The 72089-nt window shown below is 40.2% G+C and overlaps 1 protein-coding gene across 1 annotated transcript; it reads left to right on the forward strand.

The window, feature by feature from the left end:
• Positions 1 to 17293: 17293 nt before the first annotated feature.
• LOC149221526 (heterogeneous nuclear ribonucleoprotein Q-like) lies at positions 17294 to 45671 on the forward strand. The gene is made up of 9 exons (XM_089385132.1): positions 17294 to 17536; positions 42484 to 42938; positions 43053 to 43169; positions 43274 to 43414; positions 43566 to 43733; positions 44118 to 44325; positions 44452 to 44636; positions 44891 to 44976; positions 45300 to 45671. The coding sequence occupies exons 2-9, from the start codon at positions 42543 to 42545 to the stop codon at positions 45412 to 45414; spliced, it is 1416 nt and encodes a 471-aa protein (XP_089241258.1). The 5' UTR covers positions 17294 to 17536; positions 42484 to 42542; the 3' UTR covers positions 45415 to 45671.
• The last annotated feature ends 26418 nt before the right edge of the window (positions 45672 to 72089 follow it).

Raw genomic sequence — 72089 nt, forward strand, 5'->3', positions numbered from 1 at the left:
TCACTCCCTCTCTCTCTCTCCAACTTTCTCTGTCTATTTCTTTCTTCTTACCTCCCTCTCTCTCCCCATCCAACACCATCTCTCTTTCCATCCCTCTCTCTCCCCATCCAACACCATCTCTCTTTCCCTCCCTCTCTCTCTCTCTCCACCCTCCAACTCTGTTAGTGTATCCCTCCCTCTCTCCTTCTCTCCTCCATCCTCTCCATCTCTCCTTCTTTTTCTCTTTATCTCACCCCCAAACATACACACTCTCTCTCCATCTCCCCCTTGTCACTCCATCTCTCTCCCCACTTGTCACTCTTTATGTCTTTAGTCTTCTCTCCTCCTCTCTCTCAAGTCCTCTCTTTCGTCCTTCCTCTCTCTCTCTTTCTCTCTCTACCCCCCTCTCTTTGTCTCTCTCCAATCCCGTCTCTTCCCCCATCTCTCTCTCTCTCTCTCCAACTGTGTTATTATATCTCTCCCCCTCTCTTCCTCTCTTTTTCTCTCCCCCCTTCTCTCCATCTTTCCTTCTTTGTCTCTTTATCTCATCCCTAAACATACACACTCTCTCTCCATCTCTCCCTTGTCACTCCCACTCTCTCTCTACTTCTCACTCTCAATGTCTTTCTTCTTCCCTCTCTCTCCCCCCCTCCAACTCCATCTCTCTCTCCCTCCCTCTCTACTCCTCTCTCTCAAATCCTCTCTCTCATCCTTCATCTCTCTCCCTTTTTCTCCTACCTCCCTCTCTCTTCCCCCATCTCTCTCTCTGCCCTCCAATCCCCTCACTATCTCCCTCCCTCTCTCGTTCTCTCTCCCTCATCCATCTTTATGTCTCCCTCTCCCTCTCTTACTCTTATCTACCTCTATCACTCCTCTCACTCTCTCTCTTCATTCCTCTCTCCCTTGTCACTCCCCCTATTTCTCCACCTCTATCACTTTATGTCTTTGTTCTTCCTTCCCATATATATGTAGAGTTAATATATGTGATGATATATTAATACATATTATAATATAACAAATTTAATATTGTATTAATCCAAAGTTGTTAAATTTAATAATAATAATAATAATCATCTTTTAATATTAGTATTAGGGTTAATAATGTTTTTTGCATGGTATTAATAATAATTTGGCCCATAGACTTCACTTAAATAAAACCTCTTTTTTGAGTGTTCGTAAGTATAAAGAGGTTTATGGAGTAAATATAAAAAGAGGTTTTATGTATTTACCATACCTCTAATTTATTTATATTTTTATTTATTTGTCATATCTCTTTTATTTACCATGATATTTGGCCCATAGGCTTGGTGTATAATTAGATGTTGATTTCTAATCCTATTTGATATATTTTTATTTATTTACCATGTCTCTTTATACCTCTTTTATATTTATTTATTTACCATACCTCTTTTATAAATATGGTATTTGGCCTATGGTATTAATAATAATTTGTCCCATGGTATTAGGCCCATAGACTTAATCTAAATAAAACCTCTTTTTTGAGTTTTCGTAAATATAAAGTGGTTTATGGAGTAAATATAAAAGATGGTTTTATTTATTTATCATACCTCTAGTTTATTTATATTTCTATTATTTACCATACCTTTGGAGTAAGTATAAAAAAGGTTTTATTTATTTACCATACCTTTGGAGTGAGTATAAAAAGAGGTTTTATTTATTTACCATACCTCTGATTTATTTATATTTTATTTATTTACCATAGCTCTTTTTTGAGTGCTGGTAAACCTCTTTATATTTTAAATTTATATTGTGATACATAATAATTAGATTGATTTTTAAATAGGACCGACATTAAATTAAAATGTTAAATGTTTTTTGATCTCAGACTTTTGTGATCTATATTGTTTCTTTGGAATTGGCTTTCAGAATAATCACATCATCACGTTTGGAACCCTCTAATGTGGTTCATCATCAGGACCTTTAATGTTAAATTTTAAATATTAAACATTACATGTTTACATGAGATCTTCGCCCATACTGGGTTGTAGAGCGCCTCTCCGCGCAATAAATATAAATATATTAACATAATATATCAACATCAATACACAATAATATGAATAATAATAAATAAAAGGACACTCATTTTGAAAGTGTCCATAGCTATAAAACAACTTTTAAACTCTTTTTAGGTTTTATCAGAGAGGAGGAAATGACGAGTCCTTGCGAATGTAGAGAGGCTAGGGTTGTTGTCAACGTAATATTTTGCGAATCTGACACTCTTTGTTACACAGATTCGGGTGAGGAAAGACATGGGCGAGCTAGAGAAAGCCTAGTAAAGAGTTTCCATACTTTGAAAGTGGATATCGTACGAATTTGGAAATAGATCACTGAAGATATATCTGATTTCTAGCTACAGACGCGCCAAAAGACCCACGAGTGGATGGAATAGCTTTCCAATTTCGAGGATCTCACGCATTAGTCAGGATCTCAAATCTTAGGACAAGATTGGGATCCCCCACGAGAGTCAACGTATATCTATTAACTAAGCAAAGGTTTACTCCTATGAGTATGTCGACACAGATTGGATTGCAAAGCCATGGCGTCAACAGATCTCACACTCACTAGTTTCACGTAGAGTTGTCTTGGCATGTGTAGATCTAGCCTATCCCATTATGGATCTAAATGCAAAGAGGGTGAAGACGTTCGTACATGGGGAAAAACTCCAAAGGAAATGATTCCAAGTTCTTTTCAGTAATCCATGGAGCCAAGAGCACTCTAGACCTAGTTCTCACCAAACAATCTCTGGATCTGGTAGATCTAGGAATGAAACAACAACCCTAAAAGGTATAAGTTGGAGAGAGAGCTGAAGGGCTGAGCATCGGTTGGTAAGGGTTTCAATATACAAGTTGACCTACATCGTTGAACTTGTAGAAAATCCTGTAGATTCACAAGCTCATGCAATGCACTAAAGCAAAAGACAAGAATCTACTTCTACTTTCAACTAGTGGAAGCCAATAGAACAATGAAAGTAATATGAACAATAAGAAGATAAATCAACGACACATAACACAAGATGTATCTGGGGAAAGCCACTACTCAAAACCACGCTATCTGTATTGCATATATCAAAAATATGAGTGAAGATACAAAGCTTGTTCTCATTAGAACAATTTCACACAACTATGCTCAACTCTCTCAGCTCACAAGCTAGCTCTTGGCCAACACTTAGCCAATTCTGTAGCTCTCCAAGCTCCTAATCTCTTGCATAATTCCTAGGATGAATAACCTGTATTTAAAGGGAATTCATGCTTCCAAAACTGCACAATCCAAACATAGGATCAATCTCTGATGCATGCATGACATTTACACTCTAGTAAATAATACCAATGATAGTATATTGTCCCTGCACTCTAGTCTCAACTGGGTCTTTCTCTAAACTGACATGCATGAGTTTGAATTTCTGATCGGAGAACCCACAGTAATGGAGTTTTTACACCAACGTTTCGAATCCCAAATGGGATCCATCATCAGGGAAAAGAGAAAGATGAAGAGAAAGATGATAAAAAGAAGAGCCAGATGGAGGGAATATATACTTATGAGGGCAGAATGATAGAGGTAAAGCACAGGTCGGCTGGAAAAATAATGAAACCTAATTTTAATTTTTAATTTTTAATTTTACTTTTATTTATTGATTTTAATTTTAATAAATTAATTTTAATTTTAATAATTTTAATAATTTTAAAATCATATAATTATCTAGATACTAAAATAGATTTTACTTTTAATAAATTAATTTTAATTTTAATAATTTTAATAAATTAATTTTAATTTTAATAATTTTAATAATTTTTAAAATCATATAATTATCTAGATACTAAAATAGATTTTACTTTTATTTATTGATTTTAATTTTAATAAATTAATTTTAATTTTAATAATTTTAATAAATTAATTTTAATTTTAATAATTTTAAAATCATATAATTATCTAGATACTAAAATAGATAATGATAAAAATATCAAAAAATATTTTTTTAAAAACCTGAAACCCTAATGGTAATAATATCTAGAAACTAGAATATAAATTATAATATTTTGATATTTAAATCAAAACCTAATAACATTAATATTTTTATAACTTAAAGACATAACTAAGAATTTATCTAAATAAATTCATATATAAATATTAGAATTACAAACAATCAAGCCTACAACTTCAAATACATATATTAAATTTAATCAAAATCAACCCTAAAGCTTATATCAATCACACAAAAAACTAAAATAAATATTTTAATATCATAACATTAATAAGACATAATCTTTATATAAAATTATTATCTAAAACTAATGTAAATGTATTAATAATATATTAATATTAATAAATATGATACTATAAGATAATGACACTATATGACAAAATAATGCTAATATATAAGACCTATAACTTAATAATAATAATAATATATATTGCTATATAACTCTAATATTAATCTAAATATGAATAAATAACCTAATGACTATATAACCTAAATTTTTTTTTTTCTTTTTTTAACCTAGATCACTATATGACTTAAAACTTTTTTATTTTTATAACATAAAGTCTTAAAAAGCTTAAATTATGAAATATTAATAAAAACCTAACCAATATCTAAATAAATTCAAATTAATAATAATTAATAAAACCTAAATTTTATATTAATTCAACATTAAAGACTAGACTATAATAAGAACATGCATTAATGCCTAAATAATATCAAAAACAAACCATGAGATTATATTAATAATTAGGGTTCTAATATAATATAATATAATTAACCTAATGATAATATTACTATGAACATCAAAACACTGCCATTGTCTCTAATTACTATGGAAACTTAAATTCATATCTATCTTGATAACTATCTTACCTGTTAGACAACTTACCTGCTTAGACAACTTACCTGTTAGACAACTTACCTGGGGTCGGGCTGACGTTTCTTGATTTCACTGATCAGGGGAAGCCAACTTCCGCTAATCTCCAAACCGCCGTCTCTGTTCAAATTACAAGGGTGCTTCAAGATTTCGAGGGCTTCTCTGATTTTCCGTTTCTGATGCTGCTCCTCTCTTGCGATGATTGAGGCGTTTTCTAAGCAGATGTGGTGTTTAGTTTTCAACGAGTGTTCTGCCAAGGCTGAGGTACGAGATCTTCCTTTCCTGATGTCAGCGCCATGTTCTTTCAGTCTTGTCTGGAGGGAGCGACCAGTTTCACCTATGTAGCTTTTCCCACACGAACAGTCTATTTTATAGACTCCTTTGAGCTGCAGTTTATCAATATCATCCTTAACAGATTTTAAATTTTGTCTGATGGTACCGGGAGCTGAGAATTGCGTTAGAATGTTTTTCTTTCTTAGGATCTTTGCCATTTTATCTGTGACCCCATGGATATAAGGTAGAAAAACCCTACCATCATGAGGTTGATCCTCCTCTTTAGGCTTGGGAGAGGACAACCTTTTTTCGGCTTTCTTTATGGCTTTTTTAATCTCATGATCCTTGTAGCCTATATTTCTGAAAGTTGAGATTAAATGCCTCTTCTCTTCATTTATATGTTCTGAGTCAGAAATTCGGAGGGCTCTAATGGCAAGAGTGTTCAAAACGCCAAGCTTTTGGGCTGGGTGATGGTGGGAATCCGCATGAAGGTAGCTTTCCGTGTGAGTTGATTTCCTGAAAACCTTATGGCCCAAAGAGCCATCCTCTTTTCTGATGATAAGAATGTCCAAGAAAGGGATGCTCATATTTTTTTCAAGCTCCATAGTGAATTTTATATCAGGGGAAATGGAGTTAAGGTGATTGAAAAACTTGTCGAGCTCTGCTTTACCATGGGTCCATTTTATATTGGTGTCATCGACAAAACGCTTCCACCATGCTGGTTTTAAGGGATAAGATTCCAAGGCCTTCTTCTCAAAATATTCCATGTACAAGTTGGCTACAATTGGCGAGAGGGGAGATCCCATTGCTACACCAGATGTCTGTTCATAAAATGTTCCTTGGAATGTGAATACAGTTGACCTTAAGCAGACTTCAGCCAGCTTTGCGGTTTCTGGATCGGTGACACTTCTTATGACCTGAATGGCTTCATCAAGAGGAATCTTCGTGAATAAGGAAACCACGTCAAAGCTTACAAGGATGTCATCCTTTTCCATTCTTTCATTTTTAATAAGATTCACAAAGTCATGTGAGTCTTTAATGAAGGAGTCAGTATTTCCAACCAGGGGCTTCAGAATCTTGGCTACATATTTAGCAAGCTCATAGGTTGGGGAGCCAATGGTATTAACTATCGGTCTCAGTGGGATACCCTCCTTATGTATCTTGGGTAATCCATAAATTCTAGGAATGGTTTCACACGAGGGGGTTAATTTCTTTTTCAATTTTTCGTCAAGGTTGGAATCTGATATAATCTTTTTTACATCCTTCATGATCTTGGCCATGGGATTACTGTTTAGCTTCTTATAACTGCCACAATTTAGGTGATCATTCATTTTCTTAACGTAGTCTTCTTTATCAAGGATAACCGCTGCTCCTCCTTTATCTGCTTTAAGAACAACTATTTTGTCATTATTTCGTAAGGAAGAGAAAGCCTTTTGCTCTTCTTTACTCAAGTTACTTTTGGGAGCCTTGGCTTTCCTCATGATGAGAGAAAATTCTTGCCTTAATGCCTCCTTGTCTTCAAGAGGGAGGTTGCTAATCCCATCTTCAATGCAACAGATCATCTTTTCAATAGGGAGGCTTTTAGGGGCCATTGCAAATCCCATTCCCTTGCTGAGAACATTGACTGCTAACTGGTCGAGAATCTCGGAAGACAGGTTAACTACTTTTCTTTTTGATGTTGATGCTGCATAAGAGTTTTCGCCAGTCTCCTTGTCACCCTTGCTCAATTCATTGCTTTTTACCACATCTTTTTGGGAACTGGCAATATTAGTGTTTAATTCTAGCCTTTTTACATCTTCATGGACCTTTCTGTCATGCGCATCATTTCTTGAGCCGTGCACCCTATCGAAGCTATCCACATTGTTTTTATTATTCTCGACCCTGCCCAGGTAATAATCATTATCTATGATGATCCTATTTGATGCTACTGGGTTAGCTTCACAAAACAACTCTGCGCCTATAATGCCATATTCATACTCATTATTCTTATTGGGATTACCAATTAAATTATTTTTATTTTTAGAATTTTCATGCGTCTCACCTTTGCTTTCAATATTGATACCTGAAATGCTGGTCGAATTAAACGGTCTGTCCTTGATATTTCTCTCCAACATTACTATGCTACCTGTTTGTTTATTATTAATGTCTTTGCCTCCGTCATTTTCACCAACAAACAACTCTGCGCTTTCCTTCGATTTACCATATAAATTTTTAATGGAATTACCATTTATTTCATCTGCGCTTTCTTCTCATGAGGGAATTTTCAGTTAACTGTAGTAGCACTAGTGGATGCATTAGTGCACCAACTGACTGTTAGTCCTCTATTAGTTCCAAAAATAATTTAGAACTAATTTAACTAAACTTAACTCATTAAACTGAGTGATCTAATTTCCAACTCAATTTAAACTCATACTTGACACCTAAAATTTAGAGAGAACATATACATGACTACAGAAAGACTTCCAACTCGAAATTCCTAAGTTAATTGAGAAGCATCCCCTGATGATGGACTCACTTGGTAGTCCGAAACGTTGGGTTCACAAAACTCTATAACAGGTCATTCCTCCTCTATCTAAAAAAGAAAGGGATTATCAGCTACCCCGATCTTGTTTCTGTGAAACTCGAATTTACATCATGACAATGCCTTTGTCAAAATGTCAGCATCTTGCTCCTCCATGGGAATGTACTCTAACAACATAATCCACGTCAATACATAATCTCTGAGATGATGATATTGGATATCAATATGCTTGGACCAATCATGAAAAACTAGATTTTCATAGATATTGATACAATTCTGATTATCACAATAAATCATAGTTGGATCCATCTACTGACCAAACAAACCAGTTAGGATCTTCCTCATCTAAATGGCCTCACATGCTGCCTGACTCGCAGCCGTGTACTCTGCCTCTGTCGCACTGAGTGCAACCGATCTTTGTTTCCTGCTGTACCAAGAAACTATCGTTGACCCAATACTGAAGATCCCTCTTGATGCGCTTTTCCGGTTGGATGGACTCCCTGCCCAATCTGCATCGGTGAAGCCTTGAAGCTTCACTCCCTCTATCTGTCTGTACCATAATATATACTGAGAAGTGCCCTTGAGGTATCTCAACACATGCTTTGTCGCCTTCCAATACAGCTTGGTAGGCCTAACCATCGCTTGACTAAGTTGGTTAACTACATAGCACATATATGATCGTGTGTTCACCGAGTACATTAGTGAACCCACAAGTTCCCTGTAAACAATAGCTTCCACCACTTCCCCTAAAGTAGCATCCTCCTTCCTCCAGTTAACTGCTAGAGTAGTCTCCATGGGTTTGTTGCTCTCCATGTTGAATCTCCTGAGTATCTCATTGGCATATTTGTCCCGAGACACAAACAACTCCCCATCTCCTTGCCATACCTCCATGCCAAGAAAGTAATGCATGAGCCCCATGTCCTTCATCTCAAACTCTCTTGCAAGGTCTTCCTTGTAAGACTTGATCAACTGATCATCACTTGTCAGTATGAGATCATCAACATAAAGTACAATGATTAATCGTTTACCTTCCACCACTATGTGGTAGAAGTTTGCATCTACTTCACTCTTCGTGAAGCCCAACCCAGTGAAGTAGTTGTCTATCCTGGTGTACCAAGCACAATGTGCTTGCTTCAGCCCATACAATGCTCTCTTGAGTCAACACACATGTGACTCACAGTCAAAGGTTTCAAAACCTTCAGGCTACTTTATGTACACCTCTTCCTCAATCATGCCATTAAGGAAGGTTGTCTTCACATCCATCGGATGTATCTTCCAACCCATCTTTGCTAATAGTGATAATATAGATCTGATTGACGAGTACCTTGCAACAGGAGCAAAGGTCTCATCATAGTCAATCCCCTCTGCCTGTGAAAAGCCACAAGTTCCCTGTAAACAATAGCTTCTGCCTGTGAAAAGCCATGAGCTGCTTTACCTTATAAAGCCAACAGGAGCTCACCATTGTCTTATCCTCCGATCTCGGGACTACATCCCAAACAGTGTTACAAACTATACAGTTATACTCCTCCACCATCGCATCAACCCAAATCAACTACTGCACTGCTTCCTTAAAGGAAGATGGCTTTGTCACAACACATTCGCCCATAAGAGTCGTGTATCCAGTGTACCTCTCAAGTGACCTCCTCTGCCTGCACTGAGAAGTGGGTGCTCCCACATTCTCCCGTGCATAATCCAACAATTTGTTAGACTCTCTGGTGCACTTTCTTCCCTCTCTGGAAGACTCTACCTGAGTGGATATCTCCACTCTCGGATCCTCTACATGTGGCTGCTCCACATTAATCCGAGGCTCCTCAATATTAGGAGATAAAAGCTCCTCATCCACACGTAGCTCAAGCTCCCTCTCAAGGGAAACTTGCATGGCCTTCTCCTCATCGAATCTAACATCCCTACAAACCAATGTCATCCTACTGGTTAGCAAGTACACCTGATAGTTGTAAGGTGTATCAATGTACCCCACAAATATCCCCAACTCTGTTGTAGGCTCAAGCTTATTTTGTGCATCTTTGGTCACATGGAAATATACCGATGACCCAAAATTCCTGAAGTGACCAACATCTTGCCTCTTACTGGAATAAGCCTCCTCTGGTGTCTTCATCTCAAGTATCCGATGTGGGCTACGATTCTAAACACAAACCACTATGTTGCATGCCTCAACCCACAAGTGTAGTGGTAGGCCTTGATCATGCAACATCACCCTCACTGCCCCTACTATGCTTCTGTTCTTCCTCTCGACCACCCCATTCCGCTGAGGGTATGGGGTGCTATCAACTTCTGTTTAATCCCTTCCACTGCACAAAAGTTATTAAACTCGTTTGAGTGATACTCACCACCATTATCACTTCGTAGAGCTTTAACCTTCTTGCCCGACTCTTTCTCCACCAATGCCTTCAACTCACAAAACTTTGTGAAAGTTTGATCCTTTTTATGCATGAAAAATATCTAGCATTACGAGAATAGTAATTGAGAAATATAACATAATACCTATGTTTGGCCATGGATGTTGTAGAGAATGGTCCACAGACATCTGAATGGACTCGCTCTGGAATAGCCTTTGCTCGACTGTCTCTGTCGTGAAATGAAGACTTGGTGTATTTTCCCAAAGTACACCCCTCGCATGTATCAACTTGCTCAAGCGTACCTTTGGGAAGACCGATAGAGATCTGTTGTAATATCTTCAAAGCCCCATGATGCAAGTGGCCCAACCGCCTGTGCCACAACTCACCAACGTCTCGAATATGCACCCTTTCTACTTTTGTGCTCAAAGTAGCACACTCCTCTACCTCCATCTTATAGAGTTTCTTCACCTGAATCCCTATCTTGTTTACTTGAAATGTGGCTATGTGTCGAAGGAACACCTTTCCTTTCAAGAAGATCACGTCATGGCCTCTATCCTCAAGCATGGGAACGGATACCAAGTTATTATTCAGCCCAAGCACATACATAAATTCTTCAAGGAGAGTGGAACCCCATGCTCCCTCTGAAAAGTAATTGTGCCCAATCCAATAACACTATACTTCCCATCGTCACCCATCTCGATATGCATCTGGAGATATTTCTCCTCCAGGTCACTGAATAACTCTTTGTCGCCAATCATGTGGAATGAAGCTCCACTGTCTAAGTACCATACACTTCCCATCATTGATGACACCATGCATGCAATGAGGGAAAAGTCCAATTCGAATTGAGATGCCAAAGCCTCAGTCGTCGCTCCTCTTGAGGACTTCTTGAGTGGCCAATTTGTAGCAAAATGGCCCAACTCATGGCAATGAAAGCACTTAACTTTTGTTGTGTCTTTCTTATTACCTCCATGACAAGAATTTGATTTGGAATGGGAAGCTTTCCCTTTCCCCTTCTTCACCTTAATCGCTAAGGCAAAGTTCTCTTCATCATTAGTCTTTGATGAAGAGCCATCCTTGGTGTTCCTCCTGCATCAAATCCGGCCACAGTCGTTCCCAATCTGACAGCTTCTCCTGACCATTGACAGAGTCCTGATAACTATGCCAACTCTTTGGGAGTCCTAGAAGAGCAAGACTCACCATATCATCATAAAAAACCGTGATCCCAACACTTCCAAGTTCATCACGACATTGAGTGAACTTGGTCAAGTATTTTGGAACAGTCTTGCCTTTCTCCATTTTGATTTTTCGAGGTTTGTCCTTCAGTGCCAATTTCCTTTGGTCAATGTTGTTCTGATACAAGTCCGTTAATGTTTTCCACATAGCATACGAAGTTTCCTTTCCATGGAGACTCGAGGCAATGTGGTCTTAAACTCCCTCAAGGATTATCCACCTTCGCCACACACTTCTTCCATTCGGCCAAATTCTGTACATCTGATGTTGTTGGCTTAGGAATTTCTTAATCAATGAATTCCTTCAAGCCATTATCCTCTAGCACAACCTCCATTCTGTCCCTCCAGGCTATAAAATTTGAGCTGCCTTCTAAGGCATACTCGAGCCACAAACCGTAGAATGCCATCTGCTAATCTTGAAGTATGTATTGCAAATTCGAATTTCACCTGTAACCTAAAACAAAAAACTTCGAAATCTCCTCTAGTATATTGTTCTTAGCTTTGATACCATGTAGAAAATCCTGTAGATTCACAAGCTCATGCAATGTACTAAAGCAAAAGACAAGAATCTACTTCTACTTTCAACCAGCGGAAGCCAATAGATCGATGAAAACAATATGAACAAGAAGAAGATAAATCAATGGCACATAACGCAATATGTATATGGGGAAGCCAATGCTCAAAACCCCACTATTTGTATTGCATATATCAGAAATATGAGTGAAGATACAAAGCTTGTTCTCACTAGAACAATTCCGCACAAGTATGCTCAACTCTCTCAGCTCACAAGCTAGCTCTTGGCCAACACTTAGCCAATTCTGTAGCTCTCCAAGCTCCTAATCTCTTGTGTAATTCCTAGGATGAATAACCCGTATTTAAAGGGAATTCATGGTTCCAAAACTGCACAATCCAAACATAGGATCAATCTCTGATGCATGCACGATATTTACACTCGAGTAAGTAATACCATTGATAATATATTTTCCCTTCACTCTAGTCTCAACTGGATCTTTCTCTGAATTGACATGCATGAGTTTCTCATGAGGGAATCTTCAGTTAACTGGAGTAGCACTAATGGATGCATTAGTGCACCAATTGACTATTAGTCCTCTATTAGTTCCAAAAACATTTTAGAACTAATTTAACTGAACTTAACTTGGTAAACTGAGGGATCTAATTCAAACTCAATTTAAACTCATATTGGATCCCTAAAATTTAGGGAGAACATATACATGACTACAGAAAGACTTCCAACTCGAAATTCCTAAGTTAATTAAACTTAATTAACTATTTACAAGTTGCTATGAGAATAGAATTCAATTTTAATTCTTAGTTTAATTCAAGAACATATTAAATTGGAATTTCTTGTTGCCATTTCTCAACAAAACTCCACCTCATATTAGATATGTACGACGTCCCCCATTTTGGCGATGTGAGCTCTAGGCAAACACATGGAGTAGATTTGGTTGGCACAAACTCGATCTTAACTAAGGTTTTTGCTTACAAGAAATACTTTGATGCAGGTGCAGATATACAACTCGATAATATCATTCATATTAGACACAAACTTGATAAATTGCGCCTTAATAGATATAAGATTGCAAGTGTCGATATGGGTCGAAACTTTCATCTTTTCGAAGAGTTACTGTGTCAAGTTCACCCCTCCTCTTTCTCACTCACTAATACAATGGAAGGAATAACAAAGTTTGTTTTAAAACTTTCATCTTTTCGAAGAGTTACTGTGTCAAGTTCACCCCTCCTCTTTCTCACTCACTAATACAGTGGAAGGAATAACAAAGTTTGTTTTAAAAAGGAGGCATAATGGGATGGAATATAAAGAACAATCCTCAGATCTGTTTACTTGAGACCCGGTCCATAAGAGGGCGGAACATGATTGTCAACCCCCAAATCCGACTGAAGGAGAACTGACCCAAATTTTTATTAAAACCCTGACCGGGAAGTCAGTAGGTGTGAGGATTGGGATCTGGGAATGAGTACAAGTTCTGCAACAAAAGATTCATGAACAAATGGGTATTCCAAAACGATTACAAAATTTGATTTATGCAGGGAAATCTCTGCAAGAGGGAGTCAAGTTACAAGACTATGGCATTGGAACTGATTCAACCATCATCCTAAACTTACGTCTACTTGGAGGTTGTCCAGGAACTAGCTTCAAAGGCCCAGCTTCTTTCAAGGATGTAGTTAAAGGGAAGGCAAAACCACAAACTAATGCAAAACAATGCCCTAATATTCCTGGTCCCTATATTGTGGAGTAGATGAACCAGGTGCTGACATTGACAATCAACTTGCCAAAAGTTAATGAGCTATACTATGATTTCCACGCAAAAGCAATAATATGCAGATTCAATGGTTTCTGGCCCAAATCGGAGAATTTAAATCAATGGATATACTCTACCTAGATAGAAAATAGTGAAGTTCATCTATGTTCAAAAGGGTTCTTCATAGTTAAGTTTGACACAAAACATATTTGGAATACGTTTTAAACGAGGGACCATGGTTTTGGGGCAATGCGGGTCTCTTCTTGACACCATGGTTCCCAGATTTCGATGCAAATACCATGGTGGTCTCCAAAATGCCAGTCTGGGTCCGGTTACATAATCTTCCCCTACATTTTTGGCATCACTTAATATTACAAGGAATAGGGAATTCCTTGGGGAAGTTCTTAAAAGTGGATGCAAATCGAGTCTCAAAAGGAATTTTCACCTTTGCTAGAATATGCGTAGAGGTAGATCTCAGTAAAGGATTACTTGATAGAATTATTCTGTTACATAACAATTTGAAGTGGACTCAACCTCTTGATTATGAGAATATGACCTTCCGCTGCCGTATGTGCTTACAAACTGGTCACCTTCAAAACATGTGTCCACAAGAAAAAACAAATCCAAAAAAGAAAAAGCGACAAACTTCAAAATCAAAAGGATGGCAATTTTCTGAATCCCAGGAAGTTGAAGCAGAGAAGGTAGAAATCCCAAAAAAAATTATAAACAACAATGTATAGAAGCCCCATGAATTCATGCAGAAGAATGATGAAGAACACAATTTTTCAATAGTTCCCATGCCTTCCATACAACAACTACAGGTAGAGAAAATCCCATCTAAAAAAGAAGTCAGTGGTACCAAAAGAATTCATACATTAGAAAGTTCAGATTCTGATAAAGAATTTCTTGCAAATGTAACAAAAACTCAAATGTCTATTGTATCTTCCACTCCCAACTCTAATGGTTGGAGGAGAGTGGAAAAAAGAAAGGTAGAAGGGAGCAGTGCTTTATTAACTATTTGCTGAGTTTTTTGTTTTTGTTTTGTTTTTGTTTTTGTTTTTTTTTGTTTTTTTTCTTGGATTTCAGGATTGGTTGTTTTACGAATATGCTTTTTAGCATCTACAATATGTAATTTTGTTCATTATGAATAAAGTTGCGATTTTTACTCGGGAAAAAAACAAATAAAAGGACACAAGTTCTCTCAAACTTTTAGTTGTTTGCGGTACGAACACATCTTATGCTTTTGATGTACATCACATATTTTGCAACACTCCATTGTTACCACTTGTAGATGTTGCATCGTAGCAATTTTTGTTGTGTTGAGAGACACTCTGTGACCCAGTATAAGGGAGATGTGTAGGCGTAATGTAATGTAAGAAAAATAATTTGTCATCACTTTTAAATGTTGGCTCAATTTGTTAAAATTATATTAATATGATGAATTTATAAGATGTAAATGATATTATAAAATATTACTACTTTTAAAAATTATTACCAAATAACATGGGTTACCTAACATGGTTCTATAAACAATTTTTTTATTATATTAAAATTATCCAAATATTGTAATAATATTTTAACATAAAAAATACAGTATATTTAAATAATATAAAATATTACTTGGACCTAAAAAGTTACCATAAGTTACTTATTACTATAGGCAAATACCGTGGGTTACTTAATACCATGGTTCCATAAATAGTCAACTGTAAATCAATCCAACCCGATATGATAGAGATGTTGTAATGTAATGTCTTGCTTAAGATTTTGACTCCATCAAATTACATCAAAATAAAAATAAAAATAAGATAAAATAAAATAATTAATAACTATCAATAAAACATTTTGACTTGTCAAATTACATAAAAATATTAGATCTAGAGACTTTTGTGATCCATATTGTAGAGAAATGTCTTTCAGATTAATTACATCATTAGGAATTGGGTCGACGTTTGGAACCAACTAATGTGGTTCATCCTTAGAACAAGGTGAGAAAATTAGTCAATATTCAAGAATAAATAGCATGGATGCATCATGCATTGAGGATTCTACACTTATTGTCAGGATTGATCATTTCCACCATAGGAAAATCAGGGAAGTGATTGAGATTGAGAGGCATGCGGAAAACTAAATAGGGATGATGGTTGGAAATTAAGTAGGAGTTGGATTCTGACCCTCTCTTCGTGTGGAGATTGAGAGGCATGCGGAAAACTAAACATGGATGATGGTTGGAAATTAAGTAGGAGTTGGATTCTGACCCTCTCTTCGTGATTCCACACCCCCTGTCTCCTCCCTTGTTTTTTTAATTTTTAATTTTTATATCATTTTCCCGTCTTTAAAATTATGAATTACTATTTTAATTTATAGAGATGTATGTAATAATTTACTCTATTAACCCCTAAATTATCTATTTGGCTATAATAATTTTGATACTATTTATTTAACACAACTATAGTAATAAATTATTAAGTTCTTTTTATTTATTTATTTTATATCATATTCCTGAATATATATATTTTTGTTATTACCCTTAACCCCATTATAGAAATCTCTCTATCAACTATTTTTTAATAGATAAATGTCTTTCGGATTAATCAAATCATTAGGATTAAGGTGGAAAAATCATCCAACCAATATGGTTCATCCTCACGACAAGGTGAAAAAATCATACGATTTTCATGAATAAATAGTTATAACTAATTTTTAACCTCTCCTTAATTTATGTCCCATTCTTAAATAAGACCTTGTAACCTAATCCCGTCCCATATAATATTATCATCCATTAAGAATATTTAATATAATTATGCTCCCTAACAACTATTTTATTAAAATAATAAAATAAATAAATAAACATTTTTAATAAATTATTCCTCATTGCCTTTCTGGAATTTTCTTGTTTAACTAATCACCAACTGCTAGTTTCCAAATGCTAACTCTGGGCAATGATGCATCCATGCTATTTATTCTTGAAGATTGACTGTCCTGAGGATGAACCACATTTGTTAGTTCGAAACTCAACCCAATTCCTAACCATGTGATTAATCCGAAAGACATTTATCTACATAAAAATAATTAAACCAACTTAAACTAAGAATCCAAAAAAAACAAAAATTTTTTTCCAAGATTTTATTAAAAAACACCTAATTTTCCATATTGTGTAAAGACTTTGTTAAAAAACAACTAGCTTTCCATAATAGTGTTATGTAATTATTAGTATCACCCATTCATATCTCTATTGATAATGATATCTTTAAGGATACACATGAAACACTAAAGTGTAAACACGTAGAGGTAAAACTAAACATCAGGCTAAGCATATATGCTATTGTTTGTGTCAATGTTATAGAGATTTCAAGGTGTTGCACTAAACCTTGCGAGGGCACTACCCTTTGAGAAGAGGTCACTAGGGGTGCTACAACTTTGGCCCACCATAGGTGGGGCACACCAAACGCTGGCCCACAAGGGTTGTGTGTGTCATTAAGGGTCATGAGGTGGTTCGTGGATTATCATCCATATCTTATGCTCAAATCAGCGAATACCATATTTTCAACCTCAATGGGGAGACACTTAGGGGAACAAACACAACTACTCAAACTATGGGGCCATGTTGGTGAGTAGTCCCTTAATGTACATTTGATAGTGCACCCATAACAAATAACATTAGTTATTATTGCAACCTCTCGCACGGGTTTTGTAGCTTAGTTAACCCACGCAAGACTCCTCACACCATATAAGGTGGTATTAATAAGGTTGACCTTCTCATTATGTGGCCACGGCGTTAGGGTTTTACGACACTAACCACGGTTTGGACTTTTGGGCGGAGGAACGACTAGGGTTAAGCGCGGTTATTTTATCCCAATTCTAGTCCGCTCCATTTCTCACAGACATGAGCGAATGCCCCCCGATAAGGACTCTCGTGATTAAGTCCACATGTTAATTTGTTGACCGGATCGATCCTGGTACAAATTTGTTGTTTCAGGAGGTGTTTAAATCAGGAGAGTTCTAACTCACTTCACTGGTAAGTTTACTAACTTCATTCATTTTACCAGAGAATGCTATTTTTCAGTCTATGGATGGTTATTAATTTCGATGAGTATATTTTTTCGCGTGATTTATTTCCGGCCTATGTCTTTTCATGTCTGCGTGTAATGCCAGTCTTTGGTTTTATGGCCGTTCCACCCGTGGAACAATTTATTTTCAAGTTATTTTGGTTTCTTTTAATCTTATTTTTAATTCTTCTGTACATGTTTACTTTATTTGTTATAATTTATTTATTGTTTTAAATATGATCTATCGGTTTAATTCGTGGCTTCTTAGCTTTTATTCGTGTTTGAGTAACATCTAAAACAATCCAACACAGATTGGTTTTTCCAAAGGTTCAAAAGATGGGTCTAAGATCCGGCATTTGCCCGTACCTGTTTGGTGTACTTACTCCGTGAAAATGGATGACTTGAATCCTCTTTTTTCTGATTGCCATAATGAACAGAAGCTTGTACCCTCAAACCCCCGCTGCATCATTCGATCCCAGGTTAGTGCTCTGTTCATGAGAATAAGTCAAGACAAAAGAATTCTCTTCAACGGAGCCTTAATTTTCCAAAGTTTCTTTGAAACACCATGCATCATTGATTGGACGATTCCCTAACAGAGAACAATACTCCAAATTTGCAGTGTATGATCCCCTAGTTGGATTATAAACCAAAGCCAGCTCATCCTTGCCATCTCTTATTTTTACTCGTGCTTTAATATGTTCTTCGAGAAATAAATCCCACCAAGGATACCATTCTTTCGGCAGCTCCAAGTCTTCTGCCGAAAGCCAACCTTGATGCCATAAAGTAGATGTAGCCCAATTGAAAATCTGATGAGGGTACATTTGCCTATTTCCTGAAGGTAGTTGATCAGTCAAAACAGGGACACAAATATTCTGGGTGTAACCCACAATTACATCACACCCAATGCTAACTCTAGATTCTCAATATACTTTCCAAGCTAAATGATCCTCTATGATTGAGAATGTTGGGCGAGTCCTCAATGGTAAGAGAAATTGAGAGAATCTTCTGAGGTGTCCGAAACCAAGATATGTGCTGGTGTTACTGTAATTGGCCTCTAGAATTTTTATCCACAAACTATACCTTCTGAAAAATATTCAAGGGGATTTTCCAACTAAAGCTATCTCAAAATAAGATAAGTAATTTGAATGTTTTAACCCTGTATAAAAATTACCTGCAAACAGATTCTTAAAAACAAAACAGAAAACATACATCGGAGAGAACAAAAAATATACATAGAGGTTTTTCTCCTGGAACCCAGAACTTGGAAAACCAGATTGATTTTTCATGATATTCCTTTTAGCGTTACAATACGTTATATACATTCTGAAACATTCATAAATCCCCAATACATTAACCTTAGATTAGAGCATAACCATAATTTTCTTGACCGAATCTACAAAGTACCATGGGCAAAACCATCATGCCCAAAACCATGCGCAAAAAAAAGCACAAAACCATGGGTGGGCTGCCATCCACGGGTTTGCCTATTTTTTTTTTGTTCGTGTAGGGGTGCTACCACCCCCTTGCAAACCCCCCGGCAAGGGGGCTGCCGCCCCCCTGCTGTTGGCTTGTTGGGGCCTGACCCAAGCTCAGAGTTAATTAGCCAAACAAATCCCTGTAGTACTAGTTTTTTCGACAATAGTCTGTGGAGTGCGGACTGAGGTCTCAGTAGTATGGGGGGGGTGTTGGAACCGGGTTTCGCACCCTTGAGGTGTCTGAGGGGTTGATTTGGTCCAACTATGAGTCTCTTCGCGCAGGTTACTTCACGCACTTCCCTGGCCTTCGCGCCTTGATATATTCACCTTTGTGCAATCCTAATTAGGGGCTATGGGACTTTCGCGCTGCTAGAGCAGCAATCTGCACTATTTCCCTAAGTCACACCGAGATCTTTACTTATCTTCTTATAACAATTAGTTATCTTCGTGTAAACAGATGCCTTATATTATATTCGCTTATTCAGCACATTCATATGAGTTCGCGCAGTGTATAAACAACAAACTTGCAATTCATACCCAATAATACATAAAATAAGAAACGATACACAAAAATATGGTAAAACTTCTCTTTTATTAATTCTTCCAACGGTTACAGACTCGGCCTGCCCTGCGCACTTAGCTGCAGGTGTTTGCGCACTCAACGACAGACTACTAGGCCTCCGCGCACTCAGCTGCAGGGGTCCGCGCACTCAGCTATAGACTACTAGGCCATTGCGCACTTAGCTACAGAGCTTTCTCCTACTCTACAACTCAAAAACACGACTTACACTTCTACTCAATGCTTTTATTCCTTCCCTTCGATAGATGTCTCTTTTACACTTAGAGCCTTGTTCTATACAATCTTTCAAACCAACATTACATTACAAAAACAAGGGCGGACAACCCTATGACTATATTATGACTTCGTGCTCCGTGCCCCTAATTCGTGGAGTCTTTACAATGGACTTAGTCAAAACATGGGCTGTAAGCCCCAAAACATGTCTTGGGGGGGATTCCATGCCCAACAGGCCCCCAACACAAACATTGTGACTCGCCCTCGAGTCATTCTGTTGGTGTGGAGATCTTTGCGTGGAGACCCTCCAACTCTGCTTGAATGGCTGTAAGGTCGGCAACGCACCGAGCGACTGCCTACTGAATTTCCTGTACATGTTGTTTTGAGACTGCAGTGCCGAAACTGCTTCCCTGCATCTGTTCCTGCGTCCCTTGCATTTGCGCGAGCTTGCCTTCAATTGTTGCTGTAATGATGAAGGCCTAGTCAATCCAAGGCTGAATGCGCGTCTTCAAAAATGCCTCTCTATGTCGTGCTGCGTCTACTTGTTCTTTAGGCGATTTAGCCTGTTGCATTGCGCGAGCCTTTGAGTGAGGGCCACTGTTTGCGCGATCCCTTTAATGCTGTCATACTTATGCTGGAGCTCACGCGCCTCTGTCTCTAAGCACTGGATGTTAGGGTCCTCCTGCAGATTGGTGAGGACCTCGAATGAAACTTCCAACATTCTGGTGCACTCCCTTAGTGCACTGCTGATCTCCTCCATCCCCGATGTAACAGCGCTGACGCACTGTTCTCTTACTTCTGGAGGAGTGGATGGCTGCGCCTTCAACTGCAGCTCTGCTATCTGAAGGTTCAACTCTAGCTGAACCTTGGCCATTTCTTCTCGCGCCTTGCACACCCCTGCTGCTAATCTGTGGATGTGCGCCTCTGCTGGTGCGTCTGCTGGGATGGCCAGCTCAGGGACCATCTGGCAGGCTTCTTCAAGTACTTGCACCATCTGTCGGTTCTGTGACACGACCTCGTTGCGCTGCAATCTCAACTGTTCCATGTTGATCTTCTGCTCACTCAGCACCTGCAACGCACGACTTTCCCTAGCCCGCAGTTCTGCAGTAATCCCATCCTGCAGAACATAGAGCGTCTCCCGCGGGAGTGCAACCATGTTGATCCCGATGCCTTTCAAGGTACTGACCCTATGCTTGTCGACTCATTTATTGTAACTAGTGCGGCCTCTGGTAGCACTATTGTCTTGGTTGTTCGAGCGCGTAGCATTTCCTCGGTTGCAGTTGTCCCTATTGCGAGGTTGGTCGAAAGAGTACCAATTTGAGGAGTGCGCACCTGCAACTCCTGAATCTGCTCTCGGAGGGCCTCCAACACAATCTGATTCTCCTCCACGAAGTTCTGGAGGGCCTCGGTGGTAACGTCGTGCACCGTCTCTCCTATGTCGTGCAGATCACCCTCAATAAGGGTGATCGGGTCGATCGATAGCTTGGATGCTTTCAACTTCTTGTGCAGCCCTGTTTGCTCGCTCGGGCGCTGTCGCTTCAATTGTGTCGACGCAGTTTGTGGGTCCGCACTGCCCTCTTCCTCTGTTTCCATTTCTTTCACCTGCTTCGGCGAAGGTGACTTCTGGCCCTCGCGTGCCTTCCCTGCTGCCTTCTGTGCTGCTGCTGCTGCGACTTGTTTCTGTTATGTTGCTGCCTCCGCACTGTCCCGTGCCTCCTGCGTTTTTGCTGCCGCTACTTCTTGCCTTTTCTTTTCTACCAACTGTGCCATGCCTCCTCCTTTTTCTTCTGCACAACAAACTTTTCCACTGTGGCGATGTCTGGGGTGCGCCATTTCGGCAGCCACGTCTCTAGTACATCAAAAATCACATCATCGGTAGCTATGAAGGGTAGTTCGCTCCACTTCTTTGCAGGGTCCTATAAGGCCACAGAACCGTTAGTACGTGTAGGTCCCAATAAGTCCTTTGCGCATCATATACCTTGTTTAGCACTTCGCATACTTCGCTAAAGGCTTCTGCATGGATAACCTTCTGCACACTCGTTCTTTCCATACTCCGTTGTTCCAACTGGAGAGGCCGTTTGCGCGATTTCCTCGCCCACACATGCTTACTGACCATGTCTCCTAACACGAAGTTTGTGTGCATCCGCTCAGGTTTTGTAACATACGCATGTATCCATCTGGACAGGGGCGGGCACAGATCATTTCGTCCGACAATCTTGTCTGTTAATCGCATTTGGGGCTTCCCAAATCGTATGCACATCAGCCTCCTGTATTCGTGCCAGTCCTCAAAGCTTTCTCGGTGCGCACCCCACCACTTCGCGGCCATAGTGCACAATACCCATTTCAAAGCCTCGAAACATTGCTGTTCCGGCACTTCTCTTTCGAATTTGTTCAAGAAGGCATCTACTTCGCTTAACCCATCATACGTAGGCAGATTCCTTACCTTTGTTGATACATAGCGCAGCGATCTTGTCATCATGTTGCAGTTCAGCGTGGTTACCTCATGTAACCGGTTGTGCCACCGCTCTATCTCTTCATTTGAATCCTATGTATAAGAGCTTTCGTGCTCCCATGAGATTCGCCCATCTGCGGTGCGATTTACCCAATCTTGCTCTCGCACAGTTATCTTGTAGATGCAGTCTAAGTTGTCGTCGCTTTCATAGTCGTGCACTGGCTTTGTGTAGCGCAATCCTTCTACAGGGTCCAAAGGTATAACTACGCGCAGGGACTTTCTCTCAAAAATCATCTTGCGCTTCTTTAGGTTTATCACCCCGTTCATGTCAGTGGCCCAATCTATTCCTAATAACGCAGGGTAGGGATTGCTATCATCAACAATCTCTATCACTTCAAAATTTGCCAGCGTGCTTGCTCCTTCAATATCCACGGTGATTCCCTGCAATATTCCCATAGGTAGGATCTTTTGTTGGTTCGCCATTCGTAGTTGGATAGGGGACCATTGCAACGTAGGCCTTCCCATGCGCTCCCATGTTTGCTTTGGCAGAACGTTCGCGTCTGATCCTGGGTCCAGAATCACTTGGTCGATCTCATATTCCTCAATCTGCGCGGTCAATCTCATTTCTCTTCCCGTCCTTGTCATGTGCTTTCCAATCTTTCGAACTACGCGCGGTTCTCCTGGCTCGGTCCCAACGCATCTATTAATGAGTTCCTACAATCCCTTTACAGCCTTGCTGTCACGCAGCAGTTTCATGCATGTTTTTAGGAACGTCGTGAGCATCGAGGGGTCCATTTCCAGCTCCGCTCTGTCTTTGCTTCTTGAAGTGGAGGCATCAGCGAAGCTCTTACTGGCTTCCATGAAGGTTTCCTTATCGCGCTCCAAATCAAACTCTGGTTCTTTTGTCAGAGCCTTGCGAACCCAAGTATTATCTTTAGGCTGCTTGCCTTTATCATCTCCTGTCGTAATTCCACTTCGAGGCACAATGTTTACGTTGGGGTCTTCCTGCAAATGATGAGGTCTGAGTCGGGGGAGGTTGGAACGCTCCCTTGTCGCGCAGCTGCGCTATCAATGTGGGACAATCCTTCGTCTCATGATCAAACAATGTACAATACAAGCATGATGGACGCGTCAGATTCGTACAATCACGGGCATAATGTCCTAGCTCTTCGCAATTGTAACATATCAACTGTCCGCGACTTCTTCCAAGTCCTCCTCCACCTCAGCCTCGTCCGTGCCTCAGAAATCCTATTCGCGCCATTCCTGCATTCTGGTCAAGGCACCGCGTTTCGGCCTGAACTCTATAGGTTGGAGTCCTATGCATCATCAGTTCATAGCTTTTACAAGTGTGCTCATCATGTCCCACTGATCTACAGAAATTACAGAACAACTGTTGCGAATTCTGCATGTACTTTTGCAATAAATGGCAGTTGTCCGTAGCATGCTTTCCTCCTATTTGACAAATAGCACACCACAACACAGGCGCCGCGCTAGGTCTTGCTTGTACCTTCGGTCTTAACGGCATCGATCCCCCTCCCACGAGGTAGTTCGCGAACTCTGGGCAGTAGTCCTTGTCATGTCCTTGACCTTTGCACTTTACGTACCATACCTCGTCGCGCACTTTTGGGCGAGCTGTCCTATCTTGCTCCAGACTCCGCATCTTAAGGCACAAGTTTTTTAATTGCGCGTGGATCTAGAGAACTCCCAGGTTAGGATCCTGTATCGGGGTCTCATGCAGTTTCATCGCGATCTCCAAGGCCTCGGCTTGAGTTGTTAGCCTCTATTGTGACAACACGTTCCTTAAATGCAGTGTTAGCGATGCTACAAACCATTCGCGGCGTTGTCCATCCGTCAAAGTCATATTAGCTTCGCGAATTGTGCACTTCAGTCTCTGATCCAACTCTCAAGGAGTCTCGTCTGGTAGCATTGTGATCTCCTTGAACCCAATGATTGACTGCGCCTTTGACTTCGGTTTGCTAAATTCTCTGTTTAGCGCAGTTTGGATGTCTGCGATCCCTGCATTCAGATTGTCATTAGAATGCTTAATATACCAGGTCAGCGCGTGATCTTGCAGAGCGTTGACCAACGTCGCTTTCTTTATATTGTCATCCGTAACTCCCTGTGCTTCCCATACAACTTTTATCACGAACCAAAATGGTCCGGATCTTCATTTCCTACTCCCTTGAACACCGACAACTTGCAGTGGTATGATCCGGATTATCCACAGTTTCGTGTTCATTCTGTCGACGTTTCAAACCCCAAAGGGGGTCCATCATCAGGACTAAATCAGAAAGAATATGAATCTCCTCCCATGTTTCCCCTCTGTACAAGGAAGTTATGTTAGATTTTAAGCTTCTGTGGTAGTTTTTTGCAGTGGTATGATCCGGATTATCCACAGTTTCGTGTTCATTCTGTCGACGTTTCAAACCCCAAAGGGGGTCCATCATCAGGACTAAATTAGAAAGAATATGAATCTCCTTCCATGTTTCCCCTCCGTACAGGGAAGTTATGTTAGATTTTAAGCTTCTGTGGTAGTTTTTTGCAGTGGTATGATCCGGATTATCCATAGTTTCGTGTTCATTCTGTTGACGTTTCAAACCCCAAAGGGGGTCCATCATCAGGATAGCTTCTGTGGTAGTTTTTCGTGTTCATTGTGTCGACGTTTCAAACCCCAAAGGGGGGCCATCATCAGGATAGCTTCTGTGGTAGTTTTTCATGTTCATTCTGTTGACGTTTCAAACCCCAAAGGGGGTCCATCATCAGGATAGCTTCTGTGGTAGTTTTTCGTGTTCATTCTGTCGACGTTTCAAAACCCAAAGGGGGTCCATCATCAGGATAGCTTCTGTGGTAGTTTTTCGTGTTCATTCTGTCGACGTTTCAAACCCCAAAGGGGGTCTATCATCAGGATAGCTTCTGTGGTAGTTTTTCGTGTTCATTCTGTCGACGTTTCAAACCCCAAAGGGGGTCCATCATCAGGATAGCTTCTCTGGTAGTTTTTCGTGTTCATTCCGTCGAGGTTTCAAACCCCAAAGGGGGTCCATCATCAGGATAGCTTCTGTGGTAGTTTTTCGTGTTCATTCTGTCGACGTTTCAAACCCCAAAGGGGGTCCATCATCAGGATAGCTTATGTGGTAGTTTTTCGTGTTCATTCTGTCGACGTTTCAAACCCCAAAGGGGGTCCATCATCAGGATAGCTTCTGTGGTAGTTTTTCGTGTTCATTCTGTCGACGTTTCAAACCCCAAAGGGGGTCCATCATCAGGATAGCTTCTGTGGTAGTTTTTCGTGTTCATTCTGTCGACGTTTCAAATCCCAAAGGGGGTCCATCATCATGATAGCTTCTGTGGTAGTTTTTCGTGTTCATTCTGTCGACGTTTCAAAGCCCAAAGGGGGTCCATCATCAGGATAGCTTCTGTGGTAGTTTTTGGTGTTCATTCTGTCGACGTTTCAAACCCCAAAGGGGGTCCATCATCAGGATAGCTTCTGTGGTAGTTTTTCGTGTTCATTCTGTCGACGTTTCAAACCCCAAAGGGGGTCCATCATCAAGATAACTTCTGTGGTAGTTTTTCGTGTTCATTCAGTCGACATTTCAAACCCCAAAGGGGGTCCATCATCAGGATAGCTTCTGTGGGGTCCATATTGACTTGCGGTGGTGGCGGAGGTGGTATGGGCGAAGATGGGGGTGAAGGTGAAACTGGCGGTGGTGTGGGTGGGGGTGGTATGCGTAGAATCCTCTGCCTTATCAAATTGATCGTACTTCTTGGTGAGACCTTCGCGAGCTCTTTCTCGTTCCCTTGCGGAAGTGAAATCAAGGGGCTAGTTTCTAGGTCTGTACTACCACTTCGCATAGCCCCAAACATCAATGTATCCGCATAATTCGCTTTTGCGGTCCTTTGAGAAATCATTGTTCTGCCTCACTATAGCTGACTGAAGTATTTACTATGAACTCAGTAATGAATCCTCTTATAATTCGATCGAGCTAGTGATCAACAGTGCGCGTTATCTTATCATTTGATGCTTCCAATCTGCGCACCAATTTTGGAGTCCACGCAATAGGTCTGTCGAGCTTGCACCTTCCTTGGCTATCTGCTAGCTTTGCGATCCACTTGTATAGCTTAGTAGGGAAATATGCGAAGAAAATTTCGTGGATCTCTGTGTACAGGTAGCAGTCTAACCACTCTTCTTTTGATAGTCACGGATTCCTGTTCTCTTGCGCTGCGAACTCGTGAATCTTCCTATCCAACCAATCTTCAATTTCTTTCTTAGTTGGATTTCATTGGTACGACATCAGACATCTCTATGTAGATCCCAGTCCGGACAACGAAACCATTTGTTGGCTTGTTGGGTCCTGACCCAGGTTTGAAGTTAATTAGCCAAACAAATCCCTGTACTACTAGCCCTTTCGGCAACAGTGCGTGGAGTGCGGACCGATGTCTCACTTGAAGTAGTATGGGGGGGGTGTGCTGGAACCAGGTTTCCGCACCCTTGAGGTGTCTAAGGGGTTGATTTGGTCCAAGTATGAGTCTCTTCGCGCAGGTTACTTCGCGCACTTCCCTGACCTTCGCGCCCTGATATATTCGCCTTCGTGTAGCCCTAACAGGGGCTGTGAGACTTTCGCGCTGCTGGAGCAACAATCTGCACTATTTCCCTAAGTCACACCCAATATCTTTACTTATCTTCTTATAACTGTTAGTTATCTTCGCGTAAATAGATGCCTTATATTATATTCACTTATTCAGCACATTCATATGAGTTCGCGCAATGAATAAACAACAAACTTGCAATTCATACCCAATAATACATAAAATAGAAAGTGAAACACAGAAATATGGTAAAACTTATCTTTTATTAATTCTTCCAACGGTTACAGACTCGACCTGCCCTGCGCACTCAGCGGCAGGGGTCCGCGCACTCAGCTGCGAACTATTAGGCCTTTGCGCACTCAGCTGCAGAGCCTTCTCCTACTCTACGACCCAAAGACACGACTTACACTTTGAATCAATGCTTATATTCCTTCCTTTCGATAGATATCTCTCTTACACTTAGAGCCTCACTCTATTTATACAATCCCATGGTCTGCAGACCATGGGTACATCTTTCAAACCGACATTACATTACAAAAACAAGGGCGGAGAACCCTATGACTATTATGACTTCGCGCTCCGCGCGCACAATTCGTGGAGTCTTTATAATGAACTTAGTCAAAACTTGGGCTTTAAGCTCCAAAACATGCCTTGGGGGGATTCCATGCCCAACACCTGCAACCCCCTTGTGCTCGACGCAACGTAACAGCACCTGAAGCTAGTTGTCCAAAGAATATAACACACACCCAACATACTTAGCTTCCCAACCCCCCTTGAGCCTTTGGCAAAGCAATTTTGTTACAATTCACTAATGTGTGATTCCAAATATTTTGCTTTACTTTTTCGTAAGTAATTAAAAATAATTCTTCGAATTTTCTTCAGGATTCCTTTAAGGGTTGACACCAACAAATACCAGTAAATTGGGATGGCCTTTGGAAAATAGATGGTTGCCTTTCTATATTCACCTCCATACCTGTAGCACCACAAAAACAACAAATAAGTACATTGTCTTTAAGTAATAAATGAGTAAGATTTGAATTACAATGAATTGGAACCTCCTTGATTGTATGATCTCGTCTTGCTTGAATAATTAGATGACTAATCCCCTCGATAATCAGTAAAAAGAGATATGGAGATAAGGGACAACCCCAGCGGAGTCATTTAGAGGGATTGAAGAACTTAGAACCACCCCCATTAATAAGGATTGCAAGACAAGACTTCATAACACAACACATGATCCAATTAACAATCCTAATATCAAAATCTACTTGAAGCAAGAGAAGTTAAGGAAGATCGAAGAGATATTATCATAGACTTACAAAAGATCTAATTTGATAACCATAGATAGGTTACTTGTAATCTTTATTGAGTGAATTCCTTCTTGAGCTGCTCCTATGGCCTTATGAATTAGATGGCCTTCCAAAACCCCATATTGTTCATGAGATATGACTTGAGGTAGCAATGGCTTTATACCTATTGCGACGATTTTAGAAATGATTTTATATGTACAGTTGCATAGTGAAATAGGACGGAAATCTTTAAAAATTCTAGGCACATCCACCTTCGAAATTAAGGCAATGAAGGCAGAATTTAAACTTTGAAGTATTGTCCTGAATAGCTTGATCTGTTCTATTACCCTAAGTGGGGATTGTATTTAAGGGATGAGCTTGACTTTTGGCCCCCCGTTCCCTATCTCAAGAAAGATGGGAAAATCCAATGCACACAATTCATTAAAGTAAGCCGATCTTAGAATTCCTACTTTCCCACATAAGGCCTGTAGAGATTTAAAATGTTAAGAGTTTTATCTAGCTCTTGGCTAACGATCCCAAGCATGTGACTTAAGGGAATAGAAAACACATTTAACAATTTCAATGATGCATTAGTGCCAAAGATTAACTCCTCCTAAAGTACCACAAGAATTCAAACCAACAAATTCCCACCCTTTTGCATTTGTTTTAGAGCCATAATCAAAGTATTGCTAGCTTGCATAGTCCCTTGTAACATAAGTAAATTAGGATTCTCTACCTTTGCCACTTGTTTGAGGATGGATCTTTTTGATTGTCCCCTTCAGTCCATTAACAATAATTGATACAATATTCATCAGTGAGCTAAATGGGGGTATGCATGGCTCTAAGCACCCCAGAAATAAGACATTTGCCTTGCAAGATCTCTCTTGAAGCTTGCTCTTGGGCGATTTGGATCATAGACTTCCTACCAGCTTTTACAAGACCCTAGTACTTAGGGAGATCTAGACCTATGATCCAGGTGGATATTGGTGGCCACCTGCCAAGTCCACCTGGATCCCCACCATTGTCTTTCTCAGCATTTTCAGTTTCCTTAATTGTAGCACAACTTACTATTTTTAGCAGTTTTTCGGGTCCTGAACTTCTGGAGCCGTTTTGAGGCCCTAAACGACGTTTTTTGGGAAATCTGGGGGCAACATGGGTCCATGGACCGATGTTGCCCTTCCCAAAGTGGTAGTGCTCGGATAGATCTTTCTAACGAGCTATTGTACGCGTCAAACGGAGATCGTATGCCAAAGTTACGACCCTGGGAAGTTGATGTACCAATTTACCCAAACGGGGCCCACAGTTTGGCGTTTCATCTCCTAGGGTTAGGTTTTGGAATGTTAAGGGTTTTCCATTGTTTCTCAACAATAAATAGGCCTTCGAGCCTCATTGTAACACAGTTCAGAGGCATGTAGCCATCACATCTCTTCTCAGAGATAAGCTACCATCGCCCTAGCTAGTTTATTTCCATTTCTGTTTGTAAGCATATTTCAGTATTTTCCATTAATGAAATGAAGTATTATTTCCGCTGCATCTTTATGTATATGGTTATCTCTGTAATTTGTTGCGTTCCTGTTTAAATCCGGATCAGTGGTATCAGAGCGGTCTGCTTTTTCTCTGTTTTTCTTTGCATGTCCCCAACAAGGTCGGGATATAAGGAGTTAGGGCTTGAACTGGTTGAACCTTTGCAAGACCAGCCTCGCAAATCCCGACGGCCTCCCATGGCGGACGAGAAGAAAGACGAGGGGGCAGGAGATCCCATCAAAATCTTGCTCGAAGAAGCGCTCGAGCGACAACGGAACGCGATGATGGACAGCTTTGCGCAGATCCTTCAGCGGCTACCCAGAAGCGGCGCATCGGCTTCCAGCAGCTCCTCTGGAAACGCCACACCCTTTAAGGTACAAGTTAATTTTGAAATCCCCATATTCGAGGGTCAGATAGATGCCGATGCCGTAGATAAATGGTTAAATCTGCTAGGGGTTATTTTTCTGTTCATGAATTTTCGAGTCGGGAAAAGATTGTTTTTGCTCTTCTCAAAGCAGCCCCCCACGTCAAGGACTGGTGGGAAACCTACTGCGAGCAGAAGGATGAAAGTACTGGCTCACTATTTTCAGCCGCACCCACCTGGGATTCGTTCCGGGATGCCATCAAGGAGCAGTACTACCCTGTCGGAAGCTATGAGGATGAATACATAAAGTGGACCACGCTGCGGCAGGGAAGGGACCAAGACGTGCCGGAGTTCACCAATCTTTTCCATACCCTTCGCACAAAGTTGGGTATCAAGGATTCGGAGCAACATTTGATACTCAAATACCGTGGCTGCCTGCACAAGTACATCCAGGAAGAAATACAGTTCCTAAACATCCCCTCGCTCAGCGCAGCATACCGGTATGCCGTCAAGGTCGAGCAGAAGTTTAAACAAAAGAAGCGAGACTTTGGATCTGCGAATCCAAAGCAGGGGAAAGGTGCCCCTAAACCACAGAACAAAGGACAAAGCCAAGGCGGGACAGCCCAAGACAACCAGCCGAAGCTGCAAGCAAAGAGCAACGCCGCGAAGCCGAGAAAGGACACTGGAAAATGGTGCGAGTTCCATAAGAGCTCCACTCACAACACAAGTGAGTGTCGGGCCAAGCAGTCACTGGTGGCTGAGCTAAAGGTTTCAAATCAGATGCATGTTCCGACTCTGAGTCAGAACCCGATAAGGGGTATGAAAAAGGGAAGCAGATCATTGATGCGGATCCCAGCGCCACTGTTGCTACCGCAAAGATCCAGAAAAATGAACCCGAAGATCCAGAGGAGGAGGAGCGTCTCTTCCACTCCCAGATGTGGGTAAAGGGCTCCCCGATACAGTTCATTGTTGATAGCGGGAGTCAAAAGAACCTCATTTCGACAGAGGTCGTGAAGCGGTTGGGCTTATCCGACCACAGCACATCCACAACCATACACCATTGGGTGGCTTCACCAAGGGCGAGATCTTCGCGTGAGCCAGTAGTGTCGCCTTCCATACAACATCAAGCCCTTCACGGATGAGGTATTGTGTGACATTGCTCCCCTTGAAGTTTGTGATGTATTACTAGGACAACCATACTTGTGGAAGCGACATGCTGTGTATGAATCAAGGCCCCGTGCTGTTATTATTACATTGGGAAATAAGTTGTTCAGGATACCAGAGGTAGCACCACCTGCCGCCATCTCTTTGATTACTGCAAAACAATGCAGTAAGATCATTTCCAAAACCAGGAAATTTGTTTTCCTGATGATACGCCCTCAAGGGAAGAAGAAGACAGTGGCCGCGGCCTCCAAACGGGGTCCCTCTGCACGGCAGCTACAGATGGACAAGATTGTGGAGGAGTACGAAGACATCTTCACCTCCCCGGCAGGGGTTCCTCTGCACTGTCAAGTCAAGCACTCCATCGATCTGACCCCAGGTGTGCCGCTACCCAATGGACCAATTTATCGGCGCTCCGTTCTGGAGAACAATGAAATCAAGAGGCAGATTCAGGAGCTCCTGCAGAAAGGTCACATCCGTCCGAGTTCTTCGCCCTGTGGGAGCCGATAGTGTTGGTACAGAAGAAGGATGGGACGTGGAGACTCTGTATTGACTATCGGGCGCTGAACAAGATCACTGTTCGTAATAGGTACCCGATCCCGCGGATTGATGACCTCCTAGACCAACTAAAGGGGGCGAAATATTTCAGCAAGATCGATCTGAAGTCAGGATATCACCAGGTACCAATTGAACCCTCAGATGTGTGGAAGACTGCCTTCAAATCCAAGGAGGGCCTCTTCGAATGGTTGGTCATGCCTTTCGGATTGACGAATGCTCCTGCAACCTTTATGAGGCTAATGGATGACATCTTGCGGCCATTCACCAACTCCTTTGTAGTAGTATACTTGGATGACATTCTGATCTTCAGCCAGAGTTGGGAAGAGCACCTCCACCACATCCGACAGGTTCTCCAAACACTGCGGCAACACAAGCTATGTGCCAATTTGGAGAAATGCACTTTTGGCATGACCGAGGTTCAGTATCTGGGATACATCATTGATGAACAGGGGGTGCATGTCGATCCAGCCAAGGTCCAAGTCATTCGGGATTGGCCCTCTCCAACCACTCTAACAGAGCTCCGCAGCTTTCTAGGTCTTGCCAACTTCTACCGCAGGTTTGTGTTGGGATTTTCTCATATTTCTTGGCCCTTGAGTCAAGTCACCAAGGGCGGGGCGAAAGCAAAATTCTTTTGGTCTGAATCTCAACAGAAGGCATTCAGGGAGTTGAAGGATCGCCTCTGCACAGCACCAGTGCTCGCGTTACCAGATTTACAACAACCATTTGAGGTCGAGACAGATGCCTCTGACTATGCTATTGGGGCAGTCCTTACTCAACATGGACATCCAGTGGCATATCACAGTGAAACACTTTCAGACACAGTCCGGAAGTACCCCACTTATGATAAAGAGATGTATTCCATTGTACAGGCCTGCCGACAATGGAAGCATTACATTTTGGGGAAGGAAACGGTCATCCACACAGACCACCGACCTCTGCAGTTCATACAGACCCAAGGGAAATTGCAGAATGATCGCCATCAGAAGTGGTCTACATACCTGCAACAGTTTCACTTGAATATCAAGTATAAAAAGGGCAGCACCAATAATGTTGCAGATTGCCTCAGTCGACCACCGATCATGGCGCTAACCACCGTGCTCAACTCTTGCGGGCACGAGACTTCTGATTGGCCACTTCTCTACAAAAGCGACCCAGAATTCGGCCACACATACCAGACACTCTTGGAGGGTCGGCAGGTTGCAGATTTTCACCTCCAGGATGCCCTATTATGCCACCTCGGTCACCTCTGTGTTCCTTCAAGCGAGCGTGCCAAGATGATTTGGGAAGCACACTACAGTCGGGCTGCTGGGCATTTCGGGGTCGAGAAAACAGTGGCAGTACTGCAAAACTATTTCTATTGGCCGAATCTTCGACAGGATGTTGGGAAGTACATCCGATCATGTACTGCCTGTGCCATTGCCAAACCGACCATTAAGAAGCAAGGCCTCTATACCCCGTTGCCTACCCCTAGTCGACCTTGGGAATCCATCTCCATGGATTACATGTCAGGCCTTCCTTCCACTAAGCATGGAAATGACTGTGTTTTTGTGGTCGTCGACAGGTTCTCAAAGATGGCCATTATGATGGCCTGCAAGAAGAATATCACAGCAGAAGCCACTGCTAAACTCTTCTTTGAACGAGTGTGGGTGCACTTTGGGATCCCACAGTCTATCATCTCAGATCGGGACAGTCGGTTTCTCAGCACCTTTTGGTCCAGTCTCTGGTCAATGCTGGACACCAAACTCACGAAGTCCACAGCCTTCCATCCTCAAACTGATGGCCAGACAGAGGTTGTCAATAGGATGATTGTGCACATTCTGCGCATGTATAACTCAAAGCATCCACACACATGGGACGAGAGCCTCCCCTACGTTCAGCACAGCTACAACCGAGCTCTTCACAGCTCCACTGGCCATAGCCCTTTTCAGGTGGGTTTGGGATTCCAGCCACTATGCCCCATTGATGTGGCCATGCCACTTGCAGCTACTCACATGAATTCAGCTCATGTTCAGTCTGAAACAGATAAGGCCACCAGCTTCATTGAGCGCATCCAACATATTCGCCAGCAGGTCCATGACATTCTTGAGAAATCAAATGCCAAGTACAAGCAGCGACATGATCAACATCGGGTGCCACACAAGTTTCAGGTGGGCGACAAAGTCTGGTTGCATTTGCAAAAGGAACGCCTTACTGGAGCCTATCGAAAATTGAGACCACTCCGATATGGTCCTTACACCATTACTAAGGCTATGGGAGACAATGCATTTGAGCTCAGCATTCCCCCATTCCTTGGCCTGCACCCAGTATTTAATGTGGACCACCTTCGGCCATACTTTCCACCATTGCTAGACACATCCGACATTGCAGAACAGCTCAAACCCACAGAATTAAATCCAGATTGCATGGAACAAGCTGCAACTGATCGGATCATGGACACACAGATCAAGAACACTCGCCAACAGAATATCCAACTGTATCGAGTTGTCAAAGCGGGCCAACTCCTTCAGCAGGGCAAGTGGCTCACCAGGGAACAAGTTCAGCAGAAGTTTCCTCATCTCATGGAGGAGCTCAACGCAATGGGGGCCATTGCTTCCTAAGGGGGGAGGAATGATCCAGGTGGATATTGGTGGCCACCTGCCAAGTCCACCTGGACCCCCACCATTGTCTTTCTCAGCATTTTCAGTTTCCTTAATTGTAGCACAACTTACTATTTTTAGCAGTTTTTCGGGTCCTGAACTTCTGGAGCCGTTTTGAGGCCCTAAACGACGTTTTTTTGGGAAATCTGGGGGCAACATGGGTCCATGGACCGATGTTGCCCTTCCCAAAGTGGTAGTGCTCGGATAGATCTTTCTAACGAGCTATTGTACGCGTCAAACGGAGATCGTATGCCAAAGTTACGACCCTGGGAAGTTGATGTACCAATTTACCCAAACGGGGCCCACAGTTTGGCGTTTCATCTCCTAGGGTTAGGTTTTGGAATGTTAAGGGTTTTCCATTGTTTCTCAACAATAAATAGGCCTTCGAGCCTCATTGTAACACAGTTCAGAGGCATGTAGCCATCACATCTCTTCTCAGAGATAAGCTACCATCGCCCTAATAGTTTATTTCCATTTCTGTTTGTAAGCATATTTCAGTATTTTCCATTCATGAAATGAAGTATTATTTCCGCTGCATCTTTATGTATATGGTTATCTCTGTAATTTGTTGCGTTCCTGTTTAAATCCGGATCAACCTAATCCATTTGAGCCCCTTGAAGGTGGAGGATGCCTGAGAATACAAGGGTCTCGATGAAAAGATGGAGAAGAAGAAAATGAATGGTTATCACGGCTTGAATGAGAGGAGGAATCTCTAGAAATTGGCATTGCACTTGCATGACCCCTGAGATGAGAAATACCCAGGGCTACCCCTCACTCTCGAAATTTGCCGTAGGAAGAGAATTCGAGCCATTACCCAAAGAAGAAAGCCCTGCCTTAGAAACCCTACAAGCCAAAAAAACAAGAGGAGGAAAATAATAACATTCCTTACTCGAATATATGGTTGGATTAGCAGAGAATCTAAAATCGAATGGAGTTGAACTAGCTAGGATATTGATAAATTCATATCCTCCACCAAATTGCGATGACAAAGACCACATCTTGGATCCTTTGAGACACCAAGATGAAAGGTCAGTGGGATGTCATCGAGACTACAACACTAACCCTCGAATTGGGTACGGGTTTATAATTAAAGGCATTTGTGATAACAATGACAAGATCTTTTTGATTGCAAGACCTAGCAAGCACTTTTTTTAGAAAGGGATTTTTCTTGCCCGACAAACTTAGCCTAACTAAACGATCTGGCCTTTGCCTCTTTTCATCGTTTTAATCTTGACATTTTGCAAGCCATCGTAACATGCCCCACCTTATGACACCTAGCACACTTAAAAGGCACATCCATATAGGCTAGAATTTGTGTATATGATTTCTTAACAAATGTAAGAGATATAGATTAATACAAGCACTTCCGAGCATTAATGTCTACTAGAATCCTCAACAACTCTGAGACCACAGTTGTGGAAAATTGGATCCCTACAATAAAAGAGCCAATGGCATTCTCGGCGGCCCTGAACCCCACCTTATTCCACAACTTTGAAGGAAGGTTTGGGAGCTTAACCCAAATAGGAATGCTTGAACCCTGTTTTGACCAAGCATTGAAGAAGGGATGCTAAGGGTTGTGGCATAAAGAGTTGTGATATAAACTACTTTTGAGCCAAGATATATTATTGTCCAATTCGTTATGAAAAATAAACCCTAACCATCCTCTTGAGAGGTTTTGGTTTTTGCATCCAAGTTGACAGAACAACTATAGAAATCTGCCTATCAGTGAATCTACTGTTAATTTTAGGCAACAATGGTATGTTCTATGCTTTATAGCAATTTTACTTCAATTTCTTTATTAGCCCAGTATCAATATTCAGATTAGCAATCACATCGACATGATAGTAAAATGTAGATAGAACATAAACATAAACAGTAGAAGGCAAGCCAAGGCAAGAGGACACAAGATGTGGCACCAGCCAGGGACAAACCCCAATGTGGGGAAACCCTCGATCAATTCTTCTTATAGTCTTCAATAGTTCAACAGAGAGAGATAGGTCAATTTACAAATCTGATAATTTACGAGGAAAAGAGCCCTAACCAGAAAAGTCAATGCTGGTCAACAGGGCAGATTTGAACCTCAACTAATTGGTCAACTTCAGCCTCCAAACAGCGAGATGAACCAACCCTCAAAACAGCCCACCTGCAGTCAGCCCTAGCTTCAATCAACGCTAGTCAAACTGTCCAGAAATTCAGTCTCCTGAAATTTTAGCCTCCTAAAATTTCGGTCTCCTGAAATTTTGGCCTCCTGAAATTTTTGCTCTCCTGAAATTTCGGACATGTGAAGAGAGAGAGGCCCAGAAATCCGTACCCAATCAATGAGGAGAGAGAGAGAAGTGTGAAGATGAGTGTGTCCAAATGAGGCTAAGTCATCATGTATTTATAGCAAATGTTGAGGATGAATAGACGCTACTGTTGGGTTTTTGAGGCTACATAAGTTTGCTAACCGACCTTGAGAGGAATCCAAGAAAAATATTCGCTGTCATAAATAAGATGACCGATGTGGAGTTTGGCCCTAGTTGCTAATTTTAACACTCCGTCTTAACTAGGGATAACTCCATTTGCTAATCCATCCGCCAATCTGTGCTATCTCCGCCATCAATGCAATGCACTGCACTGCTCTACTCTGCTCTACTCTGCTTTGCTGAACTATGAAGAAGAAGAAGTGATCAAGAATGTATCATACCATTCTCTATTGAACTGAAGTCAGTCCCAATCAAAGGAGAGTGTGTCATACCACTCTTACTGACTCGAAGTCAGTTCCAATCAAAAGAAAGTGTTTCATACCACTCTTACTCACCCAAAGTTAGTTCCAATTGATCCCAAATCAATATCAGTCATCCTAGCATAGGGAGTATGGTAGTACACGATGCGTCTATCAGTAGTACCATGTTCCCTATCCTCATTTCCCTACTCATTGGCCAGTTGAGAGGTACTTCCCATGAGTCCCAGACTGCATGGGTGGGATGTCTCAGTAGGAGAAGGATGAACCACTCATCCTGCCTACACGTTGCCAAGGGGTATCAAAGGGGAAGGCTGAACCACTCACCCTGTACACAACAGACCAGTAGGGGAAGTCTAAACCACTCACCCTATGTTTGCTCATCGCTCCAAGAAGTACCCCAAGCCCCCTGGAGCTCCCAAAGCTCAATGTCCATCTCATACAGGACCCTCATAAGAGGGTCTCTCCACGACTCCAAGTCGTTCTCGGAAGGCCAAGAACTTGACCTTCCCCAGGGGCTTCGTCAGAATATCGGTGACTTGCTCATCAGTCCCAATGTGATGGAGCCTTATTGCTCCTCGTTGTACCATGTCCTGGATAAAGTGGTACCTAATATCTATATGCTTGGAGCGATCATGAAACACGAGATTCTCTGATAATCAGATCCCACTCTAGTTGTCGCAGAGGATCACGGTGGTATCCAACACATGTCCAAACAGCTCACTGAAGAGCTTCCTCAACCAAACAACTTCACAGGAGTCCATACTAGCAGCTATGCATTCGGCCTCGACAATGCTCAAGGCAATCGATTTCTGCTTCCTGCTCATCCAGGATATCGAAGCAGAACCCAAAGAAAAACAACATCTAGAAGTGCTCTTGCGATCCACCACACTGTCAGCCCAATCAACATCAGAATAACCATGCAACCTCACATCTCCAACAGTGTATCTCAGTCCATGAGTGATTGTGCCCCGAAGATATCTCAGAAGATTCTTGGCACCAATCCAATGTATATGATGAGGCTCAACCATATATTGGCTCAATGTGTTAACTGCAAAACATATGTCCAGATGAGAGTTCACCAAGAACATCAATGCTCCTATGAGTTGACGATACTCAAAAGCATTTCCCAATTCAAGTTCAACAGCACTACCACATAACTTCTTAAAGTTAAGTTCCATCGGAGTAGTCACAGGCTTGCAGTCCACCATCCCAAATCTTTCCAATATCTTCACAACATATTTTCCTTAAGAGAGGAAAATTTCACCTGGCTTTCGCCAGACCTCCAACCCTAGGAAATAGTGCATTAGACCTAGGTCCTTCATCTCAAATTCAGAAGCCCACTCTCCCTTACATTTGTGAATGAGAGGGTCTGCACTTCCATCAGCTCCATCTTTGATTTTGTAGAGCCACTTAGAGCCTAGAGGTGACAATCGATTTGTCCTGGGGTCTAGGGACCACATCCCAGACATCATTCTTCATAATTGACTTGTATTCTTCATTCATAGCATCCTTCCATACTTGATGCTTCACAACTTCTTCGAATGATGAAGGTTCATTTTGAATGATAGTGCTCATGGCGGTCAAATATCCTTGATACCTGTTCAGCTTCTTGCTTTCACGGAAAGTCCCCCTTGGTGCAATGTGTCTCTCGGCATCTTCGAGAGTCTCCCTAAGCCATGAGGGTCTCCTCTTGGAGGAGGAAGGCCCATGAGGAGGAGGATCTATAAGATCCATAGGTTCATCAACATCTGGCATCGTTTCGTCTTCTTTTGCACCTTGATTCCCGGTGTTAGCTTCTTTGTCCTTCCTTAAGATAGGAAGGTTATTGATCTTCCAGAGGGCCATATCTTCGTCGAAGATGACATCATGACTTAACTTCCTTTTGACCAGCCACATAAATTCTATATCCCTTAGAATTTTCACTATAGCCCACAAAGATTCCTTTCTTCCTAGATGCACCCACTTTGCTTCTTTTCTCTTTCAGCACATGAAAATATACGAGACTTCCAAAAATTCTAAAATGAGAGACATCGGGTTTCTTACCAGTGAACATTACTTCGGGAGCCTTGGAGTCCAATGCTTGATGAGGGCATCGGTTTTTAACATACACGGTAGTACAGCTTTAGCCCATAAGAACTTCGGAAGGCCTTGATCATGAAGCATGGCACGAACTGCTTCTACAATAGAGCGATTCTTCCTTTCAACCACACCATTCTGCTCAGGAGTGTATGGCGTTGTAGTCTCCCTCTTAATGCCAGCTTCTCTGCAATAATCTTGGAATTCATTGGATTCGTACTCGGTCCCATTATCAGTCCTCAATATCTTGATTTTCTTCTCGGATTGGTTTTCGATCAAGGCTTTGAAGTGTCGAAACCAGGTGAACACTTCATCCTTCTTCTTCAAGAAGTAGATCCAAGTCTTGCGAGAATAATCATCCATAAAGGTGAGATAATATAAGTATCCTCCCAAAGAGTTTACGGGCATCATACCAGATATGTCAGAGTGGATCAATTGCAATATATCTGTGGTCTTGCTATTATTTGGGGAATGGCCCCCTTGTAAGTTTTCCTTCGATACCTCCGGTGCCATAGTTTAAATTATAGAGATGTGTCGCAAGACATGGCTCCCAATGGACTTCCTCAAACTTGATACAAAGTGTCAAACCCTGAACCCAAAAGTAAAAGCATCTTTAAAATTTATTTTCCAAACACGTACCTTTCCATCAATGAATGCCACCTTGAATCCTTTGTCCTCCATGGCTGAAATGGACACCAGGTTCTTCTTGAGATTAGGTACATATAGTACTTCTTGCAAATGAATAGTGTTACCTTGATTTAATTGAAGGGTAACATTCCCTACTACCTTCACGGGATAGGTGGCATCGTCTCCAAGAATGATCTCCAAGTTTGTCTCCTTTTCTATCAGATTAGAGAGGGCTTCCTTGTATTTGGTGAAGTGCCTTGAGGCACCACTATCAATCACCAATTTCCCAAAGTGTTCGGAGGAGAGGCAGTGGAGAGGGCCGATATAAGATAATACTCTTTTTGCTTATTGTTAACAACATTTGATTCTTCATACCTGGAGTTCCTTGATTTCTTGGAGGGTTGACCATTTCCTTGATGTCCCACATTCTTTTTTCCTTTGCCATTGGACCTGCCATCCCTTTGATCGTTGTTGTTAGAAGGCATTTCTTGCTCCACCATTCATGTTTATACTTGAATGCATCTCGACATCAATTCTTCAAACCCTGGAGTTCAATCATTGTTGAGGACGATGGTTCTAAATACATACCACTCAGCTGGGAGTCCTCCAAGGGTGGTGAGAGTAAGTTCCCTGGCAGGAATGACTTCTCCGATCGAGAGTAGATCATTCTTGATGTCAGTAAACCTCAAGAAATAGGATTGAATATTCTCGTCCTTGCCCTTCTTAATATCCTTCAACTTATTCTTGAGAAATAGAATTTGATTAGCATTACTAACCTTGAACATGTCGACCAACCTATGGTAGATCTCCTTGGAGGTCTTCAATTCCGAGATGTAGGCCACCAGATCCCTGTCAATGGAATCCCTGATAATCTCCTTTGCTTTGACTTCAGCCCTATTGTACTTGGTCTTCTTAGCAGCCAGTGCATTTGAAGGAGGTTTAGGGATTTTACCCTGCACATAGTCCATCACTTCTTTTTCTTCCAAGGTCAAATCAAGAGACATCTTCCATCCATGATAGTCAGATTTATCATGGAGCTTGTCTTCAGTCGGAAAGTAGGATGAGGAGCCCATTGAACCTTTTGTCTTTGTCCAACTGCCTTTGGTGATTGCTATTTCACTCTTGCTTGGGCTTTGTCTTCACCTTAGCTCTGGTACCATGTTAATTTTAGGCAACAATGGTATGTTCTATGCTTTAGAGCAATTTTACTTCAATTTCTTTAGTAGCCCAGTATCAATATTCAGATTAGCAATCACATCAACATGATAGTAAAATGCAGATAGAACATAAACATAAACAGTGGAAGACAAGCCAAGACACGAGGACACAAGATGTGGCACCGGACAGGGACAAACTCCAATGTGGGGAGACACTTGATCAATTCTTCTTATAGTCTTCAATAGTCTAGCAGAGAGAGATAGTACAATTTACAAACCTGATAATTTATGACAGCAGCAAAAGAGCCCTAACCAGAGAAGTCAACGCTGGTCAACAGGGCATATTTGACCCTCAACTAATTGGTCAACTTCAGCCTCTAAACAGCAAGATGAATCAGTCATCAAAACAGCCCAAAAACAGCCCAGTCAAAATCTGGTCAAACAGCTCATCTGCGGTCAGCCCTAGCTGCAGTCAACACTGGTCAAACTGTCCAGAAATTCTGTCTCCTGAAATTTTGCTCTCCTGAAATTTCGGGCGTGTGGAGAGAGAGAGGCCCAGAAATCTGTACCCACTCAATGAGGAGAGAGAGAGAGAAGTGCGAAGATGAGTGTGTCCAAATGAGGTTAAGTCATCAAGTATTTATAGCAAATGTTGAGGATGAATAGACGTGATTGTTCGGTTTCTGAGCCTACATAAGTTTGTTGGCCGACCTTGACAATTTTTCCATAATCAAAATAAATTCATAACTTCATTTGTACATGTCGGAATCGGATGATCTCTAGAACAATCCTACACCTCTCGGAGAGAGGAATGCAAGAAAAATATCAGCTGTCATAAATAAGATAACCCATGTGGAGTTTGGCCCAAGCTGGCTCTAGTTTGGCTTTAGGAATTTCAACTTGATTGATGATTAAAGAAATACTTTTGTTGATTTAATTCTATATGGAAGATTGTTAATGCAGTTAAGTCTGTGGTACTTTCTTTAAATTTTATTAATTAATTGGTCACTGGACATTTGTTGGTTTTTTTTTGGCTCTCTTTGTGTGCATTTTTGGGTTAATTGGTTGCATAGGCATGTTAAGTTATTAGTTAAAAGCAATTTGTCGTCACTCTAGTTCACAATTTCTGAAAAAGTCTGAGAATCAGGATTTTTTATCTTGTGTTTTCTTATCATAACTGTGCTTGTGTTTTCTTATCATAACTGTGAGAAATGCTTGTGTTTGTTGTGCACATGTACGGCATCCTCTTAATTTACATTCTCAGTGAATATATTCTTCAAATTGCATATTAAGGCCTTTCAGCTCATACCTTTCTGTATTTTAATCTTAATTATCCTCCCGTTAGTCAGTTTATCCTATCAAGGCCCATCTCATGGCCCTCAAAATTCCATTCAGTTTCTCACTCTGCAACTCCTGTTGGCCTTTCACATGTTTCCTCTCTCCCTTATTTGTATTCCTCTCTCTGCAAATGCTCCTGGCTTCTGTGCCACCTCTGCAGTTGCCGTGCAAGGTTATAGGTGGTGATTGAGTGGATCAGAGAAGACACGGGCAGCAATAATGTCGGGAGAATCACCTGTAGTTTCGCATGATGATCGTGATGAAGAGCAAGTTGATCTTGATGGAGATGTTGAGCCCGAAGAGATGATGGATGATGAAGGGGAGGGTGACGGAGAGGAAGAGGAGCAAGCAGATGGAGAACAAACAGGTTTGCATGATGACCAAGATGAAAGTGCTCCAAAAGTATCACTCGAGAAACTATCTGAAGATAACAATGGAAAGAATGACAGCCATGACCAGAGTGATGACAAGCAAGAAAATGAAAAGGATATAAATGCAGATTATCTATTGTCTCTTCCTCCACATGGATCCGAGATTTTCATAGGTAGCCTGCCCCGTGAGGCTTCAGAAGAAGATTTAAGAGGTCTTTGTGAACCTTTTGGTGAAATTCATGAGGTAAAACAAATTGAATTTTCTCGGATGTTTTTAGGTAGAATAAATTTGTGCAGCATGAGTAATTTTATACTCAAATTAGTTATGTTGTACTGAGTATTTGTTTTCTTAAAATAGATCCGGGTAATGAAAGATGAGAGAAAACTGGAGAACAGAGGTTATGCATTTGTGATATTTACAACCAAGGAGTCTGCTCTTAAGGCTATTAAAGGTTTGAAGGATATGGAGTGGAAGGTAATGAGGACAATGTTCTGTTGAATTGTACTTGTTCAATTTTGCCTCACTTGCATAATCTCATTTGTGATTTGCTTTGATCAATATGTGCTGTTGAATTTCAGGGAAGAACTTTACGCTGCTCACAATCACAAGACAGGAACCGGCTATTTATTGGTAATGTACCAAAAAGTTGGGACAAAGAACAGCTTGAGAAAAGCATTGCTGAAAATGGTCCTGGGCTTCAGAGTGTAGAATTATTGAAGGTACTGTCATAAGCATCTATAGAATAACACCTTAGAATTGATTAACAATATTTTATCAGGTATATGGTATGTTAGGGACAGGTCTGTTTATAACTTTATCGTATAGTGTACTAATTGTTCATGACTAATTGATTTCCTATTTTATAAATAGGATCCACAAAATGAAGAAAGAAATCGTGGATTTGCGTTTGTTGAGTATTATAATCATGCTTGCGCTGAACACGCAAGGAAAAACATGTCAAACCGAAATTTCAAGTTAGAAAACAGAACCCCAACAGTTCGATGGGCTGATCCAAAGAATACACCTGAGATAACAGAGGTATGATAACTCCTTTAGTTGTAGATTGGTTCACTGAAGGTTGGATATTCAACTGTTTTTCTGTTTGTATTTTCCCAATTACTCTTAAGTATCTCTATAAGTGTGATTTTGTATGCAAATGTTTCCTCTAGGTTTGAAAATTTATTTTTATTAGCAAATCTTTGGTCTATTATATGGTAGAATTTGTATACAGTGATGTTGAATTAATTTCTTTCTGTAGCTGATGTATTTGTAAATTTGTGTTGACATTTAATGCTTGTATTTATATGCATGAAGATAACCTGTAAGATAGACTAAGTTAACCAGTCGTTTGTTGTTGAGTTTGTAGCTATTTGCATGCTTATTGTATCAAGTGATTATGACATAATTAAATTCCTTCCTCAGGTTAAGGCTATTTACGTGAATAACTTGCCTGAGAATGTGACACAAGAGCAGTTGAAAGAACTTTTCAAGTGTCACGGGGAAATCACAAAAGTTGTTCTACCAGCTCCAAAACCTGGACAAAGCAAAAGAGAGTTTGGATTTGTTCACTTTGCTGAAAGGGAAAGTGCATTGAAAGCTGTTGAGCAGGCAGAAAAATATGAACTTGAAGGTAACTGTGATGTTTAAGATATGGATGCACTCCTTGCATTTCTTGTCAAGGTGGCTGTACTTTATAAATTTAATGTATTGATGTTTAGTATTCTGCACAATTTAATAAATTATTTGTGACCATCAGGTAATGTTTTGGAGATCTCTCTTGCAAGGCCTCAGAGTGAGAAAAACCCAAATGAAGGAGCATATTTGGCTCAGAGGGGAAGTCTGTTTCCAGGTTATCAGGCTCAAATGGGCTTTGGCTATGCTGGCAACATGTATGGTGGTGCTCTCGGTATGGGATATGGGGCAGTAGGAGGCTATGCCCAGGTAGGCTGCATGTCAAATGCTTTCTTCATTGTGCTATCTATTTAAAATAAAACTGATTTCTTGTTTGTGCTCTATATCTGATGAACTTCTAATTCATTTGCTTTCTGGTAGTATGAATTGTCATTCATCCCCATAATGAAACTTAATATGGTTTGGCAAAATATCGTGATAGTGGGGAGTGGTTTACCCAAATATTAAATTGGATGATCATAACTCCATCAGCTAAAGCTCTTGACCCCTTCCATCTTATGCAGCCAATGATTTATGGTAGAGGGCCAACTCCTGCAGGCATGGCTATGGTGCCAATGATTCTTCCCGATGGACGTGTTGGATATGTATTGTAAGTGAAAATTGTTCAGTTCTTATTGTTTCACATATTTTTTTCCCATGAAATACATATCCCAGGGAAGCCCACTGGGCACTTTCCCTCATTTTGAGGATGGTACCCAGGGAAAGCTAGATTCTGCAGAAGCTTTACTCTCTGTCAACACAAGGCTCAAGATCATTACAACAAAATACTCGTTAAGTGCTCAACATGTACTAGTAAGATTTGAACCTGGGTGGGTTGGATAACAATTATTCCTCCCAACCACCCAAGGTACACCCAATCGACAATTTTCATACAAGTGTGTATTCTCATTATATTTATATTTGTTGGTGCAGACAACAACCAGGGCCTCAAGGAGCACAGCCTGTGCCAAATAGATCTGGTCGAACTGGTTCTGGAAGCAGACAAGGTGGCGGACATAGTGGGGGTAGACGGTATCGGCCCTATTGATATATTTTTAGTCGCGTAAATCTAGCATCTAGGCTTCTTGTTTGAGAATATGGGCTGATGACTCCTGCAGATCTTGCTTTAATTGTATGGATTATTTTGCTATCCTAAGAGCAACTTGCATATGCTGTGTTTCAAACAATAGTTATGAGCATGCTAATCTGTCGCATGAATACATGTTTCCTTCCCTCATTTGATATTTTAAGGATGAAATATCTGAAGATGGTAAAAATTACTGTTTTCTATTAGTTTTCAAGTAATATTGATTGTCAAGGTTACAGACAGCTAGCCAAGTTGTAGACTAATCCTCCTATTTGGCCACAACTTTTATTTTTTCTGCCAAGTTGATGAGAAAGCCCCACACAGATCTGCATTTTCTTTTAATCTTATTTTAAAGACTCACTTATATTATGTTTTGACAATCCCATCAAAGTTGTAAATCTTGTACTATTCTTTTGGAGGTGTCTCCTTAAGCATGACTTTATCAAGACAGCTACTCAAGGTCTGGTTATCGCTGCCACTAATACTATGGAAATTTATCATCATCATTTATTATTTCGAGATCAATGATCTTCTAAACCTTTATATCAACATTATTTATGGGTATGAAGATGTTATGGAATTAATCTCCTTTCGAGTGTTTTTTTCCTTCTCTGGATATTATTAGAATGCTAAATATACTGTTAAAATCATGTTAACATTTGATTGTTACTGTTGTCTACCCAGTGAAATATTGGGAGCACATCTTCCATGTAGCGAGGAATATTGTCTATCCACGAAGTAGATTTTAGTTAGCTTATTTATAAATGCGTTTTTCCACTTATAATTAATTTGTTCTGGTTTATTTTCTATTTATATAGTGTCTAGGATATTGGTTCAAATTTCACATTGATGCTTCATTCTTTATAAAAATGTTTTAGAGAACTTACCATAACTCGTGGTTTTTGTTCCAAGCACCAGTGACATACATTTTTGCGTGTTCAGTACTACGTGTTTTACTTTCAGAGCCAGTATCATACAGGCTTCCTGTAGAATGGAAAACGGGTTGAATTAAAGTCAAGTAATAGAGAATATTTTTATGAATTTCTTGTGCTCCAAAATACATATGTAGGGAGTGCTTAATGGTGCCTCGATGGAAACATACATTTTTCGTAAAATCTTCTTAAAAAATTAATTTTTGAAGATTTAAAAAAAAGTAAACCGATAGCTATACACAAAAAAAACACACATATCCATGACATTACAAATAACAAATATCAGTTAATAACAGATAACAGGATCCATTAGTATTACAAGCCATTGTAGTGCCCCACTGCCCAGGTGCATCATAGCTAATCTCAGATCCTGGCTGATTGTAGAACAAGGTTTTAATCTGTGAATCAACAAATAACAAATATCAGTTAATAACATGATCCATCAATATTACAAGCCATTGTAGTGCCCCAATGCCCAGGTGCATCATAGATAATCTCAGATCCTGGCTGATTATAGAACAAGGTTTTAATCTTTGCATCAACAGATCAGAGAAAATGAACAGTGATTGCTCAAACAAGATAATCAAACATATTAGAAGCTTTCAAATGATTCATTTAAAGGTTGGTTCAATTTTTTTACAAAATATAAATCTACATTGAAAATAGTTGCAACTAATCTTTATGGTGCATAAATATTAAATTTTTGTGGAAGTAAAACCCTGGCCGCGCCTTTAATTTAAGACAGACCAATTATTGGAAACACCAAGAAGGGGGGAGGGGGGAATCAATATTTCGTCATTTTTAATAAATTCACTTTCAAAACATTAGCTGCACGTAAACATAATAGACACATATTTTAGAAGAAACACCTATACAATTTTCTTGATAAATGTTTTGTAGATTTCTTGTACATAGTAAGCACCAACTTATAACTTTTATAGGCACCAACCTACAGGAGGCACCAATCTTTTCAGTAGAGCACCAACTTGGCAAAAACAATCTGTAGGCAGCGACCTACATCTTCAAAATTAATTCTTTGCTCCTTGGTAAGTTTTTCTTCCTTGGTTCTGCTTCCTTATGCCTTTGTCTTGCACTTAGTTTGTTCTTTAAGCAATTTGACCAAACTCGATTTTTCCCTATTCACTGGTCTGCACCAATGCCCCTTAAAGTCTATGATCTGCTACTCTTTCCTCAGATGGTCTATCCTCCTAGCTGAGAGTGAGGGCCACCTTGATACCTTTACTGAGTCTTCTCAGTAAATTAGATTGCTTTGAAGGCCTTTTGTGCCTATGTCTTGTGGTACTTTAGAGGCTGTCATAGGCCACTAAAATCTTTTATAAGAAAACATGACCAACCTTAAACACCTGTGGCCTGTCACCTCAGGCCCTGTGGCCTTACTCTATTCCTTTCAGCTGCTCTTGCAACTTGTAAAAAATAAGGGACAAATCTCAGCTTGCCATCTAAAATTGCCTACACAAACTATGCCTTTGCCTTGTGGATGCTTCAATACAATCCTCTATCTATTTTGCCCTTGATTTGCTATAAAATGGTATACTATTGTCACTTGGCCCTATTCTTGTAGATATGATCCATAGAAAGTAAAACAACACTAAGACACCCATAGAAATTTAGCCCTATTGCCACAGATAATCAATTTTGTCACAAAGGATTGCCCCAAAAGATACCCAAGAGATTTGCCTCGCCTCTTCCATATCTGCGATCAACTTGTACCCACACTATGCCTTTTTCCTTGCTTTTGTAACAATTCAACAATCTACCAGCTCATTGCTTCTTAGCTTAGCCCTATCACAACTTGCTTCTCCTTTTTCTTAACTTTGATTTGTGTCAATTTGACTCTCTTCCCTCAACTCACCCTTAGCTTAGATTGGCACTCTTTCATCAACTTGGCCTCAACTTAGATATGTGGTCTATCGCAGGCCTTACTTGACTTCATCATCGAGTTGATTGCCTTAAAATGAGCAACATGTGTGGTATTCATACCAAACAGGTGGGGGGTCAAGGGGGCTGACTTGTCCACTGGCTGGGCCAACTCGTGGGCAAAGGCAAGATATTAAATATATATAAATGAATATCTTCAAAAAATAACTTCTCCTCCACTGTGAGGAGTTAGGAGGCATGCCACATATTGTCAGAAATGTCTTGAAATATGTTATTTGGCAATGTAACTTTCTCTTTCATTTGAAAAACTTGACATTACAACCATTTTCAACAATCTCCCCCTTTGATATTAATGACAATACTTCGATATTTGCTCCCTTTGTCAGCATTCCCTCCATACTTCTTGTCAGTAGCTCCCCTTCTATGCATTCTCTCCTCTTTTGACATCAATAGCAAAGGGTGCTCCCCTTGAGTTTATGCTTCCCAAGGGCATTTGAATCAAGCAGGCTGTTATACTCTTCTATGTATCCATTTCTAGAACTATGTCATAAGAACCAACAACTTGTAGTATACTCTGTCATAACCAATGCTGCATCTTTCCACAAATGGCCCTCAAATCTGAACTTGGCACCCCATCAATTGCAGTATGAGATGAAGATACTAGCAACTCCTTAGCAATCTTAGATTCAATATCCAATTGAATGTCATCAACTTTCTCTTGTACATCTGGGCAACCTTCACAATGGCTACTCTCCAATCCTCTAGATAGTTGATCATTTGTGTGATGAGATCTATATATTCTTGGTTCATCCATTTCAACTGAAGTCACTACTTGGGATTTAATAGTCATTGGAGAGAAGCAAACTTTCATGCAGGTATTTACCACCTTTTTCCAATGCACATCCAACATTGTTTTTAGTTTCTTGACCCATCGATGGATTCATCATGGGAAGCAGAGGGAATTCCTACATTTGGCATCACCCCCAATCCATGCACTCTATTTGTGTGTCCTATAAAAATATGAAGATATTTTGAACCTCTCCAGAGCTTTGCAGTGGTATTAGTTGAGCCTAATAACAACTTCTCCAGAAGTTTACTTCAAGATTCCTTGATTGGGTGTTTGATGACCTTGCCAGGATTTGATGGTGTTCCCATTCGTCCACCTCCTCATAACGCAGTCAATTGATGAAGATAGAATGTCACCTTGAACCTGAATCTTTCGTTCAACCATATGCGAAACTTTGTGAGCATGCTCTAAGAATATAAGATCTTATGGTTAGGCTGTATAAAGATCTCGAAGTTTGATATCCACTAAAACATAAATAGAATTTGCCCTTCAGTTCTTCGTGTGTATGGACTCTGGCCAATTTGACATGTTCATGTGCTCTATTTCATACGGATAACACTCATTCCGTGACAAATATGCATTTGTTGTTTGTCTAAACTTCAACACTGCCATTGTTTGTTTGGAGCAAGAGAAGATGGATCACTGCGTTTCACTTAAAACACTGGCTAGATCCATACTATCAATTGTATAGGATTTTTTTTTTCTCACTAGGACAAGGACCCATGGTATTATTCTTGGTAAGAAGAGGTGGCATTTATCGTATCACCAACTGCCACAAAGATTCCAGGGAATGAGTTGTTTATTCACCATGGAAAATAACAGATGTGTGGAATTAACTGTTTGTAGTCCTCTTGTTTTTGATATATTTGAGTACTTGAGGGCCAAAAATGCAATAAGTCGGAGGTATTTATTTGTGAACTGCAATAGAATCATTACTTGGAGCTTCCATTGCTGCTGTTTGTTTCCTCACCGTTGTCTACTCTTCAACCAAATACCACTTTAATAACCATTGAAATGTGAATTTGATGTATGTAGAACTGCAAATGACAAGCTTGGCCCTCAGCTACCATTGTAGAGTTAATGATAATATAGAAATAATGGCAATCACTTCAGAGTTGAAGGTTCTTGACCCCGCAGATAGGAGTCTAGGGGATTCTCACTATGATGGTAGAGAACAACACATTCCTTTTGCTCCACCTCACCACATTGAAGTAAAAAATCTTTATTATTCCATTGCTTCGTGTGATCACCATGTAGTCAAACAGAACATCATATTGCATAGTCCAATATTCCCTTTCTTCAACTGCCTTAGTGCATTCAACCTTGCATAGATTTGAAGAAGCTTGCATCAGCAATTTAGACCCATATCTTGAGAATTCAGATCCATCTTTGGCTGTTGTATTTTTCTCCACACCTTGGTGTATTTTTCTTTATGCATGGCAGAAATATCTTCTTCCCCTTTTTGTTTAGAAGATCATCTCATGTTGCTTTTGTAGTCACGTGCTATATGCCCAAAATTGTGACATTTGTAGCATTATGTACTGTACTTGAATAGGGGAGCAAGTGAGTTATGATTTCTGCCAATGCAGTCATTAAGATTTCTGATTTGTTGGCCTTTAATCTTGCTTCCAGGGGTCTAATAAGGGCCTCTTTCACTTACATAATCATTCTCGGCATAGGCTCTACAATCCCTTGCTTTATGTCTAAAGTTTGTTACAAGAAAAATAATGACCAATAAATATGGTTTCGTACTTGAATGAGTAGGATTGCCTGGATGAAATATTTCTTTTGAAGTTGTTATGCTTTGGAGAAGATTGTTATGCTTTGGAGAAGATTCACTTCTTTGTTGGTCCTTGTCTCTTATTATAACGCTGCTTATGGTTCCCTTGAGGGTATCAACATAGCTTGTTAGTGTAGTGGCTCTTCCAAATTCATCCTAATTTCTTTCCTTGCTTACATTGTCGTTAGAGCTTTGAAGAACATTAGCATAGCCTTTAGGTTTTTCCTCAATTTTATATTATGGTGACTTCAAACGTGCATCTTCTTTGAATAAAGTATTGCCCACATAACCAAGACCTATTTTGTCATATGGTGATATTTGACTGTTGAGAATATCATCCAACATTTGAGAACTTTTCAAGTTCTTGTTGAGCTTGTCTAATTCATTTCTTAATGAGACATTTTTTGTTTCAAGTTTGTCACAATTTTCCTCTTTATCCTCCAATTGGTTTTTCATCACTTTATTCTCTTTGCTCCTAGTTGAATTTTCAAGGAGATGACTTCAATTTTTTTGCCTTTTTTCTTTCCGTTGTTGATCAACTTCTGCTTCTAGCTTCTCATAATCCTTAACCTTTTCCTTCAATTGACTTGACAACATATCTTTTTTGTTTTAACTTTTCTACTTCCTTTGCTTGATATCTTAGGAGGATAAATTTTGTTTCATCAATGTTATGACTCTTCTTTGTAAGGATTTGCAAATATTAAAGCCTTATATTTTCTTTTCTGAGCATGATTATTTGTTCTTGATTAGCCACATTTTCTACTTCAAAATCATTGGTGTAACCTTCTTCTTGTTAGAAAATGCGAAAGGTAGCTATTAATTCAATTTCTCTTTATTCCTTAATCTTTGCTTGTGAAATTTATTTATCTTCTTGTGTTTCTTTATTATATCTTTTCATCAACCAAATATCAAGAGCAAACAATAAAGACAATGGGCACATAAATTAGGCTCCAAGCTAGGGCAAAACCCTTCCAAGGGGAAAACCCATAAAATCTCATCTTCTTATAGAATCTGCTTCAAATGAGATAAGCAAGACCCAAACCCTAGACCAAGTCCTCCAAGCACCAAGTTAGCCCTCCAAGAAGCCCTTCCAAGTGGATAAAATCAACAAAGTTCAATCATGCTTCAACTTGCTTCTAGCTTCAACTTCGACCCCTAGCTTTGACCTTGCAACTTCAACCTTGTCGCTGTTGCAGAAACCCTAGGACATTTCTTCAAGAGAACTTCCTTTGAGCAAGATAGTGTTTCTCAAAGTCAATGAGATCAATTCAAAATATTCACACTTCCAACAACTCGATCATGCAACTTCTTCTTCTACAATTTAGACTTGCAATTTCGACTTTCATTACAGTTGCTTAAATCCTAATTCTTCACACGCGTGAGAGAGATAGAGCCCCAAAACATTTTTTTTCTTCCTCCCTCGATCTTCACTCTAGCCTTCTTAGTCTTCTTAGCTTCAAATCAAACTTTTCTTAGGGGATCAAACTTGTGAGTGGATGAGTGTTAAATGAGCTTGAAGCTGCCTGTATTTATACACTTTTGAAGGGTTCGAATACCCTTCCTTTAGGCCAACTTGAAGCTGCTAGGGTCGACTTGTGCTAGGAGGCTTCTAGGACTTTCTAGACTCAAAATAAATTCTTTATAAGGTACATTTTGCTCATATGAGTTCTATAATCATGGTATTGACTCTCTCGACTCATGACAATAAATCTTATGACTTAACAAACGCTAGAAGCATGAAGAATATGCTTTTACCTAGAAGATCATTAACAAGAAGCATGAAACACATGCTTTAAAATAACAATTTTCTTTCTTTTTTTGCTTGTTATATAATATATACATATTGACACGAGTACGATGACAATTTTGAAGACAAAAACTAGTTACATTTTCAACACTCCCTCTTAACTAGGGAGGTGTTCATAATTGTATACCTTGGTACATGACTATTCTCAAACTGAAGAGTTCTCATAAGAAGAATCATATTGGTAAGCCATCTTTAAGCATCATCATCTTGACTAGCATTGCCATAGTAAGGCCTTGACTTTCTTATACAATAGCATAATGCTAGGAGGCTAACTTGATGATCAATTTCATGTTTAAGAGGGACCTATGGATACCTTGAAGTTTGAAAAGGATCAACATAATTCCTTCATTGATGATGATTGAGGAAAGTGATATGCAAATTTGATGGCCCGAACCCTATCACAAAATTAAAGAAAGAAGATAACTATGTAAACTTTGAAACGGGAACTATAAACTCAAAACAGGGACTCTGGCCAAAAAACCCCGAAAAAACATCAAAAACAGTGCTAAAAATGAAAAGTGTGTATACGGGGACGATGCTTTTATTTTTTAGGGGTCAATTTTGAACATGTTTTAAAAGTGGCAGTGACTACGAAATTTACTACGAAATTTTCGTGCAAAATATAGCGTCAAAACGAAAGTGATGATACTAGAACAATGATTTTTTTTTAGGGTCAATTTTCAAACTTTTTAAAAAACGCTAGTAAAACCAAATTTCTATGTGCCAAACAAAGTTGTTTATGAGAAAAAACACATTAATGTTTTTGGTAGAATATCATTTTTCTTTCCTAAGTATAAATTCAACATGTTTTCAACCATAACATGCTAGATACAAAAGAAATTGATTTTTTTTCAATTATAAAATTAAAAATCCATGACATTATGAATGAATTACATCACTAAATAAATTCAAAAGTCATTATTTGTATATTGAATAAAACATACATTATATCTCTAATTTAATATTGCATTGTAGATATTTTAAACAATAAAAATTATCATAATTAAGACATATAATTCAACAACATAAAAATGCCTCATAACTTCTCATTTAACACCATATGGAAATCATTAATTTTATTCCAAGATACGATGCATACATCAGTTATATAAACTGTCTTAAACAATTATTCAAAATCACTCATTTTCTTGCATACTATCAGAATTCACATCTTCAGATGAGTGACTGGATGCTGACAAAGATGTTTCATATTCTTCTCTTTCATCAACTAGTGCCCCATCTAAGTCCACATGCATGCGCAACACTTCAGGTTTCAAAATTCTTCTAGATCTATGACTGGTTTCAACAGACTCCCATCTCAACACTGTTCCTTCTGGTAACAACCTTTTCAGACTCTCTATTGTCTTGAAGCGAAGAGTTCCTCTCTTTGTTAAATTGAAGTCATAAACAAGTATGTCAACATCTTCCAATTTTAATATGTCTGTGCGGCGGCGATTTATATTTGTACATTTTCTTTTTCTCTTTCTGCCATTTTTTTTGTCAACTACCATCTCTGGCTTATTATACACACCATTGAATGTGTGTGTATTTGTGGCATACCAATGTACTTCAACACTTGTAACATCCTCATTTTCTGTAAAGACCTTTATAACTTTAGCAACCCAGAATGGATAGCCATTGGGATCTCCATCTGCTAGCACTGCAATCATGCAACCCTCCTTAATATCTTGTACTGAACCCCTGTAAAGGTCTTCCATGGCTTCATGTTGTGCACGGGATCTTCTGGAACCAATAAACATTTCTCTTTCCTCTGCCTGTGAAGAATTAATAATACCTTGAGATTGTCGCTGTTCAACAATGTTTATTTCCTCATGTTCATTCGACACATTTTGTGGCCAAATAAATGGATTTTTCAAAGGTACATCTTCATTTGTCATCGTTGAAATGATATCACTTTGATTATAGAAAAATGACTCACACCAAACTGAATCAACAATGTCAAAGTACTCATATGTATATCTAATACATTTTTTAATTTCTTCCAGGGAATTAGAATAATTTATATTTCTATTTTGTCTGCGTGCACTCTGAACTTCACCAATTGATTGTAATAACAATATTTTTGATGCAAATATTGGATGATCTGGAATGAACTTCAAAAATTGCAAACCTGATGATGGTGCCCATTCTGCAGTGGTTGAATACTTCTTGCCCCATATTAGTGTTTTCCCATCAATTTTTTTGATACGAAATTGATGTTAGAAGCTAATGTCATTAAGTTGTTCAATGCATTTCCCCTCACCATATGATCCCAGAATAAACCTTCGCGTGTTAACAGTTTCTTCCAACATATCAAAAGTAGGCTCTGGCATGTATGATTTCTTAAGACATTCAATTAGTGATGGCAAGCTCCCAACTTGCTTCCTCCTCAATATGACTGAAAAACGACTGAACATCTGATCAATATGGTCATGAGTGTGCCCAACAAGAAAGAAACCAACCTTTACCTTTTGAAAAATTCTCAATTCAACAAGCATGTTTAGATATCCAAAAACAACCTGATTTTTGTTTTCACGGCAAGTGTTGTCCAATTGTAGATACAAGACTTCAGGAAGATTACCAGACCAATGAGAAATGACATCATGAATTATGGTTATGGTCAGATTTGCATCATTATGAATATTTGGAGCTGTGAAGTACACCCTTGGTAACATTTTCCCATTGAAGACCATACAACCGACCAAGTGAAACTGAATAAAATTTTCCTCGTGTAAACTTTTGGGTGTGTGAACAAAATGTGGTAAAAGTGTTTCCTTTTGGTCCATACCATCAATTATCAAACCCAAATATTTATTTGGATTATCATAACACTTCTTTCGATGCTTGTACAACTTCTTCCTTTCGTTTGTTTGTTGTTCGCGATGCTCCTGAAGTTTTTTGACAATTAAATCTACACAACATAAAAGAAATTCATTAAGAAATATGTTTTGATAGTTGATGACTATACAATTTTAAAAGTTAAAGTTATGAATGCTTACCTCTTTCTGACCCTTCACATTTGTCCCTTTTTGATTTAAGAGAAGCACATGTACTGCAAATCCCCATCCTTGTCTTCTTAGGAATACAGACATTGTTGAATTCTTTCTTCCATACTTTCACAAAATATTGATATGTAATAAACCGACCATGTCCCTTAGCACCTTCTGCATATTCTTTGTATAAGTTGTAGATTTATCGTCTTGAAAAATTATCTGGAATATGTATTGTCTCTCTATTTGGCATACACTCTCCATGCTTTGAAAAAAAATCTTTCATCCATGACATTGCAGTGTTTGATAATGGCCCAAACTATCTTTTATGACGTACTTTTGAATAAAATGTGGGATCCTTTTCCAAATTTTCTTGAATTCACACAAGACAAAATTCCCAATAGAATGAAACATTTTGAAAGCTTTTCTACAGATAAATAAAGTCTTAATATGATAATCATAACTTGACAATGTAGATTGCATGCACTCAACTGAATATGAATTTTGCATGCTTTAATTCATTGACATATATCTCTTTCTGCTTTCTAATGCAAATTTGAAATCCATATGTTTCAAGCAATTTTTTTGGCAACATTCACTTGAAATGAGAGCATTGATAGAACTTCTTCTCGTCAGATATTCTGCTCTACCCCTTGTATAACTAGAATAGCTTGCATTGATACAAAAAGGTCTGCTCCTACTCCTTGATACAATATTTCTTGGCAACATCTCCATCATTGGATCATCATTTGTATAAGGATTTTCATCATCATTAAGAGGAATGCTATCCACACTATGATCAGCTCTGATTTTCAAATATTGACTTGGAGGATATTCTTCATCTTCCCCTTCTTCAATGCTACTGTCATAGTCCTTAGAATTCAGACTGAATGGAAAATTTGACTCGATGTTTAATGGATATTCTTCCTCATGTGCATTGTCAGTGCTACTCTCATAGTCCATAGAATTAGGACTATGTCGAAAATGTGACTGTTTACTTATTGAAGATGCTACATCTTGTCCTTTGTCACTGCTACCTTTATACTCATTAGAATTAGGACTAAGTGCATCATCCTGTCCTTCATCACTGCTGCTCTCATAGTCCTTAGAATTAGGACTAAGAGGACACTGTGACACTCCATTCTTTTGAAATTTATCATCACGCTCTTCATAACTGTTGCTCTCATAGTCCTTAAAATTAGGACTAAGTGGACACTGTGACACTCCAATCTTTTGAAATTCATCATTCCGCTCTTCATCACTGCTGCTCTCATATTCCTTAGAATTAGGACTAATTGGACACCGTGACACTCCATACATTTGAAATTCATCATCATGTTCTTCATCACTGCTGCTCTCATAGTCCTTAGAATTAGGACTAAGTGGACACTTTGACACTCCATTCTTTTGAAATTCGTTATCACGCTCTTCATCACTACTGCTCTCATAGTCCTTAGAATTAGGACTAAGTGGACACCGTGACACTCCATTCTTTTGAATTCACCATCATGCTCTTCAAAACTACTGCTTTCATAGTCCTCAGAATTAGGATTAAGTGGAAACCGTGACCCTCCATTATTTTGAACTTCACCATCATGCTTTTCAAAACTGCTGCTCTCATAGTCCTCAGAATTATGACTAAGTGGACATTGTGACACCCCATTCTTTTGAACTTCACCATCATGCTCTTCATCACTGCTGCTTTCATAGTCCTTAGAATTAGGACTAAGTGGAATCTATGACTCTCTATTTATTTGAAATTCTCTATCCCCTCTTTCATCAATGCTGCTTTCATAGTCCTTAGAATCAGGACTAAGTGGAAGAATTGACTTTCTATTCATAGTGGAAGAATTCCAGCTATATTCATCAATATGAATAGAGTTGTTACGCGATGAAGATGTTGATGGTGTATAAATCGAAACTTCACTATCAGAACAATCCATCCATTTCAAATACAAGATGTTGAATGATACAAATGGAGAGTCTCCTAAATATATTATATAGCTTAGAGAATGAAATTTTCCTTCCAAAAAGTTTCGCGAAAATATTTCCCTCCAAAAATTTTGACGAAAATATTTCCCTCCAAAAAGTTTGTTAGATTTATTTACCTTCATTATTTTATTTTACAATTTATTAAAAAATGTAAACTAATTTTTTTTTATGAAATAAATCATTAAAATTAAAATTATAAACTACAACTTCTACATTAATTATTTTAATAGTTAAAGTATATAATATTTACTAAACAATTGAATATATATTTTTAATTTTTATAATATATTCCAAAAAAAATTAATCCCACATTCAACCCGTTGTAAAACAATTCTAAAATATTCGCTTTATAATATTTTAGAACAAATTATCCCACATTAACCGTACGGTAAAACATCTCCGTAATTTCACTTATATAATAAATTTCATTATTACTATTACTCACATCACATTTAGGTTTTTTGAAGTTCGTTGCAAGATTTGTGAATTTGTGGAGCAGCTAAATTGCTATCAACAACATATTCAACGAAGAATTCTCGCAACTGAAAGGTAAGTTAATTTATTTTCCTTGAAAATTTTAATATTAAATTAGTTTAATGAAGTTGTTGTTGTTGTTGTTTTTTAAATAAATTTTCTAAGCCAAAATAACAATTAAGTCCGTTGCGAGCATGGTGGGCCCGACCAAACTCAATCCCCCAACAACCATGGGCGGGCCACGTGTGGTGTCGCGGGGTGGGCGGGGAGGGCCGACGGGTGGGCAGGGTGTGAGGGTGCGGGTGGGGCAGTAGGGGGTGTGGGGGCGGGTGGGGCTGCGACACCCACCTCGGCGGCCGCCTGCCCGTCGCAGGGGTTGGGCGATTCTTGGCGCAGGTGGGGTAGTAGGGGGTGTGGGGGCGGGTGGGGCTGCGAAGCCCACCTCGGCGGCCCGCCTGCTCGTCGCAGGGGTTGGGCGATTCCCAGCGGCTAGCGGGTGGGCCTTGGGGTGGGCGCCGTAGTCTCACCCGACCCCACACCCACTACCGCCTGACCTGCTCCACCCACACCCAACCCCCCCTGCCCCCTCACACGCACCCTCCATAACCACCCCCCAACCCCACTCACACCCTACCCGCGCCCCCTCACCCTCTCCACCCTCTCCCCCTCATACCCTCCTCACCCTCTCCCCCTCACACCCTCAACCCCCGTCTTCTCCTTACCGCCGCCCCCTCACACACTCAACCCCCCCTCGCCCCCTCACACCTCGCCCCCTGCCTACTCTCGCCCCCTCACACACTCAACCACCCCCCCAACCCCCCTCACACCCTACCCCTACCTCCTCACCCTCTCCACCCTCTCCCCCTCACACCCTGCCCACCCTCACGCTACCCCCACCCCGTCCATACCCTCGCCCCCTCACACACTGAACCCCCCCTCGCCACCCCCTTACCTCCCCTCACCCACCCGCTCCCTACCCCCGCTCCTTCACACACTCAACCCCCCTCTCCACCCCCTCACCCCCTCACACACCCGCGCTCACCCCACCCCGTCCCCTCACACCCCGCCGACCCACCCCGCCCCCCTCACACCCCGCCAACCCAATGCCCCTCACACCCGCGCTCACCCTACCCCCGCGCCCACCCTCACGCTACCCCCGCGCCCATCCTACCCCCGCCCCCTCACACCCCGCTCACCATCACGCTACCCCTCCCTGCCCACGATCTCCCCCTCACTCGCCCCCTCACCCGCCCCACCCGCTCCATGCCCACGCCCTCACCTGCCCCCTCACTCGCCCTCGCCCATGGCGACCCTACCCCCACACCCGCTCCCTCACCTGCCCTCGCCCACGCCCACGCCCTCGCCCTCATCCTGCCCATGCCCACGCCCTCGCCCTCACCCCGCCCACGCCCATCCCCTCACCCGGCCGCCCTACCCCCACACTCGCCCGCCCGCCTTACCCCCTCACCCGCCTTCACCCATGCCCACGCCCTTACCCCGCCCACGCCCTCACACGCCCACACCCTCGCCCGGCCGCGCCACCCCAGTGGCCCGCCCGCCCGCCCGGATGGTGGCTGGGCGGGCCACTGGGGTGGCGCGTCCGGGCGAGGGCGTGGGCGGGGTGAGGGCATGGGCATGGGTGAGGGCAGGTGAGGGGGCGGGTGAGGGGGTAGGGCGGGCGTGTGAGGGGTGAGGGCGAGGGCGAGGGCGGATGAGGGAGTAGGTGAGGGGGTAGGGCGGGCGTGGGTGAGGGCGGGTGAGGGGGCGGGTGAGGGCGTGGGCGTGGGCAAGGGCAGGTTAGGGAGTAAGTGAGGGGATAGGGAGGGCATGGGTGAGGGCGTGGGCATGGGCATGGAGTGGGTGGGGCGGGTGAGGGGGTGGGTGAGGGGGAGGGCGTGAGGGGGTAGGGAGGGCGCGTGAGGGTGAGCAAGGGCGAGGGTGCGTGAGGGGGTGGGGCGAGGGTGCGTGAGGGGGTGGGGCGAGGGTGGGTGACGGGGTGGTGCGGGCGTGGGCGTGGGCGAGAGCAGGCGAGGGGGCGGGGGAGGACGCGAGTGAGGGGGCAGGAAAGGGCGAAGGGTGAAGGGGAGGGTGTGGGGAGGGTGGCTGGAAGGGTGGGCGGGGTGTGAGGGGGTGCGGGTAAGTGTGAGGGGGGTTGGATGGGTGGGCGGGGTGTGAGGGGGCGGGTAAGTGTGAGGGGGGTTGGATGGGTGGAGAGGGTGTGTGAGAGGGCGGGTGGGTGGCGAGGGTGTGTGAGGGGGCGGGTGAGGGGTGTGTGTGAGGGGGCAGGGTTGAGTGCGGGGCGGGGGTGGGGAGAGTGCGTGTGAGGGGGCAGGGGTAAGGAGGGCGCGGGGGTTGGGAAGGAGGGGTAGGGTGTGAGGGGGGTGAGTGGATGGGGAGGATGTGTGTGAGGGGGCGAGGGTAGTGAGGGGGTGCGGGTTGAGTGTGTGAGGGGGCAGGGGTAGAGAGGGCGCGGGAGTTTGGGAGGGGCGGTTGGGTGTGAGGGAGGTCGGGTGGGGTTGGAGAGGGGGGTCCAGTGCGTTGGGAGGGGGTGCAGGTTGGAGGCAAGGCGTAGGGTGTGAGGGGGGGTTAGGGGTGGAGGGGTAGGGTGTGACGGTGGGTGTGGGTGTGAGGGTGAGGGTGCGTGTGAGGGGGCGAGGGTGTGGAGGGGGTGGAGGTTGGGGAGGGGGGGTTGGGAGGGTGGGCGTAGGGTGTGAGGGGGGGTTGGGGGTGGCGAGCGTGGGTGTGGGGGTTGGGGAGGGTGCGTGTGAGGCGGTGCGGGTAGCGTGTGAAGGCCCGTCCTCGCTCGCCCACCTATCCGGCCCGCCTCGCCCACCCCCCCACCTGCCCTCTCCCGTCTGCCCGCCGACACCTGCACACGCTTGCCCGCCCACAAATAAAAAATTTATGATATATTTTCATTGTTAATTTAAGTTAATATGTTTTTTTTATTTAATGATTTATGTGTTTCTATTTTTCAGGAAAATGACATCAAAGAAGATTTCTGTGAATCTTTCTGGATCAAAAACTCTGAAAGGTGCATCTTCAAGAAACATTGGTGAACGAACTCCACCTGAGCTCATGGCTACAAATCTTTCAAGTGCCTCAAGTGATAAGAAGATGATTTCAGACTGGAAGAATTCAAAAGAGATGAAATTTCCATCAAGAATCTGGTGTGTGAAAGAAAGAGAAAGCGCAAATGTCAATATATATCTATATATTGATATACCAAATGATAATGGAATTTTTGAGGTGATGGGAAGAGTCATAGATATGTGTTCGTTACTGGACACTGAAGTTGTTTACATACTTACAAAAGCTCCCAAGTCACATGAAAGGATTAAATACCGATTATCATATTCATTGTATAACACAAAAGAGGTATCTACAAAGTTGTGTAAACAAATCGTAAATGAGATGACACAAAATATCGTAAGTATTGTTGTTTATATTTGTATTTTGCGTTCTTGAAAGTGTCTCGCTATATTTTTTTAACTTTGTTTTTTATTGACATATGATATTTTGTTTGGCAGAATTTTGTTGAAAGTTGTTCAATTAGGTTGGGAGACATTCATTTCATGCAGCATGATATCATGAAAGTTGTCAACAGTTTTTACACAGTGTCAGAAGAAGATATGGAAAACAAGCAAAATGTAGTAATTGATGATGCTACAAAACTACATCTAAAGAATCAGAAAAAAAAGGCCTCTGGTGGATAAATCTAGCAAGGGTAAACAAGTTACTTTTGAGGATGATGAAGTTGAAACTAATAGTGAAGCATATGTTGCCATTACTGAAGATGACATTGGAATTGAGAAGAGCCATAAAAGACCAAAAGTAACAATGCCAAAAAATAAATCTGTTGGGAATGTTATGATGAAGAAAAGTAAAGTTGAAGATTTTGAAGCAGTCATTACCAACAGTCAAGAACCTAGTGAAACTTCAAAAGAAAGCAGAGAAATCATTACACCAGGAGCTGATTTAGAGGATGGCATTATCAAAACAAAACAAAATGCCATTCGACAGAATTTGATAAAGAGAAACTTAATTGATGGTGGTCGTACATTTCAGCTTAATGTCAGGCAAACTTATAAGGCAAGTGAAGGACAATGTCAATATCAAGTTGTAAAGCCACATCATCTGCATGTTCACAACTTGAAGACATTGATGAGGTACAATCCATATGCTCATGTGGTTAGTTATGTGCTTCTTGTTGATCCACTTCAAGTTCCCAACAAAGAAGCATTTGATAAGTCAAAATGTTTTGAATACAATTATTATGTGCTTGGGGGGGACCATTCTGAAGAAGCTCAAAGACAATTGATGGAGGAATATCCTAATAACCCACATTTTGAAACAATGAAATGTATCATTTACACTGGTTTATCAGATACATAAGCAAAGTTAGTGGCATGGGATCATAATTTAGATAATGAATATATGATGTCTATGGATTTCATCCAAAATGTTAGATTTATTCATAGTGAATTTGAAGAAAAATGTGGTGGGGATAAGATATATGTTACTGCAGATTTCCGAAAGGAATGTTGTATGGAAATAGGCTATCAAATTGAAGAGAAAACCAATTCAAAAGGTGGAAAAGGCAACAAAAATAGTGATTTATTCAGAAGTGTTGATAACATTTTCCAATTGGCATTTAGAACTGGAGATGTTTGGAAGTTGATTGATGAGATTTTTAGCATGTGGGAAGACATTGCCATTAAAAACCAGAGGGTCAAAAAGTCTAAGCCATTGATATGTAGCAACAGTAAATCAGCTTCTGAAATGAAGCAGCTTCCAAACGATATGACTATCACACCTTGGAGGGCGATGCAATGAGTGAAAGATAAAAAAATTGTCAAAACAATATTATCTCGTGTGAGGTCAGGGGAATTATCATTGGAGGAAATGTCTGAAGAATTTCAAAAGTAAGTTTGTTGAATTAATTTTATTTATTTCTAGATTATAATTATATTTTAAATAAAACATGTTGTTCTTGGTAGTATTTGTTATACATATCATTATATTAGATTTTTGTTACTTTATCTATGCAGTCACAAAGTTTACATGAAAATTCAAGAACAAATGGTTAGATTGTTGAATGAAGATAGTTGGAATGATGTTGTACGCAACTATCCAGATTCAAGTTCTACATCAACATTAAAAGCTTTTTATCTTGCATTTAAAAAGGTATCTTGATTTATACATTCATTTTTATTCACTTGTGTACTATTTTCAATTTATAACTTACACATATATTTGTTTGTTTTATAAAAGATGAGGAAGGATGATAATGGAGCGCCAGATAGTTTCAAAACCTTTATTGAAAAAATAAAGATCGAAAGACTGAGGAAGCAACGTATTAAGAATGTTCAACTTGATCCAACTTTTAATCATTTCATTTGGAATGGGCTAGACACTATTCAATATCAAGTAATACAAGGCGACTGTGAAGACATTGCCAAACTCATACCTAAAAGGGATTATGCCCTAGTCATTGCAGATATTCCCCATCGTTTCAATATTCCAAACATTGACTATGATAGTGACCCTTATACTTATCAAGATCTTAGTAAAGTGGTTGCGGGATTTGTAGAAGTCACGTCATCACCATTATGGAGATTTGTGACATTTCATTCAGATACACAATTGGCAATGATATTGTCAATTTCAAGGGGAAAAGAAATTCAAGGATGCAGCTTACATGGTAAGACGTTTAAAATGTATATTTGATTAATGTTGAAAAATTTATTTATGTACAAGGTAATTGAACTTTTACTATTTCATGTTACAGGGAAAAATCAAATCTTCTTAACAATGAAGATCAACAATTTATAAATGATTGTGAGTTCATTCATATTGATAGTTGGGCAAAAGATGATAGCCATATGTCTATGATTTTTAATTGGATAGATGGAAAGAGTCATAGCCAAATATTGACTTATGATGCTGTTGTGAGAAAAATAACATATGAAAACAAAGAAGCAAAAGGAGAGATAGTTAACATTTATCAAAAACCACAATTATTGATTAACTATCTTATAGAAATATGTTCAAATGAAGGAGATTGGGTTCTGGATTTATTTTCTGGCTCAGGTAAGTTTTATTATATGGAATTGAATTTCAATATGTTATTTTTTAATTAATATGTCATTGTACAAATTTAGTTCATTATTTCTTTTGTGCTTGATAATTAGGTACGACACTAGCATGTTGCATTTAAAAAGGAAGAAATTGCATTGCAATTGAAAAAGATCCAGTACAGTGCAATTTCATCCAGATGCAATGCAAGAAATTGGGTTGAAGAAATGGGACTTTAGTGAATCACGTGTGGCAAAAAAGGCAAAGGAACTCCAACCACCATTACATGGAATGTTTGGAAAGACATACATTGGGAGATTCGCAGACATCAAAGATCCATTAGAAGAGGAAAATGAGCAAAAGGAAGCAGAAAATATTGTGGAAGAAGACAATGATGAAACTCTAGAGGACGAAGAGTTTGGATTATGTGACATTGTTGATTAAATTTAAGTTATGCTTGGAAATCAAGCATTGCAATGTTTTGACTTTGACATTTTATGAGAAGAATAAACACTCAATTAGGGTTATTATGCGTTCAATATTTGTAATATGTGATTTTCACATTGATTTTTAAGTTAATCATTATTTTTTGAAAAAAAAGTGATTATTATTATTTTTTTGACATGAAATTCATTAAAAAAAACTATTATTTAACCATTTTTAGTTAAAATTTTCGTATAAAAATTGTGATTTTGACATGTTAATTCCAGCAAAAAATTATCAAAACGTGTAGTTTTTTAGTTATATTTATGTTAAAAATGGTTATTTTTATGTCCATTGTTAAAAAATATTGTTTTTTAGAAACAATTATTTCATGTGGATTGAAAAATTAATTAAGGATGTATAAATATGTAGAATATCGAAAATTCAAAATATCGACATTTTAATTAAAAATTGCAAAACAATAAAAACATCACTACAAAAAAATTAAAATTAAAATAAAAAACAAGAAAATATGAAGAAAACGATCGCTTAAAAAATTATCAAATTTACATTTTATACATTAGAAAATTTAAAGCCAAAAAACAGGTCTTTTAAAAAAAGGGTCTGATACATAATACCCACTTTTCCAAATCAGCATGAAAATCACTACCATTATAAAACGTAATGTACATAAAAAAAATTAAAGTGCCAAAAACTATGCTCTAAAAAAAACGTGTGTTCTGCATCACCCCTTTTCAAAATCAGGTCACTTTTTTGCTGTCTCTACGAAACAAGTAACAATATCAGTTCTCGTTTTAAAGTTTACATTGATAGATGCTTCCATCAGATGGGTGGTCATGTATTCATCCTTTGATTTCCTTATTCTATATGGTTGATTCCTCAAGGAAATATTCTAACCTTGTGTACTTATAGAGTACAACTTCACCAACTTATCATACATAGCCTTTTCTGTCTTCAAATCAACAATAAAGGGAACAAGATGACATTTTATTGATTCCACAATGATTCTTTATGTTCTTACTTCCCGTTGTACTTCGATAAATTTTGAGTCTTTTCTTTGCTAGGTTCAGGTACTTCTCTAAGGACATACTCCATGACTTCATGCTATGTGAGTGCCAAGTCAATCATTTTCTTCCAAGCTAGGAAGTTTGCTGATCCAACAAGCTTGTTGCTTTCCTTACAAAACATAGCCATATGATCTGTGTATTGGGACATAGAAATCAATCTAACACTTGTCAACCAAGAGTCCTTCTTGATGATGCCTCCAACTATCTTGATGTTTTCAATACCTCCAAGGAGACTTCAAAGATGCCCTAGATAAATGTCTTCTAGAATTCCTTCGACAATGATGTCTTCAAACAACTTCAAAGAGTGAATGATGATATCAAGATCCCTTAATGTTTCCTCTTCTTCAAGATGATGCACTGGAGAATCTTCAATAAATAACTTTCCTTATGCAAACCCTTCTTTGTGTCCCTCCAACTGCCTTATCCTGTTCAACTTAGCTCTAATCCCATGTTGGAAAATGCAAAAGGGCAACTATTAATTCAGTTTCTCCTTATTCCTTAATATTTGCTTGTGAACTTTATTTATCTTCTTGTGTTTTTTATTGAATCTTTTCATCAAACAAATATCAAGAGAAAATAGTAAAGACAATGGACACAAAAATTAGGCTCCAAGCTAGGGAAAAACCCCTTCAAGGAGAAAACCCATAAATTCTCCTCTTCATATAGAATCTACTTCAAATGAGATAACCAAAACCCTAGACCAATTCCTCCTCCAAGCACGAAGTCAACCACCGAGAAGCCGTTCCAAGTGGATCAGATCAACAAATCTCAATCCTGCTTCAACCTGCTTTCAACATCAACTTCGACCCCCAACTTCGACCTTGAAATTTTGACATGCAACTTCGGCCCTTTAGCTGCTGCAGAAACCCTAGGACAATTAGTCAAGAGATATTCCTTTGAGCAATGTTAGTGTTTCTCAAATTCAATGAGATCAAATAAGAATATTCACTCTTCCAACAACTCGATCTTGCAACTTATTCTTTTGCAATTTGGACTTTCCTTGAAGATGTAGAAACCCTAATTATTCACACATGTGAGAGAGATAGAGCCTAAAAACAAACTTTGTCGTCCTTCCTTGATATTCGCTCTAGCCTTCTTAGTCTTCTCAACTTCATATCAAACTTTTCTAAGGAGATCAAACTTGTGAGTGGATGTGTCAAATGAGGTCGACGCTGCCTGTATTTATACACATATGAGGGGTTTGAGTACCTTCCTCTAGGTCAACTTGAAGCCGTCAGGGCCGACTTAGGCTTCCAATAACTTCTAGACTCATAATAAATTCCTTTATAAGGTACATTTTACTCAGATGGGTCTTATAATCATGGCGTTGACTCTCTTGACTCATGACAATAAATCCTAGAAGCATGAAGAACATGCTTTTACCTAGAAGACCATTAACAAGAAGCATGAAACCCATGCTCTAAAATAATAATTTTTATTTCTTCTTTTGCTTGTTACATAAGATATACACACTAACATGAGTACAATGACAATTATGAAGATCAAAACTAGTTACATTTCCAACACTTCTAGATATGTCTATCTCTTCAAATTGTCTTCTTTACAAAATTCCATATTCATGACTATGGAGGATACTTCCTTTAGGGGTTTGGGAGTCAAGACTTCTTGACTTAACCATTTGTCTTTCTAATGTCTACCTTCTAGGTGTTACTTTTAATAAATTTTCACCTTCAAAACGTTAGATGCATATAAATCATAATACACATATATTTGATAAGAAACACTTAAATAATTTTCTTTATAAATGTTTTGTAGATTTCTTGTACAAAGTAAGCACCAACTTACAACTTAGGTAGGCACCAACCTATAGGAGACTCAAATCCTCTGAGTTGAGCACCAACTCAGCGAATTTGTAGGCACCAACCTACTAGAGACTCCGATCTCCTCAGGTGAGCACTAACTCAACAAAAACAATTTGTAGGCACCAACTTACGTCTTCAAAATTAATCCTTTGTTCCTTGGTCTTGCTTCCTTATGCCTTTGGCCTGCACTTAGTTTGTTCCTTAAGAACTTTGACCAAACTCCTTGATTCTTTCCTATTCACTGGTTTGCTCCAATTCCCCTTAAAGTCTATGATTTTCTACTCTTTCCTCAAATGGTCTGTCCTCTTGGTTCAAAGTGAGGACCACCTTAAAACCTTTAATTCTTCTCAATCAATCAGACTACTTCCAATGCCTTTTATGCTTGTGCCTTGCTAGTACTTTAGGGGCTCTCATAGGCCACTAAAATATTTTATAAGAAAACATAAGAAACATTCAACACCTGTAGCCTGTCACTGTAGGCCCTGTAGCCTTACCCTATCCCTCTCGACTGCTCCTGCAACTTGTAAAAAAAAGGGGACAAATATTAGCCTACCACCTGAAATCTCCCACGCAAACTTTGCCTTTTCCCTGCAGACGCTTCAAAGAGCACTAAGACACCAAATTTTTTTGGCCTTGTTGCCATAAATAATCAACCTTTTCACAAAGAATTGCCCCAAAACATATCCTAGAGATCTGCCCTGCTTCCTCCATAGGTGCGGTCAACTTGTACCCACACTATACCTTTTTCCTCGATTTCTTAACAATCTAGCAGTTTACCAGTTTATCGCTTCTTATCTCGTCCCTATCACAACTTAGTTTTTATTTTTCTTAGCTCATATTTGTATCAATTCGACACTCTTTCCTCAGCTTCGCCTAAGCTTGGATCTATTTTCTATCTTAGACCTTATTCAACTTCTTCATCACCGAGTTGCTCACCTTCAAATTAGCCACATGTGTGGTATTTATACCAAACAAGTGGAGGGTCAAGGGGTCCGACTTGTGGGAAAAGGTTGGATATTAAATAAATATAAGCAAATGTCTTCAAAAATTAATTTCTCCTCAATTGTGAGGAGTTGGAAGGTGTGCCACATATCGTCGGAAAGGTACAAAATATGCTATTTGACTATGCAACTTTCCTTCATTTGGTCAACTTTTGACATCAATAACAACCATTTTCAACACACACATTTTCACTATAATATTTCCATTGTTAAACACTTCACAAGAACAAAGTAGATGCTATATGCCTCGATAACATGGGTTCATTTTTGATGGTGTTGAAGCTTTCTTTTAGTTCCCAAATCCCTTCTCTTCAACACATCTATCATCTCGACAACACTAAAAAACAACATATCGTTGATCAAGTATATGCACACCATATTCTAGATCGCGATTCAACATCTCTAGAGACTTCAAATTCAATTTGTGAGTGCAACAACGATATTCACCCTATGACTTGACGCCCTAGATGAAATTACTATTTGGATCCTTTTAAATTCATCCTTCTAGTCAATGGAATTAGTTGTAAGAAGTGTTGCGTAAAGGTATTAGTGGCTTGATACAAAGATATGGATGGCTTTTGTATATAGTGAAATAATTCTTAAGTGATTGTGGACTATCATTTGAGATGGAGTTTTGAAGTGCATGGTTAGGGTTTATGTAGTTGAATGAGTGGAGGTTGTGTGAATTGTTGAAAAATGTAGTAAGAAATTTTCAATTTGATTTTGCCTTGATTAAATTGACAAAATTGAAATTTCCACATCAATAGACAACTTGGATGTAGTTAACTTGTGTGACATGGCTTGTGTCACCTAGTTTACTCAGTAAATTCAAGTTGGAGGAGTTAGAGTTCAGTTAAGCATGTGTGATTGCTAATTTGTAGCAATCAAAGTCAGTTATCTCAAGTTGTTTTCAGTTAAACTAGTTCTAACTATTGGAGGAACTAGTGGAAGGTTAGTTGTGCAGTGGGACTTCAGTCAAACTCAGTGATCATTCCGTTAATTGATCAATAAACCAAAAATAGCTAGTGCATGTAGAGAATTAAAGTTCCCTAGTTGTGGTGGAGATTCCAAGGCAATGTAATGTTAGTTGTAGACTAGCCTTGAGTGTATAGGTGTTGCATGCAGTCAAATGATCAACCTTGGGAATTGCGCAATCCATTTTGGAGAAATTCCTAAATAATAGGGGCCTAATTTCTCAAGGAATTACGCAAGGAAATAGGGATTCAAGCATAGGCAGAAATTGACTAAGTCTGGGTTAGAGCTTCTCAGTGAGCAAAGAGATAGGCTATTCACTTGCAGGATGTGCTCTGCGAGAAAAGCAATTGTAATACATATATATTCATTAGATTAATGCAAGCATGCATTGATGTTTTTAACAGATTGCTTTCCCCAGGGAAAATATTGTGCGCATGTGTGTTATTTCTTATTTCATTTCTAAAATTTTTGTTCTAAATTATGAATTAACTTTTGTAGAGTAGTAGAGTAGGTTTGTGTCTTGTGATTTTGATTAAAACTTCATGAGTAGTTGCAATTCTACACCATAATTTCTACATGGTATCAGAGCAGGATTCACATTAGAGCACGAATTTCATAGTTGTTTCTCAGGAGGATCGAATTTGAAGTTTAGTGAAACAAGATCTCTTCAGAGTTGAGAAAATGACCTTCAATGGGCTGAGGCTAGAGTATGTCTTGGAAGGAAACTCTACTTTCATCGTATGGAAGGATCACATGGAGGCGGTATTGGATGACAATGGGTTGCTAGAATACATCAAGACAAATGTTGCAAAACCACCAGAATATGATGACAGTAACCTTGCTCAATGGAAGAAAGATGTAGCCAAGGCAAGGAGAATAATCTTGGAGGGCGTACGGGATCACATTGTCTCAAATCTCCATGGAAAAGAAATTCCATTCACAATGTGGAAAACGCTGAAAGAATTGTTCGAGAATAGTAATGACCACATGAAGTTGACACTCAAGGATAAACTTCGAAGTATCAATATGCAAAAGAATGATACTATCCCGCAGTATCTGAGCAGGTTCACACAATGTCGTGATGAACTTGGCGGGGTTGGTGTTAATGTTCTAAAAGATGATTTGGTAAGCCTAGACCTTTTATGCCTTCCCAAGAGTTGGCATAGCTACCAAGATTCAGTGAACGAGAGGGAGAAACTACCGAATTGGGAACGCTTATGATATGATTTGGTACAGGAGGAAATAAGGCAGAATACAAGAGATGTGACTTCATCTAAGGGTAAGGATGAATAAAATTTTTGATTGGCTGGAAAGGGAAAGAAGGGAAAAGGGAAGAAATCTCAAACCAAACCATAATTCAACCAAGGGGGCAAGAAGAAATATTTGCCCAAAATTAAATTCTTCCATTGTGATGAATTCGAGCATTATGCCATGAAGTGTCCACAAAAAAAGGCAAGAAAGAAACCTTAGGAGGAGTAGCAGGTGAATCCTTGGCTTCACAGTTCGAGCTTGACTTTACCCTTATCACATGCATGACCAACACAGTGACGGGGAGCTTGTGATACTTGGACTTAGGTGCATCGTTCCACATGAAAGGGTGTAGAGAGTTTTTCAGTGACTTGGAGGAGAAATACTTGTAGATGCACATTGAGTTGGGAGACGAAGGAAGGTACAACACGACCAAGGTTGGTATAGTCACCTTTCAGAGGGAGTCGGGCACTCTTCTCAGGCTCAAGGATGTCATGTTTGTTCTAGGCCTAAAGAAAAATCTCGTCTTTGTTGCAGTTTTGGAAGACTATGGTTATGATATGATATTCAACAAAGAAAAGGAATCCTTGAGACACATAGCCACAATACAGGTGAAGCAGATCGAGATTCGTATGAAAAACTTGTATAAGCTAGATGTGGAAAACTATGCTTCATTAAGCCAAAGGCAGAGAAGGTGCAGAGTCGTGAAGTCGGTGAACTTTGGCACATAATACTTGGCCATTTGCATCATGGCGCCTTGCATATTATGCAATAAATAACCACTGGCCTCCCTAAAGGAGCACTTGAGTAGTAGGATTTATGCAACGAATGTACTTTGGGGAAGTATACAAAATCCAAATTCCATGATTAGGACAACAAAGCTCATGAAATCTTGTAGAGGATCCACTCTGATGTCTGTGTACCTTTCTCGACAACCTCCACTTCCGGACACACATATTTTTTCATTTTTATTGATGACTTCTCACATAAGTGTTAGATCTTTTTCATGCAGAAGAAAGATGAGACATTCTCCAAGTTAGTAGAATTCAAGGCACTGGTTGGGAAAGAAACCAACAAGAAACTAAAGGCTCTCAAGAGCGATAATGGAGGTGAGTATGTGTCAAATGAATTAAAAAATTTCTATGTGAAACAAGGCATTTGACGAGAGTTGACAACACCCCACCACCTACAACAAAATGGGTGGCTGAGAGAAAGAACCGTAGCATTGTGGGATCAACGAGGGCGATGTTGCATGATCAAGGCCTACCTTTGAATTTGT

The sequence above is a fragment of the Pinus tabuliformis genome, chromosome Q (genome assembly GCF_031772625.1).
Source record: "Pinus tabuliformis cultivar Carrire ecotype Pingquan chromosome Q, CPIR1, whole genome shotgun sequence".
NCBI lineage: Eukaryota > Viridiplantae > Streptophyta > Pinopsida > Pinales > Pinaceae > Pinus > Pinus tabuliformis.

What these genes read in the sequence shown, in the direction of transcription:
- LOC149221526 (XM_089385132.1), top strand. Translation starts at nt 42,543, where the DNA reads ATGTCGGGAGAATCACCTGTAGTTTCGCATGATGATCGTGATGAAGAG. An exon ending in TGAAGGATATGGAGTGGAAG is followed by an intron (nt 43,170 to 43,273) that starts GTAATGAGGACA and finishes GTTGAATTTCAG; the next exon opens with GGAAGAACTTTACGCTGCTC. An exon ending in AGAAAAATATGAACTTGAAG is followed by an intron (nt 44,326 to 44,451) that starts GTAACTGTGATG and finishes TGTGACCATCAG; the next exon opens with GTAATGTTTTGGAGATCTCT.